The sequence below is a fragment of the Gossypium raimondii genome, chromosome 11 (assembly GCF_025698545.1).
Source record: "Gossypium raimondii isolate GPD5lz chromosome 11, ASM2569854v1, whole genome shotgun sequence".
Taxonomy (NCBI): domain Eukaryota; kingdom Viridiplantae; phylum Streptophyta; class Magnoliopsida; order Malvales; family Malvaceae; genus Gossypium; species Gossypium raimondii.
Genome location: NC_068575.1, coordinates 42,865,155 through 42,932,717, shown reverse-complemented (window position 1 = coordinate 42,932,717; position 67,563 = coordinate 42,865,155). Strand labels below are relative to the sequence as shown.

Genomic DNA, 67,563 nt, shown 5'->3' with positions numbered 1-67,563 from the left:
ATGGATATAACAATAATATCCATATTATAAACTTTTTATTTTTATTTTTGGTTCCTAAAACAAATATTTATGAAAGTTAGTATAATTCACACTTAGAAGTTTGAGGTCAAGAATGATGGAACCTCTAGATGGGTATAACTTCATCTGATGTTTTTCAGACAAGGGTTCCAAACGTTACTTAAGGAATATATTGAATTCTCCACCTTTGCATATTATCAGGGATAGATCCGATTAAGCAACGGATACGTAATATATCAAAGAAAATTAAAAAGATTGAATACAAACATTTTCATGAAAAATTCTCACCGAAAAGGATAAAAAATTACAGGTAAAGATAATTTCACTATAACAGAAAAAATGAAGAGTAAAAAGATAGAGAAAAAAATTAAACCCTAAAACCCGAAATAAGAACCCTCAAAATATAAACAGAAAATTCTCTGAAAGCTCGTAAAAGCTAATACCTAAATGTGTAATGTGTTATTTTTCTAGGGTGAAAAGCGGGCCTATTTATAGGCTAAATTCGTAGGTTAAATAATATTAAAATAATTTACACTAATTAGAGTTTGACTAAAACAAATAATCAGAGTTTAACCAAGAGAAGAAAATTGAGAAAATTGCATGACACGTAGCCATGTTGTGACATGGAATTCGCATCGTCAAGACGAGGTGGTGACGTGTTGTGATGTCGGCAGCTCATCGAGACAAGGAGTTCTTCCTCATTGTGATGTCACTCTCTAATTGTGTCTTAATTTGACCGAAATGTGAGACATACTTCAAAAATCTTCACATTGACTCATATTTTCACAATACCTTCTTTACCAAAGCCCTCCGGCCTATCTCCAACTAAAAACCAAAAGAATTAAAAAATTGGTTGCATAGGAATAAATGATTATTTATTTATAAGCGTTTCCATTGATCTAGATTTAAATAACACACTTATTGTGCTTATTCCAAAGATTTCTCAACCAGAAGAGATCTCGCAATTTTGGCCTATTAGTCTCTATTCTGTTCTCTACAAGCTAGTGATGAAAGTTATAGCTAATAGATTTAAGGTAGTGTTTCCCAAACTTATTGTGCCAGAACAGGTGGGCTTTATCGTAGGCAGAAGCATTTCTGATAATATTATCATTGCCCAAGAAGTTATTCACTCCATACGAGGAAAGAACAAAAAGTGGATGGCCGTCAAAATTGACTTAGAAAAAGCTTATGATAGGGTACGTTGGGATTTCATTGACAAATCTATCCAGGTAGCTGGTATACCAGAATTTTTATGAAAAATGATTATGTCTGCAATCACATTGTCTACAATGCAAATCTTATGGAATGAAGCGCCCACAGCAAAATTCAAATCGGAAAGAGGAGTGCATCAAGGTTGTCCACTATCCACATACCTTTTTGTTTTGTGTATGGAGTGGTTGGGGCATAACATTAAAGTAGCTGAGGTCTCCGATGAATGGATCCCTATTAAACTTTCAAAGACGGGACCCCTTTTGTCTCATCTCTTCTTCACAGATGACTTGGTTATCTTTTCAATAGTTGATTTGAAGCATGGGTTACTTCTCAAAAGAATCTTCGACCTATTCTATAACTTTTTAGGACATCGGGTGAATGCACCAGAAACCAATATTTTCTTCTCCCGCGGAGTTGACGATAGCTTAAGTAGCATTTTGAGCAGCCTCCTGGGGTTCCAAAAGGTTTAGGAGTTGGGATCCTACTTAGGCATTCTGCTTTTCCACAAAAGAATTACTAATGCTACCTTAAGAGATTGAGTGGTTGGCAAGGCAATTCATAAGGGGATCTAATAATGGTAGATGGAAGCTTGCACTTGTGGATTAGGTCTATATATGCCAACCTCACCTATGTGGTGGCCTAAGGCTTCAAAAATTAGAAGATCAGAATGCCTCTTTTTTACTAAAACTAGGGTATAATCTTATTACCAAAGAAGAGGATTTGTGGGTAAAGATTCTGCGCACCAAATATAAAATAAAAGAGAGGATCCTTAAAAACATTAAGCGAGAAAGCTGTTCAGTTATTTGGGGAGGATTATAAAGGTGTGGCCATTACTTAAAGAAAATTTATGCTGAAATATTGGAGTTGGAAACTCAGTCCGCTGTTGGGAGGATTATTGGATACAAAAAATAAGGCCTTTAAAAGCTTACGTAACTCATACTGACAGGCCTATTATGGATTGTCTTCTTAAAGATATGGTCGTTGAGGATGGAGCTCGGAATATGGAGGCTTTTAAGGAACAATTGCTGGAAGATATTGTCAAAAGGATTGCAAATATCCCTCCACCTCACCCTCTTGCTGGCCCAGACAGAATTTTTTGGGTACACACAACGAATGGAGGATTTTCGGTTAAAAGTGCCTACCATATGTTGAAAGCGGGAACGTGGGATGCAGAAAAGGCTAAATGGAAAATTGTTTGGAAGTACAAAGGACCACATCGCGTTCGATTCTTCTTATGGCTCATCTACAAACAAAGATTGCTTACTAATCAGGAAAGGGTACGAAGAGGTATTGGACAAAACATGGCTTGCCCAAATTGCCACCATGAGATTGAAGATATTCTGCATGTCCTAAGAGACTGTCTAGATACTAAAAGAATTCGGGAATACCTTGTGCCCAGGAATTATCAACCACAGTTCTTCAACAGAAACCTTGCAGAATGGATTAGAATGAATCTGGAAAATTTTGATTGGACACTGGGTAATGAGATGAATTGGTATTCTCTTTTTGGATTACTAGTATGATGAAATGGAAAAATAGAAACATTTTTGTGTTTCAAGGTATATCTTAAAATTTTATAAGCACAATTAAGATTTCAGTTAGTTCAGCAAAACATTACAACACAATGACTATGTGAGAATCGCCCAGAAGAGTTAATTTAGAATCTAGTATATCAGAAGAATCATAGACCGTTAAGGTTTGCTTAGGTTTTGGATTGTTTGTTAAGTTAAAGGTTTTTTTCACCAAAAAAAAATCTAAAGTTTTATATTTAATTTGATAATTTTTAATAAATTAAACTTATAATATTGGATTACATTTTTATGGTAATTTAAGCTATTAAAATCTATAAATACACAATATCTAATTATTTATTACCTAGATATAAAGATATATTATTATATTAAAATTACCCTTTATACTCTTAACATTGTATGTTAAAAAAAACTTACATTAAATAAATACATAAAATTAACCAATTAAAAATATAAATATACATATCATGACTGTTTGGCATGGAATTTTTGTTGGTTCTTCTTTTTCACCATTTTGTGCAAATGAGGTGTGGCTTTTTAATTGATGCATTGCCACGTTGCACTCTATTATTTATTGGAATATTGATTTAGTTGTCTCCCCAATTTAAAAAAATATTTTTTTATATTTATTTATTAGTTTTTAAATTTAAATTATTTATCAAATTAGTCGAAATAGATAGAAAATTTAAATTTATTAACTTTGTTGATATAACATACACGTGGATGTTATGTCAAGAATTAATTAATTTTAAAATTTAAATAAATATAGAACATATTTAAAAAAAGAAAGTATAAAAATATTTTTAAAAATTAATTAATTATTAATGTAGCATATTGTAGGTTTTGAAGTAATTTGATAAATAATCAAATTGAATAACGAAAAAGATAAATAAAGAATTAAAATAAAATATTAAAAAGTTAGAAAATTAAAAAATCATTAATTTGGCTCACGCCACTTTTTTAGGTTATTCTGTTCACTTTCTTATTAGCTATAACCTTTTTTGGCTGTTGCCTGATAATTTTGACCATTTAAACCTTATTTAATTTTCCTTTTATTGGGTCAATATTCAATCTTTACTTTGATTGAAATTTGAAAATAGGTCATTATTCAACCTTATACTCTTAATTTTTCCTACTTACCAACTCTTAATTTTATCATTATTCGTAAAAACACATTTATTGGTCCGTCAAGTTGAGTTTGACTAAAGTTTTTTGCCCCTTTTGCTTGTTTAAAACTCTGTAAATAAAAAAGTATTAGTTTGCGTTAATCTTGAAATACTAAACCAAATTTATAGCTCTTTTGCTGCTACATCTACCTTGATAGATGTTGGTCAAGGTCATCAATGCAAGACTCTTTACCTAAGCAAACTTAAAAATGATGCTTGATTTAAGTTTAAGTCGGATCCAACTGTTTTTTTTTTTTTTAAATGAATAAATGAGATATTTACAATATTATCCCTCCTTATATTTTAAGTCTGAAATTTGGTTATTTTAAAAAAATTAATGACTAAATTCAACTTAAAAAAATAAATAAACCAAAATTTCATAATTGTTCAGGTCTTTATTATAATAATTATTAGCTCAAAATTTGGAGTATGGAATGGGGGGTCTCTTCTCTCAGTCCTGAGTCATATCAAAACCTGCACTGAGGCGCAGGTACGTACATGATTTGTCATTTGAGTGGCTGATTTGACCTTTCTGCATGTGGACACAAAATGCCATTAATATTCAATGCCCTTTGTTTTTTTCTTTTAAACTTTTACACGATTTCTTTTTTAAAGAAATGCTATTATAAATTATAATTAGAGGATAAGTATAATACAAATATAAATATATTGTGGAGTAGATAAAATAAGATTGACGTCGGGATAACAAAGAGTCGATATCCCGACGTCACGGGGATAAGAAAGAGTCGATATCCCAACATCACGACGAGGTAGCATGCCATATCATGACGTGGCGATTTGTTCTCTACTTAACTGGGTTTCTTCTCTTAGCTAAGCTCTGTTATATTTTCCTAGTTTAATTCTGATTATTCTAGGAATATTTTAGTTATATTTATACACGAAATTCAGCCTATAAATAGACCTCTTAACAATCCTATACAGTTTAGAATAACAATAACAAAATTAGAAGAGAGTTTGTGAAAATTTCGTGGAATCTTTGTATTTCGGGTTCATGGTTTATTTGTCTCTCTATCTTGTACTCTATTTTTCGATTTTTTTTCCATTTTAGTAAAGTTTCTTTTTACTTATGATTTTTTATCCTCTTTAAAAAAAATTTCACGTAAAAATTTGTGTCCAATTTTCTCGATTTTCATTCGTGTTCGTTGCATAATTTGGATTCGACCCAACATATATGATTGGGCAGTTATATTATAGAATTAAACTAGTATAAAGTATAATAAATAATGAATCCAAAAAAACATGAAGAAAGTTTATACATGATATACGTATATAATGAGACTAGAGTATTATGCATACTAATTACGCATGATAAAATTCGAACCTAAACATTGAAGGATTTAAAGTCTCCACTATAATTGATAATGTCAATGTTTCATTGCCAACTTCACACGATTTTTCTAAATGAGTGTTGTATACACAAAATTTACATAAATATTTTATTTTGGCATAATGTCAAAGTTAACTCTTATTGTTTATATCTTTTATCAATTTTGTCCTAATTATTTTAGCTAACTTTGGCTCTTAGCCTTTTAAAAAAGAGTCAAGTTTGCCTAACAACTTTTTGGAAAAAGTCAAATTATTTTTTACAGGAATATTGACTACTGATTAAGTTTTAACTCGGTTGGTATTAGCATTGTTTCTAGTGTAGAAAAATGTGGGTTCGAGCATTCTTAAGCATGTCTCTTCTTCTATTTGAAGGTTAGGTAGGGGTTATGAATAGTTTTAGGCATTGTATAAAAAAGAGGAACATTCTTTTGACTAAAATGTTAAATTTTTAAACATTATAACCAACATGGTAATCATATGTACTTTATACTATATTTTAAAAATTTTATGAACTTTTATTTTATTTTTTAATATTTTCATAATTTTTAAAATTATATTTTGATGTGGCATATAAAATAAATAATATCATATCAATATAAAGTACATGTGGACTACCACTAGGTTTGTGTCATACCCCAAAAGCAGCAAATCCAAAAAGGTGAGTAAGGTATGTATGTAAACTGTTTTGCCACATTATAATAGTATAATTCGCCACCCTGACTTGTCGACGAATTAGAGTATTGGTGCATACTAGTGTTTAAGTACCCACCCATTAGTGGTATCTAAGGATTTAACTACAGTGTATCTTCAAGTGAAGAAAGAATACGCACAAGAAAAAATACGCCCTAGAGTTTTTGGTTGAACACGAAGAGTCTACCAAGTGAATGAGAAAGTTGTAAGAGACTTAATTGTTTTTAAGACCACGCCTTACACAAGTCACCGCCAAGGTGTAGTACGTTCGATTTGCATGAGCACTAATCAAATTGGTTCTGGTAACAGGATTAATTGGGAGTCAATTGGATTGATTTGACACTCCCCGTGAATGGTCAAACAATAGCGTAAATCTTCGTTGGATTTTCTTTTACCTACCCTGATTTTGGTAGGGAAATCAGAGGGGTTGAGAGTATATAAAGTGAAGGAAGAGGGGCACCCTAGATGGTTTTTCTTTCTGCTAGACGTTCTGGTATTTCTTCATAACCTAAATGTTCTCTTCTTATTAGTTAAGCTAGAGCTAAGATTTCATTTAATTAGTGGATGATTCAACCTTTTGGTAAGTCTCGCAGCTCTGTATGTTACGATTGTTGAAGAGTAAGGGTGTTAAAAGTTTTAAGAACAACAGGGTGTAAATGGAAGACCCTATATGGGGTCGCATATAGTTGAAACGTTAGTAAACTATTTGTAAATGAGGATTCTAATGGAAATTTCATGATGTTTTAAACACTTGTTGCTATTGAATTGGGAAGGACAATTGAAATAGAAGCTCCAAACTGAGGTAAAGGTAGGTTACATAATTAAAGACGATGTCAGGACATCGAAAAGAAAAGGGAAAGACAAAGTTGTCGATGAATAACTAATTTGGTTTATGCTCTGATAATTCGAGTTCATTTTATATTTATATGCATATGTTCGACTCATTAAATGTTCCATAATGGTAAACTATCAGTGTGATTGTATTTGAAAGGTACATATATACTTAATTATGTGGTTTGTGATAATTTATATGTGATTTGTATATGTATATTGCTTGTTTGGTGATATATGATCATTAATCATGAATTTTCCCTATTAACATTGTCGGATAGAGTCACAGGTATAGTTGACATTTCATAAAGTCTGCTTAATAGGTGAGATTTTTAGCGCTTTATGTGTGTTATATTCAACGCCTTGTGCGTGTTTCATTTAGCATTATATGTGTATTATACTTAACGCCTTGTGTGTGTTGTATTAAGTGCTTTATGCATGTTACACTAGTGTGATTGGTGGGATTAGTGCATTTCTGCCTGAATCGTACTTCGATGCATATATTGGTGTGTTGGTGGATTGATCCGTATATCTGTCCTTTAACCCTAGTCAATTAATAAGGGCTAAACTAATAAATTAAATTTAATATTAAATAAGATATTCGATTATGTTAGTAGGGACTAAAACATAAAACTTACTGTTGATATTATCGGTAAATGATGTAATATATGACTTTGATTCGGTGAAACTAATTGTAAATACCCTAAGGGTGCATCGAAAAATTATATTACATTAATGGGCATTTATATGAAACAAAAATAATTTATTAACGATGGACCATTGGTTTAATGATATTATATGTTAGAGATATTGAAATTTTATTAGTTGCTGATTAATATGTTTATGCTTGATACTTAGTTGTTTATATGATTTTTGCTATGTTTATTTGAATTTGAATTATGTTAGCACCACTGAGTATACATTACTCAACGTACGACTATTTTTGTTTTTGTGCCCAGGTTTCAGATGAAAATTAAAGTAGATTCAAGGTCATCAAGAATCCAACTCGAAAGTTCAGTTCAAAAAACAACTAGTTGTCTATTTTGTATGTATGGTTGATGTTAATGTTTTAGTAAATTTGGTTAATAATTGTAACACCCATAACCCGTATCTGTCGCCAGAATAGGGTTATGAAGTATTACTGAATGAGTCATAACATTTTATAACAAATAACATTCAATTATCAATTAAATTTCATAAATACATATAATATTCATAATGAAATAAAACATCCAATTACGGGCCCTAAATCGAGCTTTCAAAATCCTAAAAGTAAGTTACGGCATTTAGAGACCAAATTGGAACAAATCAAAACATTTAGGGAAAATAAAAAAATTCAAAACAGGGGTCGCACGACCGTGTCGCTGGCCATGTGTTAGCTTCTGTGAAAACTACATCTATACACGCTCAGGGCACACGATTGTGTGAACGCTTGTGTCCCAGATCGTGTGTGCCCATAATTGACCCAAATTATGCTCATTTTCACCCATTTGCTTAGGTACCTAAACACATTCAAATACACAACTTCATAAGCCATCAACCACCTTTCAAAATACTTAAACATGTCAAAGAAATCAATGTGTGTACCTAACCAATATGCCATCATTGACACCACAATACATTTCATGACATTTCATATTCAAAGTTGTATATACAGGACACAATTTACACATCAGAATCATCTATTTAATTTCATGCCATAGTTTAATTTAATGTCAAAATATTTCATTCTTGACCAACAAGCTCACTTAGGTAAAACATGCATATTTCCATTTGTTGTTTAAACACACATCACAAGCTCAAGTATAGCTTGCTCAAAACTAGGAACTAATATCACCTATACAAAAAAGGTCCTATTACATGCCATATATATACCAAACCAAATTCAAAGTCTACCAAGGATTTCCGGATAGTGTGATTTCTTATGTTGATCCAACTTCCAAGCCCACAGAACGTAATATGTAAAAATGAACCAAATACAAGTAAGCTTGAATAAAGCTTAGTAAGTTTGTTTAATTAATCGATTTAATTTTCCAACTAAACATAATAGTCAACTTGTAGCTAAACAATGAAATTCCCGTAAATCGCAACTTTATTCAGAGAAGTGATAATCAATACATTATTTCAGTATTTGTTTCTGAATCATCAGTACAATGAGATTTTATTTAGTATAATCAGTGGATAATGTTCGTTTGAGCAACTTTCAGTACAATCATTGGGTATGGCTCGATTAAGCATACTTTCAGTAGAATTAGTGAGTATGGCTCGATTGAGCATACTTTCCGTAGAATCGGTAGGTATGACCCGATTGAGCATACTTTCAGTAGAATCAGTAGTTCTCGATTGAGCATACTTTCAGTAGAATCAGTATCCCATTTTTATCAAGATAATATTTTCATACATTATAAATTTTAATAAAACTATATTAACAGAGAATATAAAAATCATTAGAAGTATAAATAATCGTACGAACTCACAGGATTGATTTGCAGTAACGACTCAAAGTATCTCAATCTGTGATCGACGTAATATCAATCTATTATTTCCATTTTCAATTACACACATCAATATACTCTAACATTATGAAATTATTTTCATATATTACATTTAAAAGTTGTATTAAAATTAAACCAAATGAACTTACCAGACTAACTGCAGCAATAACGGAAGTTTAAGGATTATTTAGTAATTTTCTCTTTTCCTCGATTATTAGCTCGTCCTTGATCAAAATAATAATTTCTTTCAATTATCAATTTCAAGCAACATAATTAAATATTTTATGTAATTAAATCCTTTTTACATTTTTTACAAAATTACCCCTGGTATTTTACTTTAATGCAATTAAGTCCCTAAGCTCAAAACTTGCAATTTAACCAATTTTAACCAAATTTAAATTCAGCCAAATTGTATAGGGCCTCAAAAACCCATAATTTCTGTTATTTCACAAAAATCCCCTGTAATTTTATCACTTTAATGATTTAGTCCTTAAACATTAAAATTATCAAAAATTATTTTACAATATAGTCTTATTTAGCATTCAAGCTTTATAATCTACCATAAAACTTCAAGAATATCCAAAACTCATCAATGGAATAATCCATAATCTTTAATTGTTTTGAAAACGGAGATACGGTTTAGCTGGACCTAATTGCAGCAATCTAAAAAATATAAAAATTACAAGAAACCATTAAAATTGGCTTACCAAATTAAAGGACAAGCTTGGTCGAAGCTTCCTTCACCTCCAACAATGGTTTTTCGTCATTTTTGGGAGAAGAATCAAAGAAATTACATTATAATTTAGCTTTTATTTTTATTATAATTCATTTATTTACAAATTTCCTATTATAACCTTCTAATTATAACCTATATTGTCGAAACCATTTTTAAATTTGAAAAACGGGGATCGACTTTGAAAATAGAGTGGGAGTCGCCACCGATCTTTTATGTGACCGGTTCACCATTAAAATGATTTTTGGTCTACGAATTTCGAGAAAATAGGTTCGGGAGTCGGTTACGCACGAGGAAGGGTTAGCACCCTCGTAATGCCCAAAATTGGTACCGAATTGATTGTTTAATGCCTTAGTGTCGAGGATTTGAAAAGATTTTAAAATACGATCCTTTGAAAAGAAAATTTGAATGAAACGAATCGGAGGATGAAACTCATTTATTTCAAGGAAATAGATTGTCACACTCAGTAAGTTACAGTGTAACATTTTAAATCCGCGAAATTAAGTTTATCTCTTGACTTTTAAAACTCATGCATAAGGATATCTGATTATTTGGGTCAAATGAGAAAATCAAAACCCAGTAAGTTAGGGTTCAATTTCAGAAAATTCCTAAATATCAAATATTGCCTTTATTTTAAACCCGAGACAACAGAATGTCACATCCAGTAAGTTAGGATCCAACATTTTGAAATCTTGAAAGCTTTATTTTTTAAAATTGTATGGTTTTACCAAAATGAATACTTGATCATCCAAATTCATCGAGAAGAATTGAAGCCCAGTAAGTTAGGGCACAATTCCATCGAGAACTTATGCACATCAAGCCTTTTTTGGGAACTATGAAATACAATGATTGTAGCGCTTTAATAAAATACAATTCTTACAAACAACATAATTGAATAGCAATATACAAAACAAATGATAAATGGCAGACTAAATTTACATCGAGGAACAATCAAGCATATAAGACATCAATATTAATAATTAGATATCTAATAAATTAATAGTTACATTCCTAAAGATACTTTGATTACAAATAAAATAAATAAAAATAATAATATGAAGAAAAAACAATTTGTTAATAATGCTAAAAACAAAGAAAACGTTTAAATGAATCTTTACAAAAAGAATTGTAAGAAAAAAAGAAAAAATCTTAGAATTAATATGTACATTTTAATTTATATAAGCAAAAATCTTAATGTAGATAATAGTATACGATAGTAATAATATAGAAAAGTCAAAATAAGTAAAGTAGAATAACAAGTTTAAAATGGATAAAATATTTGTGCATAAAAAGGTAAAATTTCAATTTGAAATTAATAGCACATCTTTACATATACATATGTATACTATAAATGATTTAATATGATATACTGATATATATAAAAAAACCGAGATATTATTATGAAAAAAATTTGAAGTTAAATGTATATATATACATATATGAAATAAGAAAATGTATAAATTGTACTAAGACAATATAGAAATAAAATAATAATACCTAAATACATAAAATAATATCTTATAATAAAATAAAAGGATCTATATAATAAGATTAAAACAAAGACTAATAATAATAATAATAATAATAATAATAATAATAATAATAATAATGACCAATAAAAATAATAACAATAAATCAATTAATTTAATAAAAGTGGACCTATTTCGAAATTAAACAGAATTTAAAGGGCTGATTTGAAATAAATAGATAAACGAATGAATTGAGAATGACTTAAAATTAAAGGGACCATTATAGCAATTAAGCGCGTAAATCCAGGTACCCAAACCTAATCATCGAAAACGATGTCGTTTAATCATGGACCCAATTGAAATTGGAACTAAATATGAGATAACAATTAAAAAACAAATAAAAACCGGATTGAAATGAAAAAAAATGCGGAGGGGCTTGTTGCGCAATAATCCCATCAGACCCAATATGCGCGGATCCTTCCCTTGGGTTGGGTCACCGCGCGGGTCAAAGGCCTTTAAACGGCGCCGTTCCGGGTTATTATTTAAACTAAGTTTGCTGTAAAAAAAACATTTGCATCAGCAAAAAATAAAAAAAGGCCCAAACTCTCTGCTAGGGTTTCTGACCCTAGCTTTTGCGCCGCTCGGGGGCTCCATCGCTCTCGCCGCGATTACACCGTCAACGGTGATCGGAGTTGCACCCCTAGGGGCTTTTTAGCTCCTCCTCGCGCGGATCCGAAGGCGTTGCCAGGTATGAGTTCTCACTTCCCCTTTTTTTTTATTTGCTCTCTATATATGCTTATATGTGTGGTAAATAGCAAAACAGAAAAAAGAAAGAAGAGCAATTGGAAAAGAAAAAAAGAACCCAATCGAAAAAGGAAAAACGAAAACCTTTTTTTGTGTATTGATTTCATTTTTTTTGATACAGTAAGCGTGTCCTCTCTGTTCTATTTGCCATCGGTTTATATATCGAAGAAATACGAAATAATAAAGAGAAGGAAAAAATCCAAAATCTGTCCTTTTTCGCTATTTTTGTTGTTTTCTCTTTTTCCTGCTTCCTTGTGTGCTGTTGGTTTTCTGCAGGTGTACAGGGGCCATACAGTGATGTGGCACGGCGCAAAGACCAGCTGGAGGCGCGTGGCATGGAGGCGGTGGCGCACGTGTGAGGGCAGAGCCTGATTGCGGCACGATGGCTTGCTGTAAGCCGTTAGGGTTTTCTGATTTGTGGTTAAGGCTAGTGGGCATTCGGGCTAGGGTTGTATTTGGGTTTAATTTTGGGCTGGTAACTTGGGTTTAGGTTTAATTTATTTTGGTTTGTAAACTGAACTGATTTTATTAGACTTTTAAAATTTTTTATTTTTATATTTGGGTTTTAATATCTGTATTTGGCCGGGTAAAATTTGGGTATTACATATATAATATATAAAACATATCCATAAATGTCCAATATATAAGTATATAGTATAATTACCATCTAAGGAAGGTTTAATTGCATAATTAGTCCTTTAATTGTTTCAAATTATTGATTAATTAAGCTTTATTTCAATTTAACCCTAAACTAATTAGGACTAAATGAGAAAATAGCCCAAAAGTTCATGTCACCACCACTTGGACTTTTTGACCATGGCTTAATCACGATTTTGGTCCCTTTAGTATTTTAAATCTATAGCTATTAACTTTTACCTCTTTTATAATTTAATCATTTTACCTTAATTAAGCAATTAATCGTAAAAATTACCGAACCAAACTTCCATTCACCTATAATAAGATTCTTTAAATATTTAATAAAAATATTTACGACCTTAAATTACAAAAACAAGGTTATAATACCTCGTTTTCAATAACCACTTGACTTTTGAACCAGGCCACTTATACTAACTTTCAATTTAGTTAGTTAAAATTCCTCAAATCAAAATTCAATATAAAAATTATTGTTGACTCGTATAATTTAAATACTAATTATAAAAAACTCACTCATCAAATTTGTGGTCCCGAAAGCACCATTTTCAATTCTTCTGAAAAAACGGTTGTTACAATAATGTTTTGATGGTTGAATTTCATCTTTTAATTGTTAGTTATCTATGTTAATTTATATAAGTTCGAATGTGCTAGTTAGTAGGTTAAGTCTTGATATATTGGATGCTATGATTTGATGTAGTGTGGTTGTGTTTACTTGTGTTAAATTGTTGGATTTGTATTGGTGCTATGTTTGGGTATATTTTAGGTACATTTTAGTATGGTTTGGATGTTTAAAAATGTGTATTGTAGGTCATTTTGCCAATTGATCTCGAGATAGGAAGAACATGTTTCAAGACTTTTATAATAAAATTTACCATATTGTACACTCATATGTTTAATGTCTCGAAACTAGATAAGTTGGTCTCAAGATAATCCCATCAAGGTCTTGAGATAATGGTACATCAAAGCTAAATATGTAACACCCCTTACCCGGTCCGATTGTCAGACCCGAGTTACAGGATGCTACAACAGTCAACAGAATCAAACTTATACATTTATCGCAATAGCATTCAACAATTCAATAATTATGATTCAAGATTCATGTTTAATATGAATTACAACAATTCCCAGTCTTAAACGAGCATACAAAAGCCTTTAAATTGACCTGAGTACAAATTAGGACTAAATTATAAAATTTTAAATAACTAGGGAAAATCATAAAATAGGGTCACACTACTGTGTGACAGGCTGAGGCCGTGTCGTGCTGAATCACTTGGTCGTGTATCAAACTCGTGTCACAGATTGAAGTCGTTCAAAATAGAGTTACATGATCGTGTCGCCAAACTGTGTAACAAACTGATGTCGTATGGACCTAAATGGAAAATTCTTACAAATATTCACATGACCGTGTAACTAGGCCATGTTTAACCAAACCACCCTGACCATATAGTGCACATGATCGTGTCACTTGCTCGTGTATGACACACGCCCGTGTGTTAGCCCGTGTGCACAAAAATAAACATTTACAATCAAGTTACCACAAACATGCAACCATTTATGTTGGGGTGTGAACTGGGTTAAACCGCAAAGAATCGATTTAAATATTAATGAATTGATTCTTACAAAAAAAATCAATTCAAACAAGGATACAATCAATTTAAACACATAAATAATCGATTTAAAAATAAGAGCAATCGATTTAAAAGAAGTTTTATTCTAACATTTTCCACTAACATATCAATAACAATTCAATCCAAGTTTAGCCAATTCATAATCATCCAAAACCAACCACTTTACCAACAAAATATGCCATTCATGCTTCAACCTTTACTTGACTTAATGTCAAAACCTATCCATAATATAACATTCATTTATCAAGACATCATCTATTATGCATACCAAATTTAACATATACCATTCAACTATTTCACTACCATCATAAACATAGCAATTGGACCTTTATTAACTCATCTCACGATCAACCAACTACTATTATATACACATAGAATATACCAAAATACAAAAATATATCAAAACATCATAAACAACTATAACATTGTATAATCACAAGACTCTCTTAGGTACATGCCATTAATAACTTAAACATCACCAACATTTTGGGTACGGGATCACTGCTGGATGCCGATGTTAATGCTCGAACAAACTAACAACCTAACCTGCGCACGGAAAATAAAAACCGCGTGCTAAGTATAACTCAATAGTATTTCTATAATCCAAATTCAAAATTATAATATTGAACACACAAAAATCACAATTTGAATATCGTAAGGTATATACATATAACCGTTAAATATCATGACTTCAATATATTTAAACTCATATTTGACGTTTCGACAATGTGATGCCACATTTCTCGTTCAATTTTGAATATTCCATGCCATTTAACTCAATTAATTGATACAACTATTATATTCACAATTCGTTTTCAAATTTTATACTTTTTAACTCCCTATTAACCTGATTCAAACTTGGACGGATACACAGATCCAACCAACACACTAGTTTGGCATACAGTAACTCATCAGATAAATCTGAAGTAATAAGTTGTGCTCAACCCTCATCGGTATAACTGAAGTAATTTGACACCCAGTGCCTCATCGACTCGAAGTCGAAGTAACCCTAAACTTTTCCTATCCTATGACATGCCAATTATACCCAACCCTACCCGACCAGTTAATAGGTTAACCATTTCTTAATTTCATTTAGGGGTAAACATTTGATCGAATCGAATGACTCATTCTGACATATTAATTATTTAGCATGAAAGATCAACTAGTTTAAAAAATAAATAAATATATTTTTATTTTTTTAGTTAAAATCAAGATCCAAATATAAGTTCAAACTCTATGTTTTAGCTAAATTTTATGTTTACGTTTTACACTAACAAAATTGAAATTTAAATGTTCTAAAAAAATTATTTTCAAAATCTTAATCTAAATTTTTACCCTTAATATTTACACTTGATATTTATGAAATCAACTAAAATTTGATTAAGCCAAGTATGCCTATCAATTAATAGTATAGTTATGGTGAGTAAAGATATCGTTCCCACGAAGACTAAAAATACTAGTAATTACCGCATTTCATTATTTAACCAATAAAGTCAAGTGATTGATTAAAATTAAAATTAACTAAATTAATTAACTACGAACACGACAAAGAAAAATTTAGGAAAGTAACCGATTAACAACCAAGAAGCAAAACAATATCTAGGAAAGAATTCACCTAGATTTCATCTGTCATTATCGATCTAAAATGCGCAATTTCTTCACTTAGTATCTTGATCCATAGAAATCCCTAAATTATGTTAATATCTCTTTTTAAGAATAAGAGCAACTGACTCTAGGTTGATTAATTGAAATTTCTTTCTAATTAAAACCCCTATTATATCATTAATTCGATATATGGATTCCCTTATTAGATTTGACTCTAATCCGATAGATTTATGCCGTCCTATTTTTTAGGATTGCATGCAACTCCACTCAATTATACTGGATCTACTCTTAACCAGAGTCTATTCCTCCTCTAGTTTAAGCACATCAGACATGAATCAATAATCTAGAAGTATCAAACCAAGAATTAAGCACACATAATTGAGAACAAGATCTAAGTCTTTATTGCGTAAAATAAAAATTAAACGACAGAATTCAACATAGGATTCATCTCCCTAAGTGTTTAGAAAATCAGTTCATGCTTGTAAATAAAAACATCCAAAATACAGTATAATCACAAGACACAAATAAACTCATAATAATTTCCAAAGAAATCAAAATGGAATCTTCAATCTTGATGGAAGCCTGCTTTAGAATTCACATCAATGGTATTGTTTGAGTTATTTTCTTGAGTATTTTATGACAGCTAACCCCTATCTTCTTATTTTTTTTCATATATAGGTCTTAGAATGCCAAAAAAATTCTAAAAATTGCGTTTTTCCGTTGTTTGGAGTGCAATTTGCGAAATCAACATGGCTTGCCACGTGGTCGTGTGGCAGCCTGTGTGGCTCACACGGCCATGTGTCCAGGCTATGTAAAATGGTCCAGCCCGTGTGGCTCCTATAATTCGCTCCGATTTTCTGGTTTTCGCTTATTTTTTTATTTTTTATTGCTCTCAAATGCTCTCCTAAGTACAATAACATGAATTTAAAGGATTAAGAGCATAAAATTCACCATTAACATCGAATAATCACCCAAAAACGCATTAAGAATAGGATTAAAACATGTCACTTTTAGCACTTATCAACATTCATAAATTAGGAGTCGAATTCATAAAAATATTATAGAAGTTCCTGTATTAGATTCAAATTGCATTTTACTATCTCTACTAAAAAAATGGATAAATTAGTCTCTTTACATTAAAATAAAGAGCAAATTGATCTTTCTATTAAAAATGTTATTCCTTTTTGCTATTAAAAATTAGTCTTTATATGTCAACGGGGTTAGCAACGACAAGTAAAATTACGGGGAGCCAACCATTGCTAGGGTTGTAAATGAACAAAGCGTTTGGGGAACAGCTTATGAATAGTTCAGTTTTTGTTCATTTAAGTTTGTTAAACGAACGTGAACTAGATTTTGAGGTTCGTTTATTAAATAAAGCAAATACAAACAAAGCTTGTTCAGCTCATTTATGTTCATAAACAAGCTCATTTATATTCATTTAAAACTCATTTAATAAATTATTTAAAGCTCATTTATTGATTCATTAGTATATGTTAATAAAATTATTTTGTTTGTATGTTTTTTATTTATAATATAATTATTAATTTTTTAGAATAATATAAGTATTAATATTTATAGTTGATTATTTTATATCTAAAAATAATATATTGTTTATTTGTTTGTTATTTACAAACATGTTTAATTACATATTCATAAATAATTTTTTTTAAACATATTTGTGAGCATTAAACAAATATAAACACATTTAATTTTAAATAGATGAACACAAAGAAACACTTCAAAATTTTTAACAAACATGAATCAACCACAAACAAAACATTGTTTAACTTGGTTTCATTCACAGTGTTATTGCGAACAAAAAAGTCCAGCAGTCAACTCCCCACTCAATTATGGGAGAGAGCAGCGAGCAGAAGCTAGCTATAGGTGCTACGTCTATGTCTCCAACACTTAAATATGGGTAACACATAAAACGTGTGCAACATTATTTTACATAAATGCAGCTACTAATCTATGGAAAGAAGAGTTATATATATGGAGTTGCTCCATTTTCTACCTCCTTCGACACGCTTTTTGGAATGAGAGATCATAGATTAGATCTTAGACCAACCCCCAATGTAATATTTTTTTTATAATGGTTAGTTGGTTTTAATTTATATGACTACTGTATGATTTGAAATATAAAATTATAAATTATAAATGCAAATTTACTTTACTTAATTTATTTAATTATTTTTAAATTCTGGGATCGACTCGATTGAGAAATGAATAAATAAAAGAAATTGTGAAAAAAATTGAACAAATAAATTTAACGTGAAAAAATCTTTCCAAAGAAGATAAAAAACCACGGATAAGATAATTTTACTATAATGACAAAAGAACGAAGAGTACAAAAGATGAAGATAAAATTAAACCCCAAAACCTGAAAATAAAGAACCTTCAAAATATAAACACAAAATTTTTAAAAGTGTTATGAGTTCTAATATTTAATGAGTGAGCCTACTTATCGACTAAATTCGTAAGTCAAATAAATCATGTTAATAAATTTTAAATATATTAAATTAATAAATATTAAATCTTCTAGAAAAAATATATTTACAAGTAATATCTTATCTTATTTAATAAAAATTTGGTTCACACAACTTTAACACTAACAAACTCAAAATTCAGAATTATTCGAATTTTGAAATGCGACTTCATTTATAATGGAACAAGGGTAGAATTATATAAATTCCCAAAAGTAAAATTCCTTTAATGCTCGTGCTAACAGGTGATCAAAAAAAGGTTCGTGGAGGGTGAAAATGGTGTTGCTGAACCAATTAATGGTGATCAAATATGTGAGAGCGTAAAAACCTTGAAAATGTGTTGTTAATGGAAATGAATATTTTTAATATCGCTTAACATAATGCAAAGTGATTGTACAACAATCAAATGGTTAATTGAATTTTCAATTCAAAACAATATTCAATTGAGTTTTTAATCAAGTTATTGAAAAACCGAATTTTGTGTAAACCTTGACAGTTGTTGTGTTTACCATGTAGCATGTCAAGATTGTACAACGTGAGGAAAACTGATAAATTCTCTTTAAAATGTGAAAAAAAAAAACCATAACAATCATAATAAAAACATGGAAGTTGGTTTTTAAAGGGTTTATTTGATAGCTTATACATTCGATTAAAGACTCCACAGGGTGTTATTTTTTATGATTTTAATGATTGCTTATATTCGATTATTAAATTATTTTACAATAATTTTTGTTATATTAAATATTTGAATTATTATGATTTAAAATAAATATTTTATATTTAAAATAGTAAAAATAATTTAATTTTTATTAGAAATTATTTTAAAACTATATAAGAGTTATTGATTTTTTATTTACTTAAAAAATAATTTATTTTAGAAATATTTATGAAAATACTTTGAAATTGTTTTACTAAAAATAATATTCAAAAGCCATAAAATAAAGTCTATTTTGTCAAAATAAGTCTAAAACATAAACCCAAAATTTATATAAAAATCAAGAACTGAACCAAATCAAATTATCATGAATGGTTTGAAAATGTAAAAAACTCTTAAAATGGAAACCATGAGAACCAAAACATTTTTAACACTTAGATCAAAATGAATAAATCTAAGATTTAATATGTCTCACCAAAATAAAGAGCACAATACCCAATCTTTTATCCCTTTTTATTAAAAATTTGGAAGCGGATTTACAATCCAATGGAAAGTAAGAAATTAGGATCATCAAGATTAATCAATTTGAGTAGTCAATATTTATTTTTCTTTCTTGAGAAAATAGAGAATTTAACTTTAAAAATTTGGGTTTTCGGTATTTGTTGCTCGGTTGTATTGCTTAAAATTCTTTGAGTGCTTTTATCAACATCAACCAAGGAAAAAAATCCTAAATTCTTTAGAGTGAAATGCTCTGCAATTTTTTTAGGAAGAAAAACAAATACGAAAAGAAAAATAAATATTAAATATTCAAATTACATCATCTTGATAATCCCACTCTCTTACTTTTGATCTTGTTGTAATTTACTTCCAATTTTTTACTTAAAAAATTAAATCTGAAACTAAGAGATTATCCAAAAAAAATATTTAGCCTACTGTACTAGTATTACACAGTGAAAAGGAAATTTTTTTATTCAACAAGCAACTTTTACATGTGTCACTTTTTATAACTATACTGTTATAATAATAAGACATTGACCCTGACTTTATTTGTGGAGTCTAAAAATTTCACTAACAATGTACCAAATAATTTCTCTTTAAAAAAACATGTATTAAAATCTCAATCTACTTATAAAATAAAACTTTATTACCCTTAAATAAAATCTTAAATTTAAGACTTAAATTTATTCATTTTAATTTAAATATAAAAACAATTTAATTCTCATAATTTTTATTTTAAAAATTCTCATTAGCAACTCATCCTCTAAATACTAAATAGCGTAGATATTTTGCGTGGATTATTGATTTTCTTTTCTTCCTCTTTTTATTTTTAATCAAAAAGTAGATAATCATAAATATAGCAAGTAGAGGTATTCATAAGCTGCGCCGAATTCAACAAAAATTTTAAGTCCGTTTGTTAGGCTCGGACTCGGGCCTGACCTGAAAAATAGGCCTAAAGTTTTGCCTAAGCCTAGCTTGGATAAAAAAATGTTGAAACCCGGGCTTGACCCGTTAGTATTAATTTTTATATTATTTTTAAAAAAATATAATACATCAAAAATACTAAAAATATTAAAATAAATATTTCCCAATAAATAAAAAAACAACATGTACACTCAAATAACACTAAGATAAGTGCAACTTAACAAGCAAATGCCGCTAAAATAGTAACAAAATTAACAATAAAACAAAAGTTATACAATATCCAAATAATAACAACAAAATAGTAGCAACATAGTAGTGAAATGGTAACAAAATAGTGAAAAAAAACAAGAAAATATATATTAGTGTTAGGAAAGTGTTTTTAAGAGAAATTCACATAATCATTTCAATCGGTATAGTTAAGGATTCTAATTATTTGGCTTGAGGGTACAAAAAGCCCTTAAACTTTTTCAAAAAAAGCAATTAAGCCCCTCTTTTTTTTGCATTCAATTGAACACTTAAACTTTTAAAATGCATCAAAAAGACCCTCAAACCTTTTAAAAAAAAGTAATTAGTCCCCTACTTTTTTTTTTGCACTCAATTAGGTACTTAAACTTTCAAAATGAATCAAAAAGACCATGAAACTTTTTTAAAAAAAAAAGCAATTAAGCCCCGCTTTTATTAAATATTAGAAAAAAATTATAAAAATTAAAATCAATAAAAGTTATAAATATTATTAAATTTTAATAAAAATTCAAATATTAAAATTTATTAAAAAGTAGAAAATATAAAAATAGTAAAAAATATAAAACATATAGAAATATAAAAAATATAAAATTTTATAAAGTCGTTAGAAAATTATAAAAATGTAAAGAAATATAAATTTCAGAAAAAATTATAAAAATTATCGTACCAAAAGAAACATTTTATATTTTTTCTGTAACTTTTAATTTTTTAATTTTTTAAATTTTTGCTATATGTCACTGTGTGTTGCGAGACATTATGACTTTAATTGAAAAAATTAGGGTGGTTAATTTTTTATGATTTTTATAAATTTTATAATTTTTATTTTTACGATTTTTATAAAAAATTCTATTTTTAATAATTTTTATAATTTTTCTAAAATTTATTATTTATTATTATTTTTCTAATTTTTAATAAGAGCAAGGGCTTAATTGCTTTTTTGAAAAAATTTGATGGTCTTTTTGATGCATTTTGAAAGTTCAAGCACCCAATTGAGTGAAAAAAAACAGGGGCTTAATTGCTTTTTTTTGAAGAAGCTTGAGGGCCTTTTTGATGCATTTTGAAAGTTCAAGTGCTCAATTGAGTGAAAAAAAAGGAAGGGCTTAATTGCTTTTTTTTTTTAAAGTTTGAGGGCTTTTTACACCATTAAACCCTAATTATTTGGACTAACTAATGCTATTATAAAAGTAGATGGCCAAATTATGTCAAATTAAAATATAATGACTAAATCCCAAATGTGTGCATAGTAGAGAGACCGAAATTGCAATTTTTCCATTATATTATGACTAAAAAAAAGACTTGTGCCACTAGTTAGTCCAAATATTTAGCACACTTGATATTTTTGGTAGCCGATGTTAATTTTTTTATAACACTTATTTCAATTCATCAAGTTAAAATATTTTTATTAGAATAGTATTTTTTAAAAATCAACATAAATAATTTAACCAAAAGAGGTAAGATGTTAATTATTTGGACTAACTAATGTGATTGTAAAATTTGATAACTAAATTATGTCAAATTAAAATATAAAAATTAAATCTCAAATGTATTATAATAGAGGGACCAACAATGAAATTTTACCATTATAATTATAATGGCAAAAAATAATGAATAAAAGACGATTGGACACAAGTCAAAGGCCTTCCTTTAACATAGAGTTATATAGATTTCGCATTACACATTCAATATATATTATCAATAAAATTAAAAATGAAGAAGAAGAAGAAGCGGCATGCGTGTCTTGATTTGCTGGTGCCGAAAGCAAAACGATAATCATGAATTGGATTTATGCAGACATTAATGTTGATATTTATTTGGTTAAGTGTTAATACCCATAGCAGTAGTTTCAAGGTGTAAATGGTAATAAAACCAGTTCTGTATAGAGGTGCTCATGGGCCGGGCGGCCCGGCCCGGCCCGACCGAAATATGGGAGGGTTTGGGTAAAAATATAGGCCCGAAATATGGGCTTGGGCAAAAAAACGAGGCCAGATTAAAAATGGGCCGGGCTCGGGCACAACTTTTTTGGCCCGGGCTGGCCCGGCCCGGCCCGAATATAATAAATACTTTTATTATTTTTTATTTTTTTAATTTTAAAATACTTTTTTTAATTTTTGTTTTAATTTTTAAAATAAAATTTTGATATTTATTTAAAAAACGGGCCGGGCCAGGCCGGGCCCGGGCTTATGATTTTTTTCCCGGGCCGGGCCTGGGCAAAATTCTAGGCCCATATTTCGGGCCGGACCGGGCCCGGGACGAAATTTTTTTATGGGCCCGGCCCGACACGGCCCATGAGCACCTCTAGTTCTGTAGGTCATGTGATAATGACATCATTAACTAATTTCTATCCTATTGAATGAGAATAAAGTTTTGAAACTTAATTGGTTGTAGGGAAACCACATGAACACTTGAATCAACATTTAATCCTACTTGAATCGTATTTTTTTAAAAGATAAATATTCTAGTAGAAGAAAAAAACTTTATATTAGTATTTTAAATTTGTTTGTGGATTTTTTCTTCTGTTTTCAATGCATAAAATGATTAGTATTTTTTATAATGAATTAATATTTAATGTATTGATAATAATTTCTTTAAACTTCACAATTATTTAATTGATTTGGAATGTAATTTGTCGGAGATCAATCCGGTTAAGCAACAAACAAGTAAAATAACGAAGACGTTGAAAAGATTAAACACAAATATTTTACGTGAAAAAATTCCTCCGAGGAGGATAAAAAACTACGAGCAAATATAATTTCACTAAAATGACAAAAATGAAGAGACAAGAGATGGAGATAAAACTAAACCCTAAAACCCGAAATAAGAACTCTCAAAACGTAAGCACAAAATTCTTTGAAAGCTTTTAAAAGCTAATACCTAAATGTGTAATGTGTTATTTTCCTAGAGTGAAAAAAGATCTTATTTATAGGCTAAATTTGTAGGTCAAATAATATTAAAATAACCTACACTAATCAGAGTTTAAGTGGAAACTAAAAACATTATTTAACCGGGAGAAGAAAAACCGAAAAATACGAGGCATAACTCCATAAATCTCCACCTTGACTCGTATTTCCACAACGTTTTCTTTGCCAAAGCCTGCCACGAGCCTATCTCGAACTATGCAGGATATTAACTGAGCCGAAGTTGTGTTTAGAAGCTGGAAGTCTTCTAGTCTTCGACTTGTGCATTGCTAAATCAAAACTAACTCGGGTCTGATTTCCATGAATGCAATGCCCTATCTTTTCAAAACCAGCATCCAAAAGAAAACATCTCTTATACGAAACGATCATACCTTTTTCCCTTTTATGACCAAGTAGTCTCCACTTCAAACGAGTTGACTTCGAATCCTTAATAGACGGGGGACGTCTTTGTAACACCCTATACTCGATCCGGTCACCAACTCGAGCTATAAGATGTTACAACTATAAAACTTTAACATTTTTCATAATTTATTTAAAGATAATTAACATAATTCATCATCAATCGTTTCCATGCTTTTCAATCAATTTAGGACCTAATTTGAGCTTACAGAACATTTAAAACAAACTGGGATCAATTCTGGATTAAATTGAAATTTTGATGAAAATTTTGAACAAAAGTGTAAATAGGGGTTGCACAGCCGTGTGGCCACCCCACACGCCCATGTGCTCAGACCGTGTAACTAACTGTGACTGTATGAAAAATCTTGCACCTAAAATCAAACAACCACACGACCGTGTAGGACACCGTGTGTGGCACACGGCCGTGTGACAGCCCGTGTCCTAGGCCATGTGAATCTAAAAGAACTTCAAAACCAAGCTTTTTCATCTATCATTTTTAAAGTTCCAAACCAAACCATTTCCAATCATTTTTACTTATTCAAAACACATTAAAACATGCCAAAACATACCATAATCATCCAACCTAAATGCCTAACCAATATGCCTTCAATGACACCTCAATTTGAAACATAAACACCCATCATTCAATCAAACATGTACTACAAGTAAAAATTCTTTCAAACATCCTTCAAATGCAAAATAACACATACCAATATTCAATCATCATTCAAACCATCAAATGTTCATTCAACTTATCATAATATCATATCTTACCATGACCAAATTAGTCATTCTTCAAACACAAAGCATTTCAAGGTTGCCTATTATCCCAAACTACCAACACAACCATTTAAATGCATCTAAATATCAACTTATGCAACCACCATCACAAACCGCAACCAACCAAGTTACCAAATAGGATTTACATCAATACACATATCATAATTTCAAGTGCTTATCATATGACCAAAATACTTATAATTTACATATCCAAAACCCTATTTACATGCTACTTATAACAAGGCCAAAATAAACAAAAAGGCTACCGAATAAGTTGCCAGATAGTGTGATCTCCAATGACGTTCCAATCAATAGTGAAAATCTGACGATCTGCAATAAATCACACCAAATAAACTAAGCTTTTATAAAGCTTAGTAAGTTCGTAAAACAAAACAACACATACCTGCTAACTTAATTATAAAATATACAAAACATGAAACTAATAATTCTTGCCATATATCATCGTTTCAACTTTCTAAAATACTTAAATCTGGATGATTCATATCATCAAAACATAACACATCAAATAATCACATACTAAGATACAATTTATCATATCATATCATATCATTCTATTTTCCTATTAATAATTAATTATTTTACTCGGAGAACGATAGTAAATCAACTTCGGATACACGATGTAACAGCCAGTTTCTGAGTCTGTTCGGAACAGTGGTTTCGGGACCACTTAACCGAATCAAAATATTTATTTTACTATTTTAATAAGTTTTACAGCATGATGAAATTATAGTATAAAAATTTCATTAAGAAATTTTACCGTTTAAATACTTAATTTAATTAAAAGGATTTAATCGCGTCAAATGCAAAATTAGAATGTTATATGTAAAGGTACCTATTTGTTATGACTTTTATTATATAGAGTCCTTATGTGGTAATTTAATCATTAGAATATTGCATGGTCAAAAATAGACATCCATTAGGTGTTTTGTAATTTTTAACTATTAAGGTTAATATGGTCATTATGTTAATAAGTTTTTTTTTATAATAAAACAAAACATGAAAAAATCAATGATCCATTCTTCTATACTGCCGAAATAACAAAGGAAAAGAAAGCTTATGAGCAAAGTAGGGTTCGACACTTTTGGTTGTTGATTAAGGTATGTTCTTTGCTAGGTTTTTGATGATTTTTACGTTTTTGAGATCGTTGTTTTGTATTCTAGCTAGCCCGTACCTTAATTTCTGAAAACTTTGATGATTTTGAAATGTGCCATTGTTGAATACTGGTATATTTTGAAGTATTATGCTAGATTATTGATGGGTGTTGAAACATATACAAGTTTTATAAAGTAAATTTTGACAAAAAAAATGAGCTTTAGGGATTTAATAAAAAAATAGAAATATTATGTTAGAAATGTGAAATAAATGAAAATATGGGCTGATTAGAATATATATATTATTCGGTTAAGAATACGTATAAAGAAATTTCGTATATTTTGTGTATTTGTGAATTAGGAACTAAAGTGTCAAAATGTGAAAATATGAAGGCTATTTTGTAAAAATGCCAAAATATATTTATATGGATTGAATTGATTGATTTGGTGAATAAATGAGTTAAATTTGAATTTATATAGATCAAGATAAACAAATACCGGAACTTGATCGGGGGAAACAAAAGTTAGACGGGTAGACGAAAGTATTCGAGCAAATACGAGGTAAGTTCGTGTAGCTGAATTGAATTATTAAATATTTGTAATTGTCCAAAAATGAATGTATGTAAGTTGAATGAATGATCCACTTGAATTTTAAATTACCGATATGCTATTATATTACTGTTTACATGAATGCAAATGAAATGTTACAAATACTATATACATTATATAGATTTGGTATAATAATAGGCATTGAATATTAAATTTTGAGTATTTAAATGTATGTATTTAATTATATTAAATATATAAATACGCATATGAATTGAGGAATTGAGCTATTGATTTTTCATTTCTTAATTGATGAAATTGGATAATACTGAGCCCGTTTGAACTTTAGAAAATCGTCGGATACGAGTGACTTGTCACTAGGGTTACCGTTTGGTTGAGCTCCTACATTTGTTGCGGACTCACCACAGCTTGTATGAGCTTACCGTTTCAGCTCTACGGAGCTTACCGTTTCAGCTCGATAGAGCTTACCGTTTATCAGCTCGGAATGAGCTTACCAATCATGGCTCGAAAGAGCGAAAATGACAATGAATTGACGAATTTCTGATAAATACACTTATAGTGTATCACCCGTGTATCCCTCGATGTTCTAATAGGTTCAACGGGCATAATTATCATTCTCGATCATATGAATAAGTTATATAATTATTTGGATGAATTACCATTGATATGTATAAGTTACTATTGATACGTAAAAATTTCGTTATTATCGATGAATTACAGTTACACGAATAGGATGGAATTGATATAAATGCTATATGATTTACATGAATTATTTGTTTTATGAATATATGAATTATATGGAAGACATGATATATTTAGCTATATGACTAACTCGTGGATGGTGATGTGAATAGACTTTGTGGACAAATGAGTTGAATTTAATTGTTTTAAATGCTTAAATGTTAAATTGGCAAGTTTAATTCTATATTATACGGCTTACTAAGCTTAATGCTTACTTCATTTATTTTCTTATGTTCTATAGACTTCGGAAGCTAGCTCGATTTTGGACTAGGTCGGAGATTTGCTATCACACTATCCAAGCAATTTTCGGTACTTTTGGACCTTTTGTAAATAATGTAAATATGACATGTATAGTTAATTTTTTTGGTATGAATTTTGGGGTTTGATCAAGCTATGTGATATGGCTTGAGTTGGAAATGATTAGTTTAGAATGGAAACATTATGTGTTATGTTCATTTTGGATGCACTTTGATAAATGGTATTTTGGTATATTTGAATATATAAATGCCTTGGTTGAAATACTGGAATTGGATTGGTTATATTTGAAATTTTGCAGGGGGTTTAATGTAAAATAAGTCGAAATGCTGCCGAAATTTTTATAAAATAAAAATGAATGAATGAAATCAATTAGTAAAATTTATATGAATTATGATTTACTTTAATATGTTGGTTGTTTATTTTTAAATTATGTGTAAATTGTGTGATATGTCAGGTAATGCCTCGTAAACCTGTTCCGGCGACGGTTTGGGGGTTAGGGGGTGTTACACACGAGAGGATAATGATCATATGAGCTAACCTAAGGACTTTAACCGATACACAATGATGCTCATACAAGCTTCAGAGAATTCGCAACACATGCAGGATCTTAAGCCATCGGTACGGTATCCTTCACTGGTACATAGTACCTGATAAATAATCACTGGCTTAAAGCCTGCTAAATAAACACCGGCTCAATGCCTCATAAATAACCACTAGCTCAAGGCCTGCTAAATAAACATTGGCTCAAGGGCTGCTAAATAAACACCGGCTCAAGGCCAGCTAAATAACCATCGGCTCAAGGCCTCCTTTTCCAATATATTTCATACTCACGTTATTCTTTCATTTCGTTAATCATTCAATAGATAATAACAACATTCAATTCCATTTTATTAAACACGTAATAAGTAAAATCATTGTAAACATAATAAACGTAATCCGAACTTACCAAAACACGATTGTAATACCCAATTTATGCCCGGCCCGCATACATTTAAAAAAATTCAAAAAAACAAACAAATAAAAAAATATAAAGCCAAATAGGTATAAATTAAAAGTCCAATACAGTCCAGTGTTACAAATTTAATAAAATCCAAGCCCGGATTACATTAAGCCTCAACCCAAAACCCACTAACTTAATACCAGTCCAAAAATTAACCCAAACAATTAAGGTCCAAAATCTAAGAATACCCAAACCCGAAACAGACCCCAAACCCAAACCCGATTACAAAACCCGAAATACCTAAACAGCCTAGAAAAACCCGAATAAACCCAATACCCAAAATAACCCACTAAAATCCAAACCAGCCAACCCTAGCCCAATATTGGAGGCCCAAATTCAAGTTTTTCTGGAATTGTTTGTATCGTGGCCGAAACCAGGGGTTCTCCGCGCGCATCAACGACGTCTCTGACGTAGGCCCACTCCAAATTGCACTGCAATGACGCAACAAACAAAGCAAAAAAAGAAAGAGAAAAGGAAAATAACAAAATAGCAACAGAAAAGAAAATAGGAGAAAAATAGAAGGAAAAATGAATGTATTTTCGGGGATATAAAACCCCATTTCTGTATTGTTTCGGGGGGCCTTTTTTCCACACATATATTGAATACAAGAAAATCAAAAAAGATTGAAAGGGATCGAAATAAAAGGAGATACGTAAGGTGATTGAAAATTTTTCTTCACTTTTCTCTGTTTTTGTTTTTGTGTTATTTTGTTCATTAATAGGATAGAAATAAAAAAGAAAGAAATGGGAGAGAGCGAAGAGTTTACCTGGCGATCGATTCCTTGCTTACTCCGTTGCAATCGGTGATCGAGTGAGGGATCTTGGAAAGGCTAGCTTGAGAGCATGAGACGGAGGCCATGACTTTGAGAGATTTTGAAACGGCGCAGCCATGAACAAAAGGGACTAGGGTTTTCCTTGTTTAAACTGGTCGGATGTTAGTTTAACCTAGGTTTTGTATCAATTGTGCAACGGCGTCGTTCAGGAAAACTTCAATGGCTCTAAACGGCGCCGTACAGGCCATGTCCAGTGACCCGATCCGAACTAAATTCCCGGTCCGCGCGTTTTGGCTTAATGGCTTATTTCCGCAATTAGTCCTCTGCTTTTGTAATATGCTTATATTGATCCTTTTACGCCTTTTAAATTTTGCCACATGTTTTCATTGTTTGTTTCGATTTGGTCCATGCTAAAACGTAGCGTTTTGCGGCTGGGGATATTGTCCTCTTTAGTCTCCATGTTATTTGCGTGTGCTTTTTTGGTCCTCCATTCTGCTTTACTTTCATTTTTTCTCCTTTTAATTTCAAATTAAATACATTTTAATCCATATTTATTTAATTAAATATATTGTATTTTTATTTTGTTTAAATTTTCTTTTTTATTTTTAGATATATCTATTTTTTTAAAAAAAAACTAACATTCTTTTTATGATTAGGTTTAATATAATTTAAGTTATTATCATATATTAGTACTTAATCTTATTATATACTTTTTTAGTTATAATGTACTATTATTGGTATTATAAGCCTATTATGTATTATCATCTTATATTAATTACGTATTATTGTTTTAAAACTTGTTATATATGTATTATTATTGTAAATATATCATTGCATTTTTTATCTTTTCATGAAAATTTGATATGTTTGTATACTTTCTTAATATTTTCTATTTATAATAATTCTTTAATTCATTTTTATTCTCTTTTATATATTGAAGATACTCTACATAATATTATTATTTTTATGTAGGTATATTTTTTAATATATTTCTCTCAATTCATTTTTATATAATTTTGTATTTTTATATAAAGATGTTTTATAGAATATCATTTTATATATATACAATTTTTTATTTTATATATAATTTATTCTATATGTAAATTTTTTTGTACATACAATTTATTTTAAAGATTTCGTATGTATACCTTATTAATTTACAATTTCCATTTCTTTTATGCCATTTTTTTAGTTATTTCAAAATTTGTACATTTGGTTCGCATTTGCATTAATCGGCTTTTTTAAGTTTTTGAACGTTGATATTGATATTGACATAATGTACAATTAAGATTATTGTTGCTATGTTTGTCAAGATTAATTTATTATTTATTCATTATTCTTTAGTATGTGTTTGGATTATATATTATCTCTTATGTCATACATCATCATTCAAATATGTTACATTTGTAAGAATTGTATTTTATTAAAGCATTACAATCCTTTTATTTCAAAAGTTTTAAAAAAGAGGCTTGGTGTTCTTAATTTCCGAGAAAATTGCGCTCTAACTTACTGGGTTTCAATTCTTCTCGATGAATTTAAATAGTTAATTGTTTATTTTATTAAAACCATACAATCTTTAAAATAAAGTTTTTAAGATTTCAAATTGGATCCTAACTTACTGGATATGACATTTTGTTATCTCGATTTTAAAATAAAGGCAATATTTGGTGTTTAGGAATTTCGAGAAATTGAACCCTAACTTACTGGATTCTGATTTCTCGATTAACCTAAATAACCAGACATCCTTCTCAAAACATATGAATTTTTAAAATTAAAAAAAAAAGACGAATTTAAGTTTGAAGATTGAACTGTTGTACTCTAACTCACTGAGTGTGGCGGTTTATTTCTTTGAAATAGGGTACGTCTTATCATCCAATTCAATTATTTAGGTTTTTATTTCATAGGATCATATTTTAAAATCTTTTCAAGTTTCGACACTAAGACTTTAAACAATCAATTCGATACCAATTTTTGGCATTATGAGGGTGCTAACCCTACCTCGTGCGTAATCGACTCCCGAATCTATTTTCTCAAAATTTCGCAAACCAAAATTATTTTCAAGGTGAGCCGATCACACCTCAATAAAGGATCGGTGACGACTCCCATTTTCATTGTCAAAGTCGATCCCCATTTTTCAAATATAAAAAAATGGTTTCGACAACAATTACTTGACGACTTTTCCTTTCCCCCGTTTATCAACAAACTGGTCCGTTTTTTGATCTAAATATAATACTTTAATTCAATTAACCAAATTAAACATCTTAAAGCACTTACATTTAGACAATAACCCTTTAATGAAATTTTATATTTTTACCCTAAAATTTTACCTTTTATTCAATTTAATCCCTAAAATTGAAATTCTCACAATTATTACAAATTAACTCAAGAACACTTGTGTTGAATTCTATATGGTCCCTAAATAGTCCACTTTTATCATTTTATCACAATAGTTACTTGATATTTTACAATTTAAACAACTTAGTCCCTAAACTTTAAAATTACCTAAAATCGCTTTACAAAATAATTCTATTTAATAACCAAACTTAATAATTTACCATTAAACTTCAAAACACATCAAAATCATCAATGACACTTTTAAAAGTATTTAACAATTTTACTAATTAAACCCCATGTTAGCTATATTAAACTAAAATGATCACAAAACATAAAAATCATTAGAAACGGGCAAAATTTTACATACCATGCATAACAACTAAGCTTGGCTGAAAATTTTGTTTCTTAACAATGTGAATCATTTTTTTTGTACCCATGAAGAAGATGATTATTATTAGGCTTTTGTTTTTGTTTAAATTTTATTTAATTATTAAATTACAACTTTAACCTTTTAAAATTAATAAAATTTCATGTAATATCTCACCTAAACCATCCACTACCAATAGAAATGGTATATTTACCATGTAAGTCCATATATTCATGATTATATAGCTATTTAACACCTTTAGCTTATAGAAACTAACTTTTGTAGCTTTTACTATTTAGTCCTTTTTACATAATTAACTATCTAAACGATAAAATTTTCTAACAAAAATTTAATGCGACCTTTTAATAATCCTTTAAATAATAAATAATAAACTACTGACTCACTAGTAGGAATTGTGGTCTCGAAACCACTGTTTTAGACACCACTAAAAACGGGCTGTTACAATCTTGTTTCACTGTCAACGTCGATCATTCTAAAACATAAAGACTGCCAATCTTTTTACCTTTCATCAAAATGAGAGCCCCACGAGATACATAAATTTTGTTTGACTCGATGTTAATTCTACAACCCTTCGAGTCCAAAATTCCCAAGAAGATGTGATTTTTCTTTAAGTTAGGCACATGCTTGACATTTGACAATGTCTTAATTGTCCCGTCGTGCATCTTGATCTGAACAGTACCAATACCAGTTACCTTAATGGGTGAACCATTCCCTATGTGCACAACTCCACCTTCAATTGAACTGTATGTGGAGAACAAGTCCCTGTTAGGATACATGTGGAAAGAATACCCCGAATCTGAGATCTACTCAGAAGTAAGCTCAGGGTTTTCACTTGTTAACACCAACAAGAAATCATCACTCTTGTCATCGGCCAAATTAGCACCAACTAAATCTTCCTCGTTAATCTCAACAGCCTTTTTATTTCACAGTTTGTAACAATTTGCCTTGATGTGACCCAACTTCTTACAATAGCGACATCTCTTATCTCGCTTCCTTGATGCTACCAAAATCGAGGCTTGCCTATCTGACTTGCTATCGGAACCAAACTCATTGTCAAGTTTGTATTTACTCAATAGATGACCCCTCACATCTTCAAATGAGAGATTATCTCTGCCATAAATTAGGGTTTCCCTGAAAGACTTGTACGGAGGGGGTAAATAGCATAATAATAGCATAACTTGATCTTCATCGTTAAACCTCAACATTTTTAAATCATTCAAAAGAGTAATAAATTAACTGATATGACCTCTAAGGTGTTCACTTTCGTCCATGCGGAACGTGTATAGACGTTGTTTTAACACTAATCGGTTAGCTAGAGACTTTATCGCGTAGAGGGTTTCTAACCTTTTCCATAAGGTGAATGTCGTTTTCTCCATCAAAACCTTTTGCAACACAATATTTGTTAGACATAATTGAATCGTGGGTAGAGCCTTTTTATCTAACCTATCCCATTTTAATTTATCCATGTCTGCAGACTTCTTCTTTATAAAGACCTTCTCAAGATCATCTTGGATCAAAATTGTCGTTATCCAAACTTGTCACACATTGAAATTTGTGATGCCATCGAACTTATCAATATCAAACCTTCTTGTCTCCATTTTTGAACGAGTTAATTGTATAAATTAAACTAACTCTGATACCAGTTTATTGAGGATAAACCCGATTAAACAACGAACAATTAAAATAACGAATAAATTGAAAAGATCGAATACAAATATTTTACGTGGAAAACCCCCTCTAAAAAGGATAAAAATCTACAGAAAAAGATAATTTCACTAAAATGACAAAAATAAAAAGTACAAAAGATGGAGATAAAACTAAGCCTCGAAACTTGAAATAAGAGCCCTCAAAACGTAAATACAAAATTCTCTGAAAGCTTGTAAAAGCTAATACCTAAATATGTAATGAGTTATTCTTTTAGGGTGGAAAAAGAGCCTATTTATAGGCTAAATTTGTAGGTCAAATAATATTAAAATAATCTACACTAATCAGAGTTTAAGTGGGAAACTAAAATAGAATTTAATTGGGAGAAAAAAACTAAAAATATGAGGCATAATTCTACATAATTATTTATTAATTACTAAAATTTTACTTAATTGTTGATTAATTTTTCTTTGTACTCAAATCTTATCATCTAGATAATTTGGTAGGCATCTTTCGAAAGATATTAATTTAGCACGCCAAAATAATAATAACTTAATTTAATTGAAAAAAAAGGAATACTAATGATTTTTTTTGTTGCTAAATGTTAATAGGTTTGGATTTGATAAGTATTATAGAGTAGTGCTTATGAACTTGAATATTTTAGAATTTTAATTTTAAAATTAGGTAAATTGAGTAGTAAAATAATATTAAATTTTATATATTTAAAATATATATTATATTGAATCTCAATTTATTTGTCCATAATTTATCAATTTCATTCTTATTATTCACATAATAAATAAATTTCAAATTCAAATTATGAAATTTATGTTCCCAGATTTAAGTTTGGTGAATATATTTTAGAAATATATATAAAATTAATTATTTACTAACATATTTTAATTGAATTTCTTTTTTTCTTTTTTGAAATAATCTGCTGGGTATTATTATTAGAACACCAAACATACTACAACCCAATAAAAGGTAAAAAATAGGCCCAATTATATGACCCAACCCAGTGACAAGGCAGGAGATGCTCTAATAGCCTCTAAAATGTAACAGGTACAATTGATATTAGCAGGACTCTTGAAAACAAAAACAGAAAAAGCTTCCAACTTTAATTGTTTCTCTTTTCAAAGTTTCAAGAACTGTTCATCTGCTTCTTCCAGATCGGCAAGCTATGCAATCGTTCTCTCTCGACCTCCTCTTCTGCAAAAATAGGTACTCCTCTACTCATATATTCCACTGTTCCTTTTGTCTCAAACCCTCCGTCGCAAGTAGATGAGCCATTCCATTTTTTGATCGTTCCCCGTATTTGAACTAGCATATTTGAAAACTCTTGCTAAGCCCTTGATAATCTTTTATGTAGGCATGGATTTCCGATTTGTCATTATCCCTCCGTTGTGCTTTTTTTATGACAGACAAGGCATCACCTTTTATCTCACAGTAGTGAAATTATAACACCCTAAACCTGGTCTAAACGTTATGACCGAATCTGGCGATGTTACATTGTAACACCCCTTACCCGTATTCGATGTCGGAATAGGGTACGAGACATTACTAGAAGACATACATTTGCAAACGTATTAAACCGTGTTACAAAATTTCATCCGAATTAAAAATTTTAAATTTTTAATGTGCTTCTATAATTCTTTACAACATATCCTCGAAACATTATATTAATAACAAATAGGGCCTACAGGACTCGATATTTACTCATGTAATTTAAAGCTTCATTTTCATTTCATTCAATTCACAATTTCTCATGTTCACAATTCAAATCAATTTCTCAATCCAATATATATATCTCAACCATTTAAGAATATTATTCAAGTTACACGAACTTATCAGTAAATTACGTAAATACCAAAATTTAGGGATATTTTGGTAATTTTTATTTTCTTGAATTTCCACCCAATTTTGATATAAATTAATATTTATTCAATTTATTAATTTAAATAATAAAACAATTCATTTCATGCAATTTGGCCACTTTTTGACATTTTATAAAATTACTCTTAAAATTTTACTTTTATTCAATTTAGTCCTCAACCTAAAACATGTAAATTAGCTATTTTAAAATAAACTCATATTAGCTGAATATTCACATATATTTTCCTCCTCCTCCACTCCATTCCACATCCTTGATATATACATAATACCACTATTAACTTGTTTACTCATAACAAGCTGTTCACTTGAGTCATAATCACTAAATTAATTATATCTTAAGCTACAGAACTCTGAATTGAGATTCGAAAATTTTCTCTGAAACTAGACTCACATATATTCTTACCATAAAATTTTTAGAATTTTTGGTTTAGCCAATAAGTACAGTTTATTCTTTAAAGTTTCCCATGTTTCACTGTTTGACAGTTCTGACCCCTCTTCACTAAAAATTAATTATCTCTTTGTACAGAATACAGATAATGTTTCCGTTTATTTCTATTGAAAATATACTCATTAAGGATTTTAAACATATAAATTATAACCCATAATTATTTTTGTACAATTTTTAATGATTTTTCCAAGTCAGAACAGGTGAACCCGAATTCATTCTGACCTTGTCTCACAAAATTTATTATATCTCATGATTTACAAATCCATTACTTACACTGTTTCTTCTATGAGAAACTAGACTCAATAAGATTTATTTCCATATTCTATTCATACTCTAATTATATTTCCAAAATTTATGGTGATTTTTCAAAGTTAACCTACTGCTGCTGTTCAAAACTGTTTTAGTGCAAAATGTTGATTACTAGGTGTATAACTCCCTTATTCCCTTTCTCTATAATATTTCCCATCACTTTCACTTATTTATCTTCACTAATATATCAAGAACATAAGACCTTATATAAGAAAACTCTACTATAACATTATTTCCATACTTTTTTAATAATATCAAACTTAAAAATATATTGAAATCTTGATGTTCTTACCTTGTGCTATTGATTTCAATCTTTAACTTAATTTTCTCTCTTCTCCAGCTTCTATTTCTTGAATCTAACTTGATATTCTAGCTCCCCATTGTCTCCTTATTATTCTTCTCTCTTGGAAGCTATGGAAATTCTTTTGATTTCTAGGCGAAAATGGTAAATTTTTGGTGGAAGGACCAAATTGTAAAAAAAGCAAAACTTTCTTTCTTCTCCTCTCTTCTCACGTTAGTTGTATGGAAATATAGTGGAATGGATGATTCTTCATCTTCCTTTTCTTATATATACTAAATAAAATACTAATAAAATAATAAAATATCATTTAAAAATCAAATTAAAATATTAATAAACTAATAATTAATTAATTAATTAATATAAAATATCTCTAATATCATCATTATCTTCTAGATTTCTCTCCTTCTAATTGACCATTTTTCCCTTTATAATCTTTAAAATTTCATCATTGAGTCATCACTTAATTTGGTAAAATTGTGATTTAGTCCCTCAAAATTCTTCACCTTTTGAATTTGGTCCTAATTCATCAATTTTCCTTAGTTTCTAGATTATTCCAGCTTTAAAATATTTACACTATTGGTCCTTCAACTTTTTTGTATTTACACTTTAATCCCTCAAATTTTGAATATTTACTCTTGGGCAACAAAACTTTTCTCACTTTTGCGATTTAATCCTTTCTTGAATTAATATGTCATAATATAATTTCCAATGTTCCCATAACTCAAAATTTCCCTTTTTGTCACTTTATTTCCTTATTTTACTATCAAGGATACTTACTTTCTTACTGTAGTAATTTTCGGGGTATTACAGAAACCCAAATCTAGTCTTATTTGAAGACCTTGAACACAAGTCAGAGCCTCTACTGCAAAAACCAAAGGTATGGTTTCATCGAGAATGGTTCTAGAACCCAAGATTCTTTCATTTGCACCTCGAATCACTAGCCCTGAACATGACATCTTATTTGTTGTTTTGTAAGCTGTATCAAAGTTGATTCTAACAAAGGGATTATCTGGTGGCTTCCATCTCATATCCCCTATACACTTAACATGTAATACTATTTCTAGACCATCTAGTTCTATGATATACGCTTTAACAAAATGCACAATTCCTAACCCAGTCTTTCGTTGTCTTTCATGTGCCCATTAATTCCTGTTGGTCTATATCGCCCAAAATTGCGCAGAAAAATAGACAACATTGACTAGAGGAATTATTTTTTAAAGAACCGGGTAACCCAGTCTAGAAAACCTAGATTTTCAATTGAGCTAGGCCATGCATATTGTAATTGTTACCAAATCTCTTTGATCGCAGGGCAATCCCTAAAAGCATGCTCTAAAGTCTCCGTTGAATTTGCACATTTAGGACAAACAGTTTCATTTGATAATCGCTTGTAATATAAATTACATAGAGTAGGGATATAATTCTTCGAGCATCTTTAGAATGTAATTTTCAATTTGGTGGGCAGTTGTAGGTGCCATAATTTTTTGTAAAACTGTCTGTATGTCGTCTGTTCAAGTAGATGGTTTGGGTCCATTGATTGTTGTAGAAGTAATTTGTAAGCATTGCGGTCAGAATAGGCACAAGAGGCCTCTCATTTCCACAGCTGAAAATCCTTATGTGCAACCCTCGCCAAAGGAATTTTTAAAATTCTTTTAGCATCAATCAAGAAAAGGTATTATGAATTAGCCCTTCATTCCACTGCCTTGAATCCCTTTCAATTAAATCTGCCACCATCACTAAATCTGGGATACGAGCACTCATTTGTACTTTGTATTTAATAAAGCCTAAAACCCAAACAGCCTTCGTAACTAGGATTTTAGTACCTGTTCCCACTCGCCAACACATTCCATCCTGGAGAATTCCTTTTGAAGCCAAAATACTTTGCCAAGTATATGGAGGTATACTCCCTAATCATGCATTGACAAAGCCAATTTCAGGATAGTACTTAGCTTTTAATGTACGAGCTAACAAAGAATTTGGATAATTAATTAACCACCATCCTTATTTCGCAAGTAACGAAATATTAAATTTTGCTAGACATCGAAACCCAAGATCACTATTTTCCTTTAAATCGAAAAGTTTTCTCCACTCACGACACCTATGAATACCTCTCTTTCCATGCCTCTTTTACCACCAGAACTTCACAATTATGCCCTCCATTTCATTATAAAGAAAGATCGGAAGTAAAAAAACAAGCCATCGTGCAAGTCAAAATGGCCTGTAAAATTTATTTTAAAAAAAAATTCTTTACCTCCTTGAGATAGAAACCTGGTGCTCCAACTATCAATTTTACATTTCATTCGTTCCTTGAGTAGTTGAAAGGCCTTTTTATTCCCTCTACCAACCAAATTAGGAAGCCCCAAATACTTTTTTTGGGTTTGCAGAAACACGAACATGTAAGATTTGCGCTATTGCCTGTTTAGCCTGCTCAAAAGTATTCAAACTATAGAAAATAGTTGATTTTTCATAATTTACACATTGACCCAAAACTTCCTCATACTCCTGGAATAGTCATTTAAGGACATTCGCTCCCCTATCTGAAGCCTCCCCGAAAATAATACAATTATCAGCAAACAAGAGATGTGAAATTTTTGGTCCCCTTCTGCTCACTTTGACACCTCCTAACTCTCCTTCCCTTTTGGACAATTTCATTAAGGAAGACAAACCTTTATTGCAAATCATAAATAGATAAGGGCTTAATGGGTCCCCTTGTCTTAACCCTCTTGTGGGGAAGAATTTTTGTCCTTCTTTTCCATTAATCACAATGAAGTACAAAATCGAGTTGATGCACTTCATAATAAAATTCACCTAAACTTTATCAAAACCTATTTTCAGCATCATTTATTATTAAAAACCCCATTCAACTCGATCGTAGGCTTTACTCATATCTAATTTCAATGCGAAAGAGTCTTTTCCCTTATTTCTTTTTTGCTTAAAGGAGTGTAAGACTTCAAAAGAAAAAAGGACATTATCAGTTATCATACACCCTGGGACAAACGCACTATGGGCCTCGTCAATGCAATAATCTAAAACTTGTTTGAATCGATTCGCAACAGTTTTAGAAATGATTTTATATAGAACCATGCAAAGACTTATAGGTCTAAAAGTATTCACATTCAACAGCTGAGCAATTTTAGGAATAAGCACAATATTAGTAGCATTAAATTGTTCCATATTCATATCTCTATTTAGAACTCCCAGGCAGAAGTCGCTTACATCTTTTCCAACAATATTCCAAAATTTCTCGAAAAATAGCTTTGGGAATCCATCAGAACCAGCAACTTTTGTTGGACCCATTGGTTTCAATGTCGAAACCACTTCATCATCTGTATAATTAGCCAATAGCATCTGATTCATTTATGCTATTATACAAGTATCCACTCTTGACAGAATGTGTTCCATATTGCCCACTCCTTTTGATGCAAAAATATTAGTAAAGTATTTGCGTGCAAATCTTTCCACTTCGGTTTCTGACATGGCTATATTACCCGCTTCATCCATCAGCTTCCGGATACGATTTGAATGTCTTCTTTGGGATGCAAAATTGTGAAAGAATTTGGTGTTTCTATATTCCATTTTCAACCAATTTGTCATGGCTCTTTGCTCCCAATAAACTTCTTCCTTCTCAATCTCCATATTAAGATGGATTTTCATATCGATTATCTCAACCAATGTATCATCATCCCTGTCAAGTTCCAGCAACCGACCCAACTTGTCTTGCAAGCCTTTAGAAATTTTGGTTTGCTTGCTTTTTATACCATTTGCCCATCTTTTTAGCCTAGTTGAAAGCATTTCAAGTTTCTCCAGAACCGAACTAGAATTCAAGTCCCAAATACACCTTACTTCCTCTTCATAAGATTCCTCCAAGACCCACCACGATTCAAAATTAAAATTTTTTAGACTTTTCTGTTGATCCCCTTGATCAATTTTGATTAGAAGGGGACAGTGATCGGAAAAAGAATGCGGTAAGTGGTTTATTGAGAAATCCGAGAACATATCAAACCACTCAACATTAGCCACCCCATATCAAGTCATTCTCAAATATTAGTTTCAAGAAGGTTACCTCTTTCCCAAGTGAATCGAGGTCCAAAATACCCTACATACATTAATCGTCAATCATCAAGCGTTCTCCGAAAATATTCCATCCGTCTATCATCTCTTGGAAGCCTACCAGATTTCTCGAAAGAATACAAAATTTCATTGAAATCTTCACATACAAGCCATGGTAAGTCTTGATTTCAACTTAAACTTTGTAATAAATTCCACTATTCCTCTCTGAAGTGCACACCTGAGAATAACTTCGTAGTTGGACCAATTCATTTCCGTTCCAAGCTAAACTAAGCCTACCTCTCGTTCCATTTGCTGAAATAACAATTCCATTAAAAAATTCACATAACTTTCGGACCCTCTCTATTCGAGCATTATTCAACTTAGTTTCCATTAAGAAGATAATTTGGTGATTGTATATCTTTAGCATGTGCTGAAGTTTTTAAATTGCCTGCGGACTCTCCAATCCTTGAACATTCCAACTTATCATTTTCATGGTTCCCGGTCGACAGGCGTCCTGGTCGCCACCGATATCATAAGGGAACAAACATTATTTTGTTCATTCGTGGTACCCAACGAACGCTAAAGTCCAATAAGACTATCTTGGGCCATTTCTTTTCGTCTAACTATGCAACAGGGCTTTCCTTAATATCATGGTCCATTTCAAATTGGCCCACACCACTGGAAGATCCTATAGAATTCATTTCCATTTTTTTAGGAAATTCCTTCAAATTAAATCCTAAGATTGGTTTTATCTTCTTCCTTAAATCTCTCCTAACATCCTCCCATTGATTTTTCCCCAAATTATGGTTGTCAGATTTTTTCCCAAAATTCGTCATCCTCTTCCTCCCGAAGCTAGACGCTATTCTCAACCACAACTATTTTAGATTGCGTTTTTAGATTTGAGTTTCATCCCAACTCCAAAATCTCATCCCTTTTTGCTAATTGGACAGGGAAAAAATTATCATTATGGAAAAAGCAAAATAAAGGTAGCCTCTCATATTGAAAGGAGACATAAGTTGAATTTGATGAGGATAACGTGTTCTTATTTCTTCTTTTCAATGGCTTCTTGATATCCACCTCTGCTCTAAAACGCTAGAAACTCATGAATCCTTTACTCAGAGGTTTCGCATTGTACTTTACAAAACGTCCAACAAAAATTCCCCAATTGTTTTGCCACACTTTTCGAAAAGAAACTAGGGGGAAGATCATGAACATGAACCCATAAAGGTGAAAATACTAGAGGAACTTGCATCGGGTCTTCATTGTTCTCTAAACGATGATGAATCAACATGTGGTTATTGAAAGTCCATGAGCCCCCCTCCATTACACGCTTGATATCCATCTCATGGAAAAAATTGAAAAAAAAAAAACCTTATTTTCTCCCAAATCTGAGATCAGTACTCCCCTTAATGGATGCAAAATATTTTCCATAGTGTTTTTCATAGCCGGAAAATGAGATACTCGTTGTTAAGAACCAACTGACCAAACAAAACTCGTAAGTCGATTTTTGTGCCTCTCGATCTATTGGCAACAAAATTCCAGCATCTTCTTCATCTTCATCTTCAAGATTTAAGCCTTCCATTTCCTTCTCCATCTTGCCTTCTTGCCAGAACTAATGTAAAGAAAACTTAAAAAAGACGAAACAAAACTTCAAAAAAACAGAGACAAGAATACCAAAAGACAAAATGAAACCAAACGTGCTACCAAGAGCAGACAAGGACGTGCTCCCAAGAGCAGACTATTTACCTTTGCTACTTGAAATGTTATTTTAATTGAATTTCTTAACCAAACCTAAATTAAGTTAATCAAATTAATTGGATTTTGATAAAATTTGCAAGTAAAATATGGTCATTGTCTCTTGGACTTAAAGGGTACATTCAGTGGGGGATTTTGGATCCAATAGACGAGAGCACATAAAAAAGGGCTAATTGATCCAAATTCTTACAAAGTGGCTCCGATTGCAATGGGGTTGGGCAACACTTTGAACCCTTACAAGAAAACTAAACATCAGGCCGATGTATGCGAAAATCATGGGTTGTTGCCCAAAACGACCATCCTCAACTAAACGAACGGATAAGCCCCCGACCAACAAACTACGTCATCCCACGTGCCGTTTTTCTCCCACAAAATGTTGAATAATAAACAACTCGACACTCATCATCCTCGTCATCATACTAATCTTCATTATTTTCATTTCTGCTCTAAAGCTTTTTAAGTTTTTTTTGTTCTCCTGGAAATTTTGATCCTTTTTCTTCTCCGTTGTTTAATTTAGAGCGAATTGGCGATGAGTTTCCGGGACGATAATGATGAAAGTCGGGATCTCAAGAAGCCCTTCTTACATACCGGAAGTTGGTATCGGATGAGTTCGAGGCAGTCCAGTATTATGAGTTCTTCTGCTCAAGTCCTTCGCGATGGATCTATCTCCGTCGTTCTTTGTGTCCTCATCGTTGCCTTGGGCCCTATCCAATTTGGCTTTACCGTATAATAATTCTACACCCCTCTTCTCACTCTCATTATTGGTCTTTTTCGCTTTTCCAGTTTCATTTTTAACTGTATTTTTTTAAAAAAAATTTGAATACATAGTGTGGATATTCTTCTCCTACTCAAGCTGAAATTATCAGTGATCTTAAGCTTTCGATTTCAGAGGTATTGATTTTTGAGTCACCCAAATTCCTTTTTTTTTTTTTAAATTTGAATTGATTTTATTCTGTTGTTCTTTTCATTAAATCAGCCCTTTTTTTTTTCTTTTTTTTTGGGGGGCCAGTTTTCTATTTTTGGTTCGTTGTCAAATGTGGGCGCAATGGTTGGGGCAATAACCAGTGGTCAGATTGCTGAATATATTGGCCGAAAAGGGGTAACTTCTTTACTTCGTAATGTGATTTACCCTTTGATTAATGTATTCTTTAACCTTGGAGCTGAGAAATTATAAATTTAATCCATTAATCTTCCAAATTTATATATGTAATTGCACTGATATTGCATCAAATACGAATCCTTTGATCTTTCTTTTTTCACTTCAACAATTTAATGCTGTTTGTGGTGTTAAAATCTGCAGTCGTTGATGATTGCTGCGATTCCAAACATAATAGGATGGTTGGCCATATCATTTGCCAAAGTGAGTGACTTTTAGTAATTTTTTGCACTTGTAATCGTGTTTCCTTTGCAAAGCATGTTGCTAACTTCGTTCGCATTGGGCATTTGTAGGATTCTTCGTTTTTATTTATGGGAAGGTTGTTAGAAGGGTTCGGTGTTGGTATTATTTCTTATACGGTACCTTGAAAGCTTTCAGCTGTTTTTTTTACGTTTCTTGGATTTTTTTTCCTTTTACAAGTATTACTTAAAATAGAATAGTTCCAAGATTTTTTTTAAAAAAAATTATGTCTAGGTGCCTGTGTATATAGCTGAGATAGCACCCCAAAACATGAGAGGAAGCCTTGGATCAGTGAACCAGGTTTGTTGTACACTAGTATCCATTTCGGTATCCCTTATTTGCTTCTGTCTACTGATTAATCAAGTGAACATCTTTATTGGATAGCTATCGGTTACTATTGGAATAATGCTGGCGTACCTGTTGGGGCTCTTTACAAATTGGAGAGTACTTGCAGTTTTGGGTAAGCGGATTAAACTTTGCTCACCTAGCCCTTCTTTCCAGAAAGAGAAGCACTTAATGCTGTTGAAGAAACAGTGTATTATTATTTTTATTCGAACAAATTCAAATTTCTTTGAAGATTTCGTATTGCATGGCCGCATGCATGTGAAGACTTGAACCCTTGCGTGTAATTGAAGTTAACTGTGTTCTCCCCCCCCCCCCCGGCCCCCTCTCTCTGTAGAAAATTAGTAGTGCTTGTGGAAATATCTTTCTTCTCAAGGGAATTAAAGCTTTTTTAAATTTAATAGAGATAGATGGCTATGAAGTTATGGCATCATTTGCATATGCATTAGATCACCATGGTTCTGTTGAATTTTAACTATGGCCATTGTGTATCAATAATCAATAAAATTTGTTATTAAATGCACAGTTATCATTAACAAGCTGCTGTGTTTCTTCTTTGTAGGAGTATTACCTTGTACAATATTGATACCTGGCCTATTCTTCATACCAGAATCTCCTAGATGGCTGGTAAGAAACAAGTACCTGCTATCATTTGAGTGGACCTTTTAAAACTTCTTACTTTTTCCTCTTTTCTTTTCTATTTAGTATTTTGTCTATGTCTTCTGAATGGGTTGCATCCAGGCAAAAATGGGAATGATGGAAGATTTTGAAGCCTCTCTGCAAGTTTTGCGGGGCTTTGATACAGATATTTCTGTTGAAGTTAATGAAATCAAGGTATTGAACTGAATCACTTCAGTAGGGCTTTTTCACTTCAGCCAAGGCTCATGCTTTCTGGATTGTACTGCAAACCTAAGTTCTTATGCAAAAGCTTTAGTTGGTTAGCATAAGGTTTTTTCTTATTGGCATTTTTTTCCTATTCTACTCTTAAAAGTTAAGCTCTAATTGGCACTTCTGCAGAGAGCTGTAGCATCATCAAGCAGGAGAACAACAATTCGATTTGCAGATCTCAAGCGAAAAAGATATTGGTATCCCTTGACGGTATATTCTTTTTTCTTATTTCACTTATAGTTTTTCCCTCTTTGCCCTTAACGTTGATTGAACCCCCCCGTTAGTGGTAATTGGTATGTTGCAGATAGGGATTGGGTTACTGGTGCTTCAGCAACTCAGTGGCATCAACGGTGTTTTATTCTATTCCAGCAATATCTTCGCTAGTGCTGGTTAGAACAATATTTCTTTGATATTTAATTGTACTATTAATTGAAGCTGTAGATGGTGGATAAATAAATTCTCAAAGAAATGGATACTTCACCATGTATGAACCTCATTACTGCATTTTGGATAGCATGAATTACACAAATTCAAATTTGGTAAGACGAACTTGTCATTGGAAACATATTTAGTGGATGTCTCAAATAAAGCAGGAAGAATGCATTTGTGGTCTGTTGGAGATTAGCTAGTCTTCTATTTGTACATCTTATTGATGTTGTTATCTTCTTAAGAATTTGAGGGGAATCGTATTAATTGTTTAATTACACAAGTTTAACAAAAAATGAATTACCCCTTCCCATCTCAAGGCTCTCATTCCATAACCATCATCATGCATTATTGTCATAATTTGGTGTATGTTCTTAAGGTTGCAACAGCTTTAGGTATCGTTTATTTATTTTTGCCTTCTTTTTCACTAATTTGATGGTGCTATAAAACTTTTTAGGGGTTGCGTCTAGTGATGTTGCGACATTTGGGGTTGGGGCCATTCAGGTAACATATGCAGAGTCTTATTTTGCCATGCAGGAGTTCATATATTGTGAGGGAGCTTTATTCTGATTGGTATAATAGGAGTCTGTATTCTTCTAGGTCATTGCAACCGGGGTGACTACATGGTTGGTGGACAAAACTGGCCGCAGGCTTCTTCTTATGGTGTGTTTAACCATTCACCCCATATTTGTTAATGAGCTAAAGTGATAGAAATGTAGAGGATCAATAATCTGAAATGATTTTGCAGGTATCCTCAGCTGGAATGACACTGAGTCTGCTAATTGTTGCAGTTGCCTTTTATGTTGAGGTTGGTGAAGTTAGGTCCATTTATTTCTAATTTATCTTCCTTTACTGAAATCTTATAGAATGCAATTGTGAATACTTAAGCAATCCCACTCAAGAAACTCTTTCTTAAACATTTTGGCACTGCTTCTTGATACCTTCTTCTCCCGCTTCTTTTTCTTCACCGATACCAGGGCATCGTCGCTAAAGATTCTGACTTATATGGCATAATGGGAATACTGTCATTGGTTGGTCTTGTGGTAAGATTTCTTTTACACATGGTGGAGTTTGTATGTATAAATAAAATATATATCTCATGTACTCTACTTCTGTCAAGTAATTTGAATCTGATTGATTTTCTTTCTCCATCCAGGCCTTTGTGATTGCCTTCTCACTGGGAATTGGAGCAATTCCATGGGTTATAATGTCTGAGGTATTCAGATTTTCTTGTATTTCCACCTTAACGTAAATCGGAACCATTCTTAATTTTGATGTTGTAGGATTCTGTATGAAATACTTGATATGATGGATGACAGTATGTCTCATGAGTGATTATACATGAACTTGTTTGACCTTGGATGATATAAGCAACTGAGACCAATAAGAAAAAGGAAGAAATCCTTTTAAGCGAACCCCCTTATTATCATATTTAGTTGGAGGCATACATCTTCCCAACAAAACCAAACCTAATTGTTTTCGTGAGCATTATGGCTTTGTCAAGAGATAAAGCCGATGTGTGACGGTTAAGGTAATGACATATCTAGTGACGGATATTAAATCTGGTGTGATTATATTACATGTTTATCTACTAAAGCTGCTGAACGAGGTGTATGTACTTTATACCATCATGTACTCTTATCATTGGTAGCATGCATGTATGCATTTAAGTAGTTTGTTACTATTTGTAGAGCAGTTATAGTGTTTGTGCACATAAAATAAGTTGCTCACAATGTTGGGGTCGTCTGGGTGAGGTGCTTATTTTTCTAAACTTGCATCATTTCAGATACTTCCAGTAAATATTAAGGGCCTAGCTGGGAGTGTAGCAACATTAGCAAATTGGCTGACATCATGGGTGATTACTATGACGGCAAACTTGCTTCTGACCTGGAGTGGTGGAGGTCTTTGTCTCTCCCTGTATCTGTGTTTAGTTGCAATGTACAACTTAAGAAGGATCCATATAAACTAACATGCTTGCATCTTATGAGCAGGAACATTTACTATTTACGCAGTTGTGACGGCATTCACGGTTGTTTTTGTGGCACTTTGGGTCCCTGAAACCAAAGGGAGAAGTCTGGAAGAGATTCAATCTTCCTTCAGATAAAAAAAACGTTCTTCAGTGTAATGCATTTTATCTTTACCGATTTGATTTTCAAAGTTGTTAAGAGTATATATGCGCAGTTCATGTCCAGCAAACCTGTACCATGTATTGTTTTCCTGTTGTTTGATAACATGTTTGCACTACTATTTTACAAGGAAAAAAAAAGGGAAAAAAAAAAAGGAATTTATTCTTGATTATACAATCAATTCTCTTTATATAGACTCATTTGTATACACATTTGTATGCTAAAATTTGGATGGATGGTATAGAGGTAATTGCAATGTCTATAAGTGTATCCTACCAGCATATAATTTTGAGATCTCACATGTCATTCTCGGCCACCAGCATGTCTGCTTTAAATTATTATACATTTTGTTGCTGCCCGAATGTATAAATTAAGTACTGCTATGTGCCTCGTGCAAAATGTCTCATTTTAGCTCAGAATCTTTCGGTACATACAACTGGTTACGGAAGTATAAACTGCTATCATCATTAATGCTGAACTGAGTAGTCTGTGCATTTTCAATTAGTTTTCGTTTCGCTTGCAATTTTGAATAATTTTTTTGAAAATTTTGAATTCGCTGTAGAAATAATGATCTAGCTCTTACTTCAGCTAAAATGGAGTCATTACATTCTAAGGTAGGTCAGAGTTGAATGCTTTTAAAGCAAATAGAGATTTTTGACTCAATGTGTCGGCTACAACATTTGTTTTACCCGGGTGGTAATCAATGATCAGATCGTAATCTTCCAACAGTTCAAGCTAATTGCGTTATTTCAGGTTCAATTCATTTTAAGTCATCAGGTATTTTAAACTTTTGTGATCAATGAATATGTGACATTTTTTACCGTATAAGTAATGCCGCAAAAATTTTAAAGCAAAAACAACAGCTACTAATTCCAGATTGTGTTTTGAATAATTCTTCTTGTGTGGTTTCAACTGTAGGGAGGCATAAGTTATTACTTTACTGTCTTGCATCAACATTTAACCCAATCCGTTCAACAAAACATCAGTATAAACAATGAATTCCCTCCCAAATTCAGTCTGAGTTAAAATTAGAGCTTCTGTCAACAATGCTTTCAACCAATCAAAACTCTGTTGGAACTTTTTTGACCAAACGAAAACAACATTTTTTTGTAACAACTTTGTCAACGGTAAAGCAATTATCAAAAAGCCTTTAACGAATCGTCTATAATATCTGGCTAATCCCAGGAAATTTCTCACTTCAGTAACATTTTTTAGAGGTTTCCAACTTAGAATTGCATAAATTTGTTTGGATCAACTCGCATACCATTCGCAGAAATCACGTGTCTCAGAAATCCAACCTCTCGGAGCCAAATTTTACATTTATTGAACTTTGCGTATAATTGTTTATATCGCAGAGTCTGTAATATGATTATCAAATAGTGAGCATACTCAGCCTCATCTCTCGAATAAATCAGAATACTGTCAATAAATATGACAACAAACCTATCCAAATACGGCTGAAATATCTGGTTCATCAAATCCATAAATGTGAGAGAGGTGTTAATTAGATCAAACGACATTACAAGGAACTCGTAGTGACTGTATCTAGTTTTGAAGACAATTTTCAGTACGTCTAGTTCTTTAACTTGCAACTAATAATAGCCGGATCAAAGATCAATATTCAAAAATACGTAACTCCTTTCAACTAATCGAACAAATCATCGATAAGAGCCAACGTATATTTTTTCTTTATAGTCACATGTTCAGCTATCTGTAATCAATACATAATCTCATAGTCTCATATTTCTTTTTTACGAACAAAACCGGAGCAGCCCAAGGTGATACACTCGGTCGAATGGAACCTCTATCAATCAACTATTGTAACTGTGCTTTTAATTCTTTTAATTCATTTGAAGCCCTTCTATACAGAACAAAAGATACAGAAACAGTCCCTGGTACTAAATTAATAACAAATTTGCTTCCCGTGTTGGTGGTAACCTAGACAATTCTTCTAGAAACATATTGGTAAACTTATTAATCTTTGGAACTTGTTTTATCTTCGATTTTGATACTCGAGTATCTAAAATATAAGCAAGATATACTTCACAACCTTTCCTGACCAGTTTCTGAGTAGAAATCGCCGATATAACATTAGTAGTACAATTAGTTTTGTCGAATTCAATAGTAATCATCATACAGCTCTGGCATCTCAGAACAATTTCTGTCTACAGTTTACCACAACATCATATACAGTCAGCCAATCCATATTCAGAATAACGTCAAATTCATCAAAGGGTAGTAACATCAAATTAGTTGGAAATATACAGTCTCAAATTTTTAATGGACACTTTTTACATATCATATTAACTAAGACACTCTAACCCAATGGATTTTGTAACAGTCTGATTTCAGTGGTGTAGGAAACGGTGGTTTTGAGACCACAATTTATGAGAAGGGAGTCAGTAAATATTATTAATTTAATATTTACGAACATTTAGTAAAGTCATATTAAACTTTAGTTAGGAAATTTAAATGTTTAAAACACTAATTAAGCAAAAAGGATTAAATCATAAAAGCAACAAAAGTTAAATCCTATTAGTTAAATATATTCAATGGCCATGAAAAGAGAAATAGGTGGACTTAAATGGCAATTATGCCATGTCAATGGTTAGTGGACGCTTTGGTGACCAAACCTTTGATATTTTCGTGATAAAATTATAATATTAATATATTAATATTAGGTATTAAGTGATAAAAAGGAAAGAAAACATTTTTTTTCCTTTAAGTTCATCATCCTAAACGTGAGAAACTCCATTTTTGGAGCAAGAAGGTTCGGTCAAACTCCCTTCTAAGCTTGGATCAAGATACGCAACAACCAAACTTGAATCGTGAAAAGGCCAAAGTTTCAGATTAGTCGTCGGTACCTTTGTGTGCAATCATGTAGTCGAGGTAAGTTCGTTTAATGGTAAACTAACCAATTTTGTAATTTGATGGAAAATTTATTTATGTCTCGTTTTGTATAATTTCTTTGTATATAAATTGTTAATTTGTTATTTGGGAAATATTGTAAGTTCGTGTAATTTAAGATAATGTGCGTAAAACATTGAGGATTAGGGAACGATATGGAAACATGCTCCATTTGAGACTTATGAATACTTAGGATACAAATGACACGTTATTAGAGATTATAAGTTTTCGAGTGCTGGTCTTGGGTGTCCTGCCAATGGCTGAGGTATTGCATTTGTTTTGGATTCTCCACAGCTCATGTGAGCAGCATCGTGCAGTCTAACATCCCGACCCACAGCTCGTGTGAGCATTACATGATACGATTATACTTACATGTACAGGCACACTTCGTGTGAGGATGGTTCTCGTGTATCCTAAATAAATTCATTTGGTTTAATGGGTATTAAAGTTTAAGCAAACGTTTGAGATGTATATATGTTACATTGGATATATGTTGAATGTTATGTACCAGTTCACTAACTTGTAAGAATGGTGATTGAAATTAGGAATCAGTTATACATATGAGCATGCTAATGGAATAATGCATTAACTTTATAAATTTGAGCCTATTTGGTGAGTTTTTGTTAAATTTTATACGTGCTTACTAAACATTATATGCTTATGTATTTGTCTTTCTTTTTTTGAAGATCATCAGAAAGCTTGATCGGTTGGAATTGTGTGGGAGCACAATCACACTATCCAATCATCGTTTTGGCAGCTTTCAGTTACTTTGGTTAAGGTTATAAATGGCATGTAATAGGGCTTAAATATTATCTTGGTTAGTTTTGATTAGGTGCCAGGTCTATTTGTGTTTATTTCGTTTTTGGGGATGTTTTGTAAATATGGTATAGATATGTGATGTTATGTAACACCCCTTATCCGTATCTGACGCCGGAACTGGGTTACGGAGCATTACCAGACTTATAGATCAAACAATCAAAAAATTCAAAATCATTTCTCATTGAATTTAAAAACCATTCATAAACAATCATATGGTCCCTAATACAAGCCCTCGAGGCCCAAAATAAACATTAAAAGTGGTTCAGAACTAAATTGAGTACTCAAGAAATTTTTAGGAACTAGTGTGGTTAGGCCGTATGTCTCACATGGCCAAGAGACACGTCTGTATCTCAGGTCGTGTGGGCATTCGGAATGGGGACACACGACAGTGTCCTAGCTTGTGTCCGAACCAGTGTAACTCATTGACTTGGGTTACACGGCCGGACCACACGCCCGTGTTCCAGGTTGTGTACCCTTTGAAATGGCCTCACACGCCCGTGTGCTAGGCCGTGTGAAAACTGGAGGGTATACTGACTTGTGTCACACGACCAAGCCATACGCCTGTGTGCTAGGCCGTGTGAAGCTACTGACTTGATTTCTATAGAAGTATCAGGGGACACACGGCTGTGTCCCCTGGCCGTGTGTCAGATATGGCTGAGACACATGCTCGTGTCTCTGCCCGTGTGGATAAAAATTGGCTATTTTCCAAGTCATATTTCTCACCCAATTTGGTACCAATCTAAGCCTAACAATGTTCATACAACCATGGCATAAATAGGCATTCAAAACCACCCAATATCAAGTTTTTAACATGTTATAATATCACACACAATCATGATACTCTTAGGTACCTCAAAAGACCATTTATAACATGCCAAAATATGCTTCCAAAATATACCTAAATGGTCAACACATATATGAGACATTGTGCCTCAATTCAATATGCATACCACATCTCAATTTCAACCATTTGGTACCCAAAATACTAAATCATTAACAAGGCATTCACATAGCCACTATACACTACATACCATAAGGTCATTTATACATATTTACATAACCAAACATATACCATTTTCATTGATCTCTTGAGCTAAAATTTTGATCGGTTATTCATTATACGACATGTCGGGCTGAATTTCAATCTCTGTCGGAGAAATTATATGCGAAGGATCTGATCATTGTACCGTCGTAACATAGACACATGAAACATATTATTAATCTTTTCCAACACATTATTAACCAGTTGATATGTCACTGGTCCTATTCTCTCGATAATCTCATACGACCCGATAAATTGAAGACTCAACTTTCCTTTGCGACTAAAACGGATAATTCTTTTCCAAGGCGGTACTTTTAGAAACACTTTATTGCCGATCTGAAACTCAATATCTTTACACTTCAAATCCACGTATGATTTCTGTCGATCTGAAGTGGCTTTCAAACTGTCACGAATCACTTTCACTTTCCCTTCAATTTCTTTGATCAAATCAACCCCGTGTATCTTTTTCTCAATAAGCTCGGTCCAGTACAACGGAGTTTGGCATTTACGACCATATAAAGCTTCATGCGGTGCCATTCTTAATGCTCGATTGAAAACTATTATTATACGTGGATTCAACCAATGGTAAATATTTTTCCCAATTACCTTCGAACTCTAAAACACAGCAACGAAGCATATCCTCGAGAATTTGAATCACTCTCTTAGACTGGCCATCTGTTTGGGGATGAAATATAGTGCTAAAATGCAACCGCGTACCCAAAGCCTCTTGCAATTTCTTCCAAAATCGTGATGTAAACCGCGAATCTCTATCCAAAATAATAGAGATTGGTACTCTGTGCAATCTCACAATCTCAGAAATATACAATTCGGCTAATATATCAAGAGAGAAGCCCGTACGCACTGGAATAAAATGTGCAAACTTTGTCAAACGATCAACAACGACCCAGATAGCATCTTTCTTTTTTGGAGATAAAGGTAATCCCGATACGAAATCCATCATAACTCTATCCCATTTCCACTCTGGTATCATTACTAGCTATAATAGTCCTGACGGTACTTGATGTTCTACTTTAACCTATTGACAAATCAAGCATCTCGACACAAATTCAGAAATGTCACATTTCATACTCGACCACCAGTATATCTGTTTCAAATCACTGTACATCTTAGTACTCCCCGGATGAACAGACAAGCTACCACGGTGTGCTTTGTGTAAAATTTTCTGTATAAGCTCATAATTATTTGGCACGCAAACTCTACCTCGGAACAACAAACAATCATAGGATCCGATCTGAAACTCTGAATCAGTAGTCGATTCGCACTGTACTCTTTTAGCTTGCAATTCATTATCACATTTCTGAGCCTCGCAAATTTGTTGTAAAAACATTAGTTTAACTTTTAACTCAGCTAAAATTGAACCATCATCAGACAAGGTCAATCGCGTATTCATTGCTCTTAGAGCAAACAAAGATTTTTTACTCAAAGTATCTGCGACCACATTTTTTTTCCCCAGGTGATAATAAATTACTAACTCAGTCTTTCAACAATTCTAGCCATCGTCGCTATCTCAAGTTTAAATCTATATATGACATCAAATAGTTCAAGCTCTTATGATCGGTAAATATGTGGCACTTCTCACCAAACAAGTGGTGTCGCCAAATTTTTAATGCAAACACAAGCAGCTAATTCCAATTCGTGTGTTGGATAATTTTTCTCGTGCGTCTTTAATTGTCTGGAAGCATACGCTATTACTTTGTCTTCTTGCATTAGAACACATCCCAAACCATTCAATGACGCATCACTGAAAATCACAAATTCTTTACTCGACTCAGGCTGAACTAAAACTGGTGTTTCGGTTAACAGTGCTTTCAACTGATTAAAACTCTGTTGACATTTCTCAGACCACTCAAACTTTACATCTTTTTGCAATAACCGAGTCATCAGTGTAGATATAATTGAGACACTTTTAGCAAATAATAGCTCGCTAACCCCAAGAAACTTTTGACCTCGAAAATGTTTCTTGGTGGTTTCCAGTCAACAACCGCTGAAATCTTGCTGGAATCAACTCTGATGCCTTTTTCCAAAACAATGTGTCTCAAAAATCCAACTTCTCGGAGCCAAAACTCACATTTGCTGAATTTAGCAAACAGTTGTTTATCTCTCAATGCTTATAACACAATCCTCAAATGCTCAGCATGTTGGGGCTCATCTTGGGAATAGATCAGAATATCATCAATGAATACAACAACAAATCTGTCTAAATACGGTTTGAAAATTCTATTCATCAAATTCATAAAAACCGCAGGAGCGTTAGTTAACCCAAACGACATAACAAGAAATTCATAATGCCCGCACTTGGTTTTGAACGCAGTTTTCGACACATCCAAATCTTTAACCCGCAATTGATAATATAACCAGATCGTAAATCAATCTTTGAAAATACTGTTGCTCCTTTCAACTGATCGAACAAATCATCAATTCTCGGTAAATGATACTTATTGTTAATCGTAACCTTGTTAAGCTGTTGATAATCAATAGACAGCCTCATTGATCCATATTTCTTCTTTACAAATAAAATCGGTGCACCTTAAGGCGAAAAACTCGGTTGTGCAAAACCCCTATCTGTTAATTCTTGCAATTGAGCTTTGATCTCTTTCAAATCTTTCAGAGCCATTTTGTATGGAGCTATAGATATTGGTGATGTTCCCAGTACTAACTCAATAGCGAACTCAACCTCTCTCATCGATGGCAACCCAGGTACTCTTTTGGAAACACATCTGAATATTCACAAACCACTGTCATTGATTCAATATTCAATTTAGACACTTTTGTATCCAGTACATTTGAAAGGTAAGCATCGCAACCTTTTCTCACATACTTCTGTGCTAACATAGCCGATATCAAGATAGGCAATCCACTCGAATTATCAGATTCAATACGAAGAGTCTCAACATTCTGACATTTTAATACAATAAGCTTTCGTCTACAGTTTACAATAGCATCATGCAAAGTCAGCCAATCCATACCCAAAATCACATCGAATTCATCAAACGGTAAAAGCATCAAATCGGCCAAAACACTGTAACCTTGAGCAATCAAAGGACAATTCTTGCAAACTTTACCAATTAGTACATACTAACTGTCAAAACCACCTTGTTTTTAAAAATAAATTGGTTGTTGATTTAAAAATGAAAATTGGAGTCGCCACCGATCTCTTAAAGAGGCGTGATCGGATGACATTGAAAACGATTTTAGATCTACGAATTTTGAGAAAATAGGTTCGGGAGTCGGTTACGCACGAGGAAGGGTTAGCACTCTTGTAACACCCAAAATTGGTACCGAATTGATTGTTTAATGTCTTAGTGTCGGGAATTTGAAAAGATTTTAAAATACGATCCTTCTTTTTTATTAATGTTAATTTTATGAAAGATGCTTGGATAAATCGATGTGAATGCTAAAGACCTTCTCATCTCAGAGTAATGAAATGTCATGCCCAATACATTAGGACACGACATTTTTAGTCCTCGAGAATGAGCTTGTCTTTTGAATTTCAAAACTCTTGCGGTGAAGTCAAAAAAGGATATTCAATTGCTTTAAGTCAGATGAAAAATTGAAACCCAATACGTTAGGGCACAATTTCTCAAAATTCCTAGCATTGAATATATCCCTTATTGTTATTAAAAATCTTCATTTCGAGAAAACGACATGTCACATCCAATACATTAGGACATGACGTATCGAATTCCGGAGAATGAGTTTTTATTTATGTGTTTTGATTAAGCAAAATGTTCGATTATTTAGATTCATTGAGGAAAATTGGAACCCAATATGTTAGGGCTCAATTCTCTCGAGGATTCCAAATTTCGAGTATTGCGTTATTTTGAAAGTTTTTGAATAAATTGGTTTTGATACTTAAATGATATTAAACGTAATTCTTTTGAACGAAATAAAAAAAGATTGAATAACGATGTACAATGCGAGATGATGATCCATAAACTAAAACGTATACTAATGAATGTCAAACAATCAATAAATATAAATAAACAATACAATATAACAATGGTAAGAATCTCATGTTATATGTTGGTAGATATTAATACCAAAAGCTAAAGAATTAAAAGGAATATCAAATAAATTAATATAAACAATCTTTGAAATAAACTAAAAATGAATAGCATACAAGGGCGGAAATTGAAAATTATTGATAAATCACATGCATAAAATTTTATCACAAACAATATATATATATATATATATACTAATTTGAAATAGATTTAAAGGAAGATAAAAAGAAATACTATGTTAAATTATAATATTAAAATGAATTTTAAAGTAAATAAAAATATATGTGTAATACACCAAATAATATACATACATTAATCTAAATAAGTAACATATATATGAAATGAAAAGTTTAATAACAATGCAAATAATACTAGAGTTAATAAATAATAATATTATTAAATTAATTGATAAAAAAACAGGAAAGGGATTAAATTAAATTAAAAACAGAATTAAAAGAACCAAATGAAAATAAAATAAGGTAAAGGGGACGAATGCAATGCGCGGATAACTTGGGGGACCAAGTGGGAAATAATCCCCGTCCCTCCAAAACGCAGCATATAATCTGGGCCAAGATGCAACAAAAATAAAACATGGGGGCTAAATTTAAAGGGAATAAAAAGATCTATTTAAACACGCTATAATAATCAAGGGACCACTTGCGTAAATTGCCCAACAAGGGTTAAAAATGCGCGGATCCTGCCCCGGGTCGGGTCACCACGCGGGTCGTAGGCCTTTAAACGGTGCCGTTTTGAAACCATTGCCTCGGCATCAAACGACGTCGTTTCCTGTACTGCCTATAAACTAAAAACCTAAGATCAGCAGCCCCTTTTTCTTTTGAAGGAAAACCTAAGGCAGAGGAGCACCCCCCATGCGCCGCTTCAACGTCGGAGTCCCCCAACCATCTGGTTCCGATCGGAACCAACGAGGGATTCAACGATGGACTTAACCAGGTACAGGCTCTTCCCCTCTTTATTTTGCTACTCGGTTTATGAAAACAAATCCAAAGAAAAAAATAAAAATAGTAAAGAAGAGAAAAAGGGAAATCAGAATCAGAAATCACCTCAAAAGTATGCTATCTTTCTGTTTTTTTTGAAATTTTTTGTATCTTTGTATTGATATTGTGGGTGTCCGTAAAAAAAATTACAATGCATTTGTCCTCTGTTTTATAGGCCGAAAGTAAAAGAAAAAACCAAAATAAGAAATACAATATTTTTTCTTTTCTTTGCTGTGTTATTTTTCGTCTTTTTTGCAGGTACGAGCGTACGGAGGAAGACATGGCATGTGCGGAGGAGATGCACGCGCGCAGAGGTGCACAACACGCAGGGGAGCCTTGGGTTTGACTGCGGCGCTACTAGCTGTTGAAGGCTGCCCTAGGGTTTGGTTTTGCTTTTTTTGTGTAATGGGCTTAGGGTTAGGTGTATTGGGTTAGTGAGTTTGGGCTGGGGTTATGGTTTATAAATCGGGCTTGAATTTTGGTCATTCAGGTTTAGGCCTGCTATTGTAAAAACTGGACTGCTATTGGACTTTAATAATTATTTTTTACTTAATTTTTATTATCTATATTGGGCCATTCAAAATTGGCTATTACAGCTTCCCCTCTTTGCTCGTTGTCGTGTAACGGGAACGGAGCAAAGACTTTAAAATGGCCAAATTTGCCTGGTTGTGCTGGACCTTGGTGCTCTTCTTCTTCAAGTAACCTCATTCTAACCCACTACATCTTCAGTGGTATAGGAATTGGTGATTTGATCCATTCCACTGTGACGTCAGGGAGATAGGATTTGTAGCTCTTCGAAGAAACATTTGCTATCTTTAGTCTGCTCCACTACAACTTTAGGGAGGTGAGACTTGTAGCTTCAACTTATTCCACTGCAACTTGGGAAATAAGATTCGCTGTTGTAGCTTTAATCTATTCCACTGTGATGCCAAAGAGATAGGATTCGCTGCCACAACTTCAATCCACTCCACTTCAGCTACTCCATTCCACTCGATCTACTTCGAATCTTCCACCTATTCCGCTGCTGGTCAGGGAGATAGGACTTACAATCTTCCACCTATTCCGCTGCTAGTAAGGGAGATAGGACATACAATCTTCAACCTATTCCACTACTGTTCAAGGATCTAGGACTTACAATCTTCCACCTATTCCACTGCTGTTCAAGGAGCTAGGACTTACAATCTTCAACCTATTCCACTGCTGGTCAGGGAGATAGGGCTTACAATCTTCCACCTACTCCGCTGCTGGTCAGGGGGATAGGACTTATAATCTTCCACCTATTTTGCTACTGTTCAGGGAGCTAGGACTTACAATCTTCACCTACTCCGCTACTGGTCAGGGGGATAGGACTTACAATCTTTCACCTATTTCGCTGCTGTTCAGGGAGCTAGGACTTACAATCTTCAACCTACTCCGCTACTGGTCAGGGAGATAGGGCTTTGTGATTTCACCGATCTGTTCTCTGGGGAACATGACCTGCTTGATTCATTTTATGAACCTAATTATGCCTAATGATTAGGATGGCATGATCAAAATGAATCAAATGCTCCTAACTAGACATGTGTGAATGGTGTTTGCATGAATGCAGAATTTTATTTTTCCGAGAATGAACCCGCTTAGGTTGTCATTACTCGAAGTTTATTAAGGCTTTAACACTGACGTGCTACAACGCCTTCTCGCTTGACCGGCTTTTCTGAAGAAACATTTAGCTAGGTTTCCCCCCACTGTAAACCTTAAAGTTTAATCCATTGGGGCCCAAAATGTGTACCATCATTCTCCCACTGTAATCCAAGGGTAGAAATATGTGACTTTTCCTCAATCCTTTCCTATCTCAATTCAAGGGTGGAGAAAATGAAGGCTTCTCCTCTCTAAGGAAACCCCTTTTATTGCCTGGTGATTCTTGCCTGCTTGCTCATCGAAGCCTTATCACCGACACGACATCTTGTAATTTTGTTCAATCAATGCTTGGTTAATAAAATCTGATGGGACAGTCTTAATTTAGACTTTTCTTTCTTAAATATTTCAACCTTTAAACCTGGTGCGTTCTAAACAATAGTCCTGTTTCAGGCTACTGTATTATTTAGAAACTTCTAGAGTAATATGCAAAACCTCCATTGTAAAATTTTTATTAGTCCATTAATCATTATTCCAATGCAACATGTTTGTGAGAAGAATGTAAAGATAGGTAGAATAGTATTGATTTGAGAACCTAGCTCGAAACAAATAAATTATCAAAGATAGTAACAAATGAATTGATTGGTAATGTGTATCTTGCAAAAGAATGAAGTATTCCAAGAACAATAGATTCAAATAGAAATAGTATGAAGCCTAGATGCCTCAAATATTGCAGCTTGAACTTCTATGCATAAACTTTCTGAAGACCCTTCTGATGTTAACATGTGTCTAAGAGATCTACAGTACTCTGTTGATGCCCCAAGACGTCGCCTGCCCCTTTCTATTGGTTCAAGTATAGCAAGATCATCACATGCCTTAATTCGGTCAAAATTCAAGTTGCTCGGATCACCTTGTGCCCCATTCGGATCCAAAATTTGAGCCGCCCTTTTCGAGTTTTCAACTGAAATCCCTTTTGGTCTCAAGGCGCCTTTTGCGGGTTTTCACCTTGGCCTCTTCATTTTTCTTTTTCATCTTTCATCTTTTTTTTTGAACTCAAAGCTCCCATTGCGGGTTTTCACCTTGGTTTTTTCTCTTTTTTATGCGAAGTATTTCTTGACTGAGTTTGAGTTTACTGGATTGGTCAGACTTTTACCATCCATCTTGCTCAAAATCAAAGCTCCTCCTGAAAAGGCCTTCTTTACGACATAAGGGCCTTCCCAATTTGGCATCCATTTCCCTCTAAAGTCTTTTTGTAGAGGAAGGATCTTTTTCAACACCAGGTCCCCCTCATGAAATTCTCTGGGACGAACCTTTTTGTTATAGGCTCGCATCATTCGCTTCTGGTACATCTGTCCATGGTGAATGACTTTTAGCCTTTTTCCTTCTATTAGGTTCAACTGATCGTATCGAATTGTATCCATTCAGCCTCATCTAACTTTAGTTCAGCTAGCACTCGAAGAGAGGGGATCTCAACTTCAGTCGGTAATACTGCCTTCATCCTTTAAACTAGAGAGAAAGGCGTTGCTCCAGTAGACGTCCTAATAGATGTTCGATAAGCAAGAAGAGCGAATGGTAACTTATCATGCCAGTTTTTGTAAGTCTCAGTTATTTTCCCTACAATCTTCTTGATATTTTTATTAGCTGCCTCCGCTGCACCATTCGTTTTCGAGCGATACGGTGACAAGTTGTGGTGTTTGATCTTGAATTGATTGTAGACTTCCGCTATTGTGCTATTGTTCAAGTTCAGTGCATTGTCAGATATGATTCTTTCAGGCATTCCATATCTACATATGATCTCTTTTTTCAAGAACTTGCTGACTGCTGATTTCGTGACATTAGCATATGAAGTAGCTTCTACCCATTTAGTGAAATAGTTAATAACCACGAAGATGAAACGATGCTCGTTAGAAGCTTTTGGCGATATGGGCCTGATAACATCCATTCCCTACATGGAGAAAGGCCATGGAGAAGTCATAACGTGAAGAGGTGACGGAGGTGCGTGTATTTTGTCCGCATAGATTTGGCATTTATGGCACTTCTTGGCATAATCGATGCAATCTCCTTCTATGGTGGACCAATAATAGCCGAATCTCATAATCTGTCTAGCCATTGTAAATCCATTAGCATGCGTTCCACAAATGCCCTCGTTGACTTCTTCTAGGATTTTCTTGGCTTCCACATTATCCACACATCTCAGTAGTACTTGATCCTTCCCTCTTTTGTATAAAATCTCTCCATCTAGGACATAGTCTATGGCTAATCTCCTTAATGCCCTTTTATCATTCTCCGTTGCCTGCTCAGGGTACTCATGATTCTTCATGTATTGTAATATGACTTGGTACCAAGGATGACTAACCTTTTTCTCTTCCTCGATATTGTAGCAATGAGCCGGGGTTTCATAAATACTCATCCGAATAGGTTTCATATCTTCTAGCTTGTTCACTTTGATCATGGAAGCTAAAGTGGCTAATGCATCAGCCATTTGGTTCTCATCTCGTTGGAGATAGTGGAAAGTAATGTCATCAAACTCTTCCGTCAATTCGAGGACCAACTTTCGATACATGACTAATTTGAGGTCTCTCATTTCACATTCACCCTTGAGTTGGTATATTACCAATGCAGAATCCCCATATACCTCTAACATCTTAATTTTAGGTTCTATGGCTGCACGGATGCCCATGATGCACGCTTCATATTCGGCCATATTATTTGTGCAATCGAAATCCAATTTACTGGTAAATGGATAGTGGTCTCCATTTGGGGATATCAGGACTGCCCCAATCCCATTTCCTACGGCATTTGAAGCTCCATCAAAATTTAGCTTCCAAGGATAATTTTCTTGAGAATCCTATTCAGCAGTTGCTACGCACATCAAGTCTGCATTTGGGAAATCAAAATCCAGAGGTTCATAGTCTTCTAAAGCTCGGCTTGCTAAAAAGTCTACTATTGCACTCCCTTTAACAACCTTCTGAATTATATAAACTATATCAAACTCAGAGAGCAAAATCTACCATCTAGCCATCCTCCCATTCAGCGCAGTTGACTCCATATATTTTAAGGGGTCTAATCTTGAAATTAGCCAAGTGGTGTGGTAGAGCATGTATTGTCTAAATCTTCGCGTCGTCCAGATCAAGACACAACATAATTTTTCAATAGGCGGATACCTCTTTTCGTAGTCGGTGAATTTCTTACTAAGATAGTATATTGCCTTTTCTTTCCTCCCCGTCTCATCATGTTGGCCTAACACGCATCCCATGGACTTATCAAACACCGTTAAATATAGGATCAGTGGTTTATTCGGGTTAGGTGGTGACAATACTGGGGTACTGGACAGGTACTGCTTTACTCTGTCAAAAGCTTTCTGGCATTCTTCATCCCGTACACCTGGGTTATGCTTCTTTAGGAGACGAAATATGAGATCGCATTTCTCAGTTAGTTGTGAAATGAACCGAACAATATAATTTAGTCTTCCTAGGAAACCTCGAACCTCCTTTTGAGTACGCGGCAGAGGCAATTCTTGTATTGCTGTGACTTTGTCTGGGTTAATCTTAATCCCTTTTTCACTGACTACAAACCTCAGAAGCTTTCCGGACCTAGTCCCAAAGGTACACTTTGCTGGGTTAAGCTTGAGCTGGAACTTTCTTAACCTTAGAAATAGCTTTCTCAGGACTTGCACATGTTCCTTCTCTGTCTGAGATTTTGCAATCATGTCGTCGACATAGACCTCTACTTCTTTATGCATCATATAATGGAAAAGGGTCACCATGGCTCTCTGGTAGGTAGCTCTGACATTTTTCAAACGAAACGACATCACCTTATAACAGAAGGTTCCCCATAGGGTTATGAATGTGGTCTTCGTCATATCTTCAGGATGCATCTTAATTTCGTTATATCTTGAGAAATCGTCCATAAAAGAAAATAATGAGTATCCTGCCGTGTTGTCCACCAATGTGTGTACGTGAGGGAAGGGAAAATTATCTTTTGGGCTGGCCTTATTTAAATCCATGTAGTCTACACACATTCGTACCTTCCCATCTTTCTTAGGGACTGGTACGATGTTGGCCACCCATTCTGAGTACTTGACTACTTGTAGGAATCCAGCATCGAACTGTTTTTGCACCTCTTCCTTTATCTTTAGTACAACATCACTCCTCATTCTCCTGAGCTTCTGCTGCACTGGCTTGCAGTCATTTTTTATAGGGAGACGGTGTACTATAATGTCAGTATTCAGACTAGGCATATCTTGGTACGACCATGCGAAGACGTCCTTGAACTCCTGAAGTAACTCGATGAGGTCTTGCTTCGTTTCTTCGGTTATGCATGTTCCCATCTTTACTATTTTTCCTTCCTTGAGGGTCACAATCTCCACCACTTCCTTATAAGGTAGGATCTGTTTCTCCTCCTGCTCTACCATCCTCAACAGGTCTGGAGATAAGTTACCATCTATGTCGTCTCCAAAATCCTGAGATCCATCTAAACACTTGTCTCGTTCAAAAGGGTTTTCTGGGTCCATCACAGAGTCACTTATGTCATTGATATCCGAAGGCCTGTTACAGGTACCAAGGAGTATACAAAGAATGTGAAAATTTTAAGTATATTTATTTGTATGGTATGATTATAAAATTGATGAAATAATGATTTGGAAGAATATGAAAGAATCTTAAAGGAAATATCTGTTTTAAATAACTGCAAAGATAAATTTCATTAAGATAATGATGTTCGAACATAAGCCTATTTCACAAAGGAATTCTCATTGTTTCTAGGCTAAAAACAACAAGTGTGTTCTGAATATTACTCTGAGAAGGCTCTAAAAACTTTAGGTGTCTCTTCTGCAGTCCAATTATTCAAAACACTCCCAGGTTCATAGGGACGGAGATCCAATAAGGTCCCTTATTCATTTGTGTCCTCATGAATGGCATCGATGTGAACATTTTCCAACATCTCATTGATGCTTTCTTTTACCGGTATCCTTATTTAAAGATGAATAATCCCTCCTGATACAAAAGTCCCAGATATGTGGGGAAAGGTCATAGGCTCCCACTTGACTTCTTTTCCGCTCAAACGTGCCCTTATTCTCTCCTGTCTCTTTTCTATTTCCTTCTTCTTTTGTTTCATATCTGGTCTGTAGCCCAGGCCAAAACGATCAAACTTGTCCTTCAGTACCGGCGCCTCAACTCTTCCTTGTAGATGCCTTCCCAAAACTCTTCCCAGCAAGGCTCCCATTCCTACCATCAACTGTAGACCCATCTTCATGGTCTTGGATATTCTTGGTACCGGGATTTTATCTCCCTAGGTAATAAATATTACGTTCACGAATTCTAAAGACCGGAAAGAACATCCTAGTGCCTCATCATCGGTCTCTACATATAGTGCATTGTTAGTTACTGTCGCAATGATATCTTCTTCAACACTTATCGTCACCAATCGACCTTCTGACAGTAATTTTAACTTCTGATGAAGTAATGACGGCACAGCCCCTGCCGAGTGTATCCAAGGTCTTCCCAACAAACAGTTGTAGGAAGGTTTGATATCCATTACCAGGAAGTCTACCTCATAAGTGGTTGGGCCAATTATCAACGAAATCTCAATTCTTCCCATGACCCTTCTTTCAGTTCCATCAAATGCCCTCACTATATTCTGACATGCCTTCATATGTGAGCTATCCACAGGTAGTCTATCTAGGGTGGACAGGGGCAATACATTCAAAGCAGACCCATTATCAATAAAAACTCTCGGCAACGTGTACCCTTTACAACGGGTAGTAATGTGCAAAGCTTTAGTTGAGTCCCTACCTCCAGGAGGTATTTCATCATCATTGAAGAAGATAAAATTGTCAGCACTTATATTGTTGACCAATCGATCCAACTTATTGATTGAAATGTCGTTAGCTACATACGTCTCATTCAATACTTTCATCAACGCACTTCGATGTGCCTCAGAACTCAATAGCAGAGCTAATGCCGATATACGTGCTGGTTGTTTATGCAGTTGTTCCACAACACTGTACTCACTGTGTTTCAAAAATTTTAAGAATTTATTATCTTCTTCTTCTTTTATTGGCTCATTGATCAACGGTTCAGGCACGATTGCTTTTTCTCTCTTTTGCTTTTCTATCGAACCTCCTTCTTTTGTCGGTTCTGCTCGGGGGTTTATCAAGTAGTAGCGCTTCCCACAACATGTGTGAAAGCCTATATCTTGATCCCCTTCTGCCATAGCAGCCGAAGTCCCCTTTCCTGGAACGGTTGTGTTGCATTCATAGTTTTATAGAACTTTCTTGCTATCTTTGTAAGGGAAGGTTGCAGGTTTCTGAATGATGATTTTCGGTGTTATACACGTTCTAACTTCACTATTCTTAGGTCGTGAAATGATGACCATAGGATAATTAGCTTTTGGAACTCCCACGGTTAATTTTGAGGTGCATATGTTTCCTTCCTCTTGAACTTCTTCATAGAACTCCATCTCTTTGTTATCTATCATGCATTGAACCAAAGTTTTGAATTCCGTACATTCCTGTATCTCGTGTCCTATCTCATGGTGGAACTCACAGTAGTTCTCTTTCTGTTCATAACTCTTTTCTGAATCTACAGTGATTAACCCTCTTTTTTTCATCTCCTTTCAGACTAATCTCAAAGGGGTTCTTACATCTACAACGTCTGTTTTAACATTTCTCCCCATGTTTCCACTCATCATGTTCACCTCGTTATGATTAGGCAATGGGTGTTTTGCATTGGGTGAATCATCTAACTTGACAACGCCCATACTGATCAGTTTCTCAACCAGTTTCTTGAAGGCTATGCAATTTTCTATGGAATACCCCATAGTCCCTGCATGGTAGTCCAACTGTGTGCTCGCATCGTACCAATTAGGGTACGGTGATTGTAGGGGTTTTAGATAATGAGGGGGAACAACATGTGCATCGAATAACCTCTGATACAACTCTTATACGACATTGGGATTGGCGTGAACTGGAACTTCTCAGTGCTTTGCCTCGTTCCAGATTCTTGTCTTGATGAGCCTGACTGGTAATCGACTTTGAGTAACCTTTGTTATATGTACTCGCGTTGTTTACCTCATTCTCTTTTTTCTTCGAGGCTGACCTTTGGTTACTTTCTCCTGCATCAATCTTCCCACTTCTGATAGTATTTTCGATTATTTCACCATCATGACTATGTCAGAGAAGCTTTTGGTGGCCCGTCCTATCATGTGTGTGATAAACGGGGCTTTCAAGGTGTTAATGAAGAGCATTGTCGTCGCTTTCTCCAAGAGGGGTGGCTGAACCTGGACTGCAACCTCCCCCCACCTCTGTGCATACTGCCTAAAACTTTCGCTTGGCTTCTTTTCCATGTTTTGCAAAGTGATTCTATTAGGAACCATACCTGTCACATGACTATATTGCCTCATGAATGCTTGAGCTAGGTCCCTCCATGAACCAATCTTGGTACGGCTCAATTGATTGTACCATTTGGACGCTGCCCCTACCAAACTGTCTTGGAAGCAGTGTATTAGCAGCTGATCATTGTTAATGTAACCAGTCATCCTTCTACAGAACATGGTGATATGGGCTTCGGGACAGCTAGTTCCATTGTATTTTTCAAATTTAGGCATTTTGAATTTAGGAGGAGGTACTAGGTCTAGGGCTAAGCTTAGATCCTTAGTGTCAATTCCTTGATTACTATCAGCGCTTTCCAAGGCTTTGAATTTTTCCTCCAACCATTTATACCTATCTTCCCATTATTTTGGTAATTCCGAGTTCGTCTTTCCTTCTTCAGCTATTTCATCACAATCGGGAATAATAGGATTAATTGGGTTATCTCCCGGGTTTAAACTAAATCCTCCCTGGAAAATCGTGGGGATTGTGACACCAGTTTGTAATTGTTGCGGCCTAATTGTGACAGACGGTCCTTTTGGGTATATTTCAGCTTGGGTTTGCACATTTGGTAGAGTAAAACCCGGAGAACACAACGGATCCTCCTTACCTTCTCCAGGATTAGCCATAAGGCCCTTTCCCTTGTCTACTATTCCCGTCAGTAGATGGGTCAATTCAGCCATCGCATCTTTTTGAGCCTTGATCAATTTTTCCATCATGTCTTCTTGGATTTTACCTAGCCGCTCTTGCATTTGTACTTGTAACCGTTCTTGCATATCCTTTTGCATTTGCTCCAATTTCTCTAATCTTTGGTCCATTTCCTTAGATTTTTGGCGAGTACTATATTGGTGCTTAATTGGTGAGCTTTTGTCAGTTTCCAGATTAGCTTTAATGATTTTAACCGGTTAGGGTCATTCGGTGGACTCTAATGCATATGATGCAATGTAATGCAAATGCATGAATGAAA

At 33.1% G+C, this 67,563-nt stretch overlaps 2 protein-coding genes across 2 annotated transcripts; one reads left to right on the top strand and one right to left on the bottom strand.

Moving 5' to 3' along the window:
• The first annotated feature begins 43,047 nt into the window (after window positions 1-43,047).
• On the top strand, window positions 43,048-48,005 carry LOC105803796 (sugar transporter ERD6-like 6). The gene is made up of 18 exons (XM_012636194.2): window positions 43,048-43,374; window positions 43,479-43,541; window positions 43,660-43,749; window positions 43,951-44,010; window positions 44,100-44,165; window positions 44,281-44,346; window positions 44,431-44,506; window positions 44,951-45,015; window positions 45,130-45,222; window positions 45,406-45,486; window positions 45,581-45,665; window positions 46,160-46,206; window positions 46,303-46,365; window positions 46,451-46,510; window positions 46,680-46,745; window positions 46,859-46,918; window positions 47,489-47,603; window positions 47,694-48,005. The coding sequence occupies exons 1-18, from the start codon at window positions 43,180-43,182 to the stop codon at window positions 47,804-47,806; spliced, it is 1,464 nt and encodes a 487-aa protein (XP_012491648.1). The 5' UTR covers window positions 43,048-43,179; the 3' UTR covers window positions 47,807-48,005.
• A 14,073-nt stretch (window positions 48,006-62,078) lies between these two features.
• On the bottom strand, window positions 62,079-66,049 carry LOC105801050 (uncharacterized). The gene is made up of 8 exons (XM_052623651.1): window positions 65,873-66,049; window positions 65,565-65,788; window positions 65,350-65,463; window positions 65,127-65,240; window positions 64,616-65,018; window positions 64,272-64,519; window positions 62,439-63,777; window positions 62,079-62,198 (listed from the first exon to the last, which is right to left on the bottom strand). The coding sequence occupies exons 1-8, from the start codon at window positions 66,047-66,049 to the stop codon at window positions 62,079-62,081; spliced, it is 2,739 nt and encodes a 912-aa protein (XP_052479611.1).
• Between the last annotated feature and the right edge of the window lie 1,514 nt (window positions 66,050-67,563).

Coding starts and splice junctions, on each gene's coding strand:
- LOC105801050 (XM_052623651.1), bottom strand. CDS start 66,049: ATGGGGTATTCCATAGAAAATTGCATAGCCTTCAAGAAACTGGTTGAG. Junction 64,520..64,615: donor AAGAAGATATCATTGCGACA/GTAACTAACAAT, acceptor TTTATTACCTAG/GGAGATAAAATCCCGGTACC. Junction 63,778..64,271: donor TTGAGCGGAAAAGAAGTCAA/GTGGGAGCCTAT, acceptor TACCTGTAACAG/GCCTTCGGATATCAATGACA.
- LOC105803796 (XM_012636194.2), top strand. CDS start 43,180: ATGAGTTTCCGGGACGATAATGATGAAAGTCGGGATCTCAAGAAGCCC. Junction 45,016..45,129: donor CAGAATCTCCTAGATGGCTG/GTAAGAAACAAG, acceptor GGTTGCATCCAG/GCAAAAATGGGAATGATGGA. Junction 45,487..45,580: donor GATATTGGTATCCCTTGACG/GTATATTCTTTT, acceptor GGTATGTTGCAG/ATAGGGATTGGGTTACTGGT.